A 72,089-nucleotide genomic window follows, 5' to 3' on the forward strand; every position below is an offset into this window, starting at 1 on the left:
AAGATAAAGACACATGTGCTATGCATGGGTCTGGGATATTGGCTAATTACGAAGAATGGAAAGAAATTTGTGGAAGAAAGAAAATTTGAAGAATGTAGTAAAGTTGAAAGAGATCTCTTCATGTGTAACATGCTTACTAGAGAAACACTTTTGTCAACTATTCCTGAAAATGAGTACAGTCAAGTAAAATCTTTAGAAACATCTCATGTAATTTGGATAGCATTAAAATCTAATTTTCAAGGTGATAAATATGCTAAGAGAATAACATTACAAAATTGCATATGTTTATTACAAAAATCTAAAATGATGGAAGATAAATCTATAAGAAGTTACATTGGCAGAATATCAAAAATTGTTGCAGGAATCAACTCTTGTAATGAAACTAAATATGAAGATGAGATCATATGGAAGATCTTGAAAACATTGACACCACCATTCAAATAAGCACCGAAGATGATTGAGCAAGTGATACCTTGTACTGATAAATTTTCTAGAGAGACTCTTCTTGGAAGATTGAAAGCAATAGAAGTAAGCTTGAAACAGTCTAGAGATTTTCCTAGAGTGGAAACTACTTTTAGTGCATTAAGTGTGTGCCCTTCCTTGTTAAGAAGTCCAAGCACTATGAGAGATTATTCTATTCACAGTGGATCCAGATCTGAGGAAGACAAAAGGATTGAAGAATAAACTGCCTTTCTTGTAAGGAGAGAACCATACAGTAAGAAAAATTTTAAATGTTGGACTTGTGATGAATTTGGTCATTAGGATTTAAGTGTCCTAAAAGAGTGAAAAAGTACAAAAATAATTTCAAGTTTGGAAGGCCTGGAGAATGTTTATATGCAAATGAAAATCATGAATTTGATGAGAGAGTTTAGAGTTAGAGTGATGATGAGCTAGGATTTGTAGCTATAAAAGAAGAAAATCTTGAGAAAGAAGTCAGAGAAGAGAAAGCTCTAATGTCACAGGTTGAGAAGAAAGCTGATTGGATCATAGATAGTGGTTGTGCACATCATATGACTAGTAAGATGAATACATTTATTAAGTTCAATAGTCATGATGGAGGAATTTTTAGAGTTGGTAACAATGTGACTTGTCATATCAAGGGAATAGGATCTATTACTCTTGATAGGAAAACTAACACAAATGATGTTTAATTTGTTGATGGATTAAAGCATAACCTATTGATTGTTGGATAGTTGGTTGATGAGGGATATTAGTTATAGTTTATAGAAAAGACATGAATTATTAAAGACAAAGATGGTATGTTGGTTGGCACTGGTACAAGATCCAGAGGGAATGTTTTTCAGCTAAACCCTAGAGAGATGACATGGTTGGTTGCAAAAATTGATGATAGTTGGTTGTGGCATAGAATTTTTTGTCATATAAATTTTGATAATATTGTGAAGGAAAGTAGTATATTTTTTGTTAGAGATTTACTAAAAATCATGAAGCATACTAATGTTGTGTGCAAGGAATATGTTATGGCTAAGTAGAAGAAAAACTCTTTTCCTAGCAAGAAGTTCACTACAATAGAAAAATTGGATATTGTCCATATAGATTTGAGTGGTCCCACTTAGACAAGAGGGTTCTATGGTGAAAGGCTCTTCATGATTATATTTGATGACTTTACTAGGATGATGTGGGTAGCGTTTCTTAGAGAAAAGTCTGAAGCATTTGAGAAGTTTAAGTTGTTTAAGAATAGAGTTGAGAATGAGTTTGGATTGAAGATTAAATGTTTAAGATTTGATAAAGGTGGATAATTTACCTCAAATGAGTTTAACACCTTTTTGTGAAGTGAATGGCATTAAGAGGTAGCTATCAGCTCTGAAGACTCCTGAGAAAAATGTAATTGTTGAGAGAAGAAAGAGGCTTATAATAGAAGTGACAGAACATATGATGTTTGAGAATGATGTATCAAAGACATTTTGGAGAGAAGCAGTTAATAAAAATTATATATAAAGAATAGAGTATAGATCAAGAAAGGTATGAGCAAGACACCTTATTAACTATTGGTTGGAGATGCACCTTCAATGAAGTATTTCAAAATTTTTGGAAGTAAATGTTATATTAAGAGAAATGATGGCATTGGTAAGTTTGATGCAAGAAGTGGTGAAGATATGTTCCTTGGTAAATAAATTCATCCAACTTTTTTATATTCTTGGAAATTCTTAATTAGTCTTAAAAATACCAAATCAACCACTAGATTGAGTCCTCCAATCCTCAAACTCTCACTACAACTCAATTTTCATCAATCAATAATCGAGAAAATAAGATATGTTGGACTAGGGCCTAGTGGGAAAAATAGAATGCATCAAACTATTATTCTGAAACTTAGGAATCTTAAAATAAATGTGCCTGAATTTCTTCATAGAAAGATCCATTGAATTCACATGGTGACAAAGAGATTTAGGGTCACATCTTTGTAGACCTTATTGTGGAGGGTTTGATGCAACCTGCAATAAAATTTGAATAAATTCCTTATTTCTACACTTTGAGAGATGAAAAAAAATAAAATATAAATTTAATACAAATCCCTATTCAATAATTCTATTTGATCACATGTGTCACTCCAAAGATGGTCGTAAAATACATAAAACAGAGAATTGCACAAGAAAATCATTGTTTATTGTTCTTAAACTCCACTAATTGCATACAAAGCTTCATTCTACCTTTGTTTGGCTTTCTCAAGGTTATTTATACCTATCCCAATGGTCATAATCAACTTTTGAATTCATATGAGTCATTGGGAAGGTTTTTGCATTTCTTGCATTAAAAGTTGTTAGAGTTGCTATGCAACATTGAAATCTTTTTATTCATGACTCCAAGGGGACTCAAACTAACTTATATCTACTCTAAACATTCTAGGATGCCTAAAAATCATGAAATTTGTCATATGCAAAATCTTTGACCAATCTTGACTCAAGGTTTGTAAGGATACCTTATGCCAATTGGCCTTAAAAATAGGTCCATATTTAACATCAATTTAGTCCAATGACCCTTAAGAAATCTTAGGCCTAAAAAAAATCTTATTTTATTACAACATTGGAGTGGTCCTCCTACACCATCTATGTTGCATTTACCATTCAATGTATAGGTCAACATACTTTATTTTCTATTAGGATTAGTCACAGACAGAAATAACAATTACATGCAAATATAACAAGTATCAAAAATAATAGATCACATAGAAGAGGACACAAGACATAAAGATTTAACGTGGTTCACCCAAAGCTTGGGCTATTTCTAGAAAACAACAAGTCCAATATTATTATTTAGTGATTACAACTTTATTAAAATCCATGATCCCTTACAGCTCAATACCACTACAAGAAGCAATTATCACATCACACCTTATGAAGTCCCTAAATCGAAGCCATTTTATACAAGTATTGTTTTCTACTTTAGGGGTAAAATTAGTTACAGATCATGCTCCACAGTAGACAACAAACTAACAATATCCCACTTAAGGACTAATTGGGGTCCAAACTAGACAATATTTTGTCCTAATGTTTGACTCAATTGATGTTATGAGTTAATATGTGATGTAATTGTGTCGAGGGAAATGTGAATCAATGAAACTAACCCTAAGTTCATCACACAGCCACACACACCTCAAAAAGATGGTGTCCAAAGAAAGAGATTCTTTCAAACCAATCTTGAAAGGTGCCAAATCTTAGTAGGTTAACGCTATCCAGGGCATAAAGGAGCATCAAAACAAGCTAAGATTTAATGGTTATGAAGGAATGGAAAGAATTCAACTTGCCCTTAAGAATCCAAACCACTTACTTTTAGATCTATGCAAGAAAGCTAATGTAAATGGACAAATGCTAAAATAAAATTTTGAATTGACGAAGAGGAATTAAAGTACTTATCTTGAAATTTGGAACCTTGATTTTTGTGTTTTGTGTTGTTGCGAGGAGTGAGTAGGACCTGATCTAGGCCTAAAACTATGAAGGGGAAAAACCTAGAAATCTTTTGGTGATCCATTAGGGGAAAATTGGACCTTGAGGGTGAAATGGGATCATCAGGGGTGTAGTTCACCATTGATGATAGTGTCTAATGTTGGTTCTGATTTTGTGGTTTTGATAAACAACAAAAAGGGTAATCCAATTTGTAACTAGTTTTCCTTTCTAAGATCTTCTAAAATTTGAATTTTGGGGTGTTGGGTGGATATGTAAGGGTTTGCCTTAGTTAAAGCCCCATTTTGGTGGCTTCCACCTCCATGAATATTTTATTTGAAATGTAATGTATCTGATGCTCGTATATGACCTTTGAATGTGTCAATGTAAGGATCCAAATCTTTAGATCCAAAACCCTAGCATTAAGCAATGTACTTGAATGTGGATGAAATAGAAATGCATAGATCTTAGGATAATAGAGAAAACATACTAAGCCCCCAAGGCTAAATTACTCTAAGCCATACTCATGATCCATATTTTCTACTCTACGATTGAGTCTTGAATTCTTGAATGATAGAATATAAAGAGGAAGAGGAAGAACTCTCTTGCTTCAAAGGATGTTTCCAAGCCTCCTTGCTTTCACCTTGAAAATGTGCTAAGACAAATTGGGATGTCCACAATGGCTTGTCCACATAAGAAATGCTTGCTCGATTGCAATTGAGCGTAAGTATGATTTCTTGATTATTTACACACATGAGATGTTTCTCTATCCATGTGCCAAATGAATAAATTGAGGGTACTTATAAAGGATTCAGATTTATTTCCTCTCGTAGGATGACTAGGCTCAAAGATCTAATTTTAGACAAAACCCTAAGAAGTTACCAACTGTCAGGACCTAAAATGGGCCCAAATTAGGGGCACACTATGCCACTAATAGGCTCATCAAGGGCACACTAAATCGATGATGATCAAGTATAGAAGCCCCCAAGATTATCTCAGGTCTTCAAAATAGGTCCCGAAATCTAGAAATCAAGTCTATATTCTAAGGAAATACCATTTTGGTGCTAAAAGGAGTTATGTTGATTAAAGAGAAAGGAAAGAGGAAGACCTAGGTAAATAGATCCTACCTTGAGTTTTTCATTGTAAATAGTAGTACCAAGGACTATTTAGGTCCTACCTAGATCCCATTTAAGAGAAGGATAAGTGAGAGACTTAAATGCCAATTTATCATTAAATTAAATTGAATAGGTGTTAAATGGTCATAAATTGAAGTGCTTCCAATTTAGGATAGTACAATAATTTAGTTCAATGTATAGGTTGATTTCCTTGATATAATTGATGTATTTTTATGCTAAAATTATTTAAAATAACTGAGAGGAGGGGGTGAGAATTAGTAATCCTTAGGTCCAGATGTATCAATTCTACTTTTAATCACTTCAAATACCTCAGATCTAAACATTTACTAGCTCGATCTCTATAGTAGATAATCAATAACATAAACTTGTAGTCCACTATCCTAATGTTAACCAACTTGCAAAATATAAAACACTAATAGTAGAATATCTCAAATGGCATCCACACAAGTTTGACACTAGGATTTAACGTAGAAACCCAATTTGGGAAAAATTGCCAATAATTTGTCACCAATTTTTCACTCTTTTGAAGTGGGCTTTGTTAGGAGCCAACCCTGTTAAGGTTACTAAAAACACTATTAAATGTGACCTTGTTAAAGGATTAAATCACCTTGTTAGGCGTGCCTTATTAGAGGGCTTAAGAACATTCCACTATAATTTCACCTTGATTAAAGGATTTACATATGATTGTTAGGTCAACCTTGACTGATACAATGGTTAGAAAGTAATAGTACATTGATTTGAAAAATACAACTCACTTTGCAAATATATATCACAATTTAGTACCAATTGACTCATTGGCTGACCTCCATTAACATCTCCATCACTGATTCACTTGGAAATCCTTCAAGCAATCACTCTTCACCTCAACACTTCATTGTTCAGCCTTCTACTAAAGTTCACCAATCAACAAAATAAACAACTGCTCCAACCTTGTTAAGGTATTCACCAGCTTTGCTAACCTTTTCAAGTTTAGCCCTTTTACCTCCTTAAATAGGTAATTCTAATCTTTTGCTACTTAAACATTATCATAGGTCTTAGGTTTTTTATCAGATTCAACATATACAATGAATATGTCGACCTTTTTGTTTCCTCTTTTATCTTCTAAAACTTCTCCAAAATTCTCTTTGAATGCATACATAGAAATGCTCAAACATGGTTTCCCTTGAATTATATGCTCCAAGTTATTCATCCTTATCTTCAACATGCTTTACACATTCCAAGAAATCATATATGTTGGCTAGGAATCACGATGTCCTCATGATCTGTCAAATGTTGTCCCTCAACCAACACTATGTTTTGACACTCGACTATCACTGGATTACTTGGTCATAACTATAATGTTCAGCACATTTACTGACGCCTAGTCAATATTGATGCTCAGTTGAAAATATATTTTGCCTGGCTTGTACTCTTGCTCGGTCAATGTTAGGATTAATTAACTATAGATAGAAATAACAATTACATGCAAATATAACCAATATCATAAAATAATAAATCACACAAAAGAGAACACAAGACACCAAGATTTAACATGGTTCACCCAATCCCTGGGCTATGTCCACCAAACAATGAGTCCAATATTATTACTATCCATTGATTACAACCTGATTACAATCTATAATCCCTTATAGCTCATACTACCACAAGAAGCAATTATCGCATCACGCCTTATGAAAATCTCAAACCCTAAGCCATTTTATACAAGTATTTTTGTTGCTCAAGGGTTAAAATTAGTTACAACATGTCAACCCAAAAAATGCCAATAAAATAGCCTTAAAAATGGAGTATGTAGAGTACTTCCCTAATCAATCACCACAAACTAACAATCTCCCACTTGGGGACTAAATAGGCTCCACACTAAACAACAATCTACCACTTGAATACTAATCCTATAACAATTTCACTACTCCATGAGGCTCCCACTGGATCAAACCACCTTGGACTCTATTGTTCTTTTATTCTGTTGAGTCTAGAAGACCAACCAAAGCTGAAGAGGATTTCAACTGCTCCCTTGTCAGCAACTTTGTAAACATATCTATTGGATTTCCATCTATATGTATCATGTCCATCTTTAACTATACATCATCCAAAAATGACTAAATGAAATGGTACCCCAATTGTATGTGTTTTGTCTTTGAATGCAGAGAAGAATTATTTGCAAGGTGAATGACACTTTGGCTATATGTAAACAAATAATTATCCCTTTGTGGGTGTCCCAATTCTTCCAAGAAGAACTGGATCCATATCATCTCATTGGATGCCTCAGTAGCAACAACATACTTTGTGTTTGTAGTGGATAAAACATTCACCTTCTATTGCCTAGAACCCTAGCTCATTACTGCCCCACCAAAAATAAATACATAGCCTATAGTACTCCACCTGACATCAATATCCCTTGCTAAATCTAAGTGAAAATATCCCTATAAATCAATAGTAGAGACCCCAAAGTTTAAATACTTATTGGATATTCCTCTCAAATATTTGAGAATCCATTTGATTGCATTCCAATGCTCAATTCTTGGATGACTCATATCCTACTAACAACTCCCACTGCATGTACAATATCTAGCCTTGTACATACCATAGAATAAATCAAGCTTTCTATAGCTGAAACATAAGGTACCTTGGACATCTTATTCTCCTCTTCTGGTGTCTTTGAACACATCTCCTTAGTCAACTTCAAATGACTAGGTAAAGGTGTGTAGATAACTTTAGCGTTCTCCATAGAGAAATATTACAACACCTTCACAATATAATCAACCTGAGATAAAGTCAATTTTTTGTTCTTCCTATCTTTGCAAATTTTCATACCAAGAATTTTTTCTCTGCCCCCAAATCCTTCATAGTAAATGAATGTGCTAATTGACATTTCAATTCCTTAATGTGATCCATGTTAAACCTAGCTACAAGCATATCATCAACATATAAACATAAAATAATGTAGTTGTCATCATCCAACCTCTTAAATAAAATGCAATGATCTAAATGACACCTACTATATCCATGCTCATGCATAAAATTGTCAAATTTCAAATACCATTGTCGAGCTGCTTGGTTCAAGCCATATAGACTTTTCTTCAATCTGCACATTAAGTTCTCCTTAGCTTTGACCTCAAATCCTTGTGGTTGTGCCATATATATCTCTTCATCCAAATCACCATGAAGAAAGTGTTTTTAACATCAAGCTACTCCAAATGCAAATCTTCAATAGCCACAATACTTAAAACAATGCAAATAGAAATCATTTTAACAACAATAAAGAATATCTCATCAAAATCAATTCCCTTTTTCTATGCAAATCCTTTTACAACTAACCTAGATTTAAATCTTTTCTTACCTCCATCCTCTTCTTTCAACCTACAAACCCATTTATTCTATAAAATCCTTTTACCTATAGGCAACTTACATAAATTTCAAGTCTTATTTTTCAACAAGGAGTCCATTTCTTATTTCATTGTAGACTCCCATTGAATCTTTGTATCCACTTTCATAGCTTCTTCATAAAACTAAGGTTCACCAACATCTATTAATAAGTAATACAATATAAAGAGGGAGAAAATCTTTCTGGAGGTCTACTTAGCCTTGTTAATCATCTAACATTCACTAGAGTGTGGTATTTGTTGTTGCGATTGTTGCAGATCATGAAGAATTGTTGGAACATAATCTTTTAGAGTATTACCCAACACTACATAATCATCTTCTTTCTTCTCGTGTTGCTGCGATAGATCCTTGTACAACACTTTCTCATTGAATATGGAATCCCTACTTCTTAAAATTTTACAATTTTCAAAATCCCAAAGCCTATAACCAAATTCATCAATGCCATATCCAAGAAATATACATTTCTTTGACTTAGCTTCCAACTTAGTTCTATTTTCATAATCAATATGTGCAAATGCTTCACAATTAAAGTTTTTGAGAAAAAAATAACTCACCTTCTTACCATTCCATGCTTCCTCTAGAATACCACAACCCAAAGGAGTAGAGGGCCCTCTATTAATCAAATATACAACAATATTGATAATCTTTGCCCTCATGTTTAAGGGCAACCCAACGTGCAACCTCATACTCCTTACACACTCCATTATTGCCCTGTTCATGCATTCAACCACTCCATTTTCCTGTGGAGGCCTTGGACCATTTTTTTGTCTATGAATACCATTAGTGGAGAAATTATCTTCAAATCCATGACTATAATACTCACCACCATTATTAGAAGACATTTTAATTTCTTACTAGTCTCATTTTCAACCAAGAATTTCCATTTCGTAAAAATTTGAAATACATTAGATTTATGTCTAAGGAAATATAACCATACTTTTCTGGTTGCATCATCAATAAATGTAGCATAATAATGAGAGCCACCAAGAGAAGATACCTGAGCCGGTCCTCATACATCTGTATGCACAAGCTCTAATTTCTCATTTTTATTTTCCTTCCCACTCTTCACAAAACTTAGTCTCTTTTTTTTTTCATACACAACTTTCACAAAAATCCATATTGGCACATTTTATACTTGATAAAACTTGCTTTAAATGAAGTAATTTCATACCTTTCTCATTCATGTGCCCAAGTCTATAGTGCCACAATGTTGTATTAGAATCTATAGCAAGTATTTGTTCTCCATGCTCAACTGCAACAACTATTACTGGACATTTATTTTTCTCTAAAACAATTAAAGTAGAAGGAACAATATGAACCATACAAAGATAGAAGGTACCTACTTTCACACCTTTTTCTACTACAAGGGAACCTTTTGAAACCTTCTAAGTTTTGTCATTAAAAGTAACTACACAAATCTCATCACTGAGTTGCTCTGCTGAAATTAAATTCCTACTCAGCCATGGAATATGTCTTTCCTCATGTAGTAGCAAATGATATCCCATTCTACAACTTAATTTAAACTTTTCCCTTTCCAACACTCTGACAAGGTTCATTATCCTCGAAACAAACAAGCCCAAAATCCCCTTAGACATAATCAATATAATAACCTCTATGAGGTGTAGCATGAAATGAAGCCCCAAAATCTAAAACCCAAGAATCATCAACACTTTCTAAAGAAAGAAGCAAAGCATTCTCTTCAAATTTCTTACTTACCACATTTGCCTCCTTGTTCCCTTCTAGTTTATCTCCTTCATTGTTCTTTTGAGTCCAACAATATTTCTTATTATGTGTTGGCTTCCCACAGTACCATCAATCTCTTGGTCCTCTGGATTGAGACCTCTTTCCCTTTGACTTTCCTCTTGATTTCCCATGATTTTTAGAATTACGTCCTCTCTAATTCGTTCTGTCTCTGCTTTGTGCGTTCAAAGAAATTCTTGATGTAGATCCACCTAAAGTTTTCCTATGAGTTTCCTCACTTAGAATAACACCAATCACATCATCAAATTTTAGGGTATTAGATCCAAAAATAGAACTACTCACATCCATTACCAAGCCATTCCAACTATCAGGCAAAGAACACAAAATCAAGAGAACCCTAATTTCTTCATCAAAATTGACACCCACAAAAGATAATTGAGCAATAACAACATTAAACTCATTTAAATGATTTGCAACATATCCACCTTCTGCCATCTTCATATTAAATAAATTCTTCATGAGAAATACCTTATTTGAAGTGGAAGGCATTTCATACAATTTTACTAGGGTTTGCATCAACTCTTCCATTGTCTTCACTTTTGTAATGTTAAATGTCACCGATGGTGCCAGGCATAATCAAATGCTTCTAAGTGTCTTTTTGTCTAAAATCTCTCAGTCCTCATCTGTCATAGTTTCTTGTTTATTGGCTTTTTCATAAATCCTTCTGATAAAATTAGTCCTCCATTTGCATTTTCCATAATTGAAATTTCTTCCCATTAAATTTATTAGCCTTCAGCTTACCCTCGCCTGCCATCGATCCCACTCAAGCATGAGATTCCCACTCAACCGTGAGACTTTCTTGTAGTGCATAACTGAAAAACAACCTTTCTCTAATACCACTTGTTAGGATTAACCACAGAAAAAAATAACAATTACATGCAAATATAACCAATATTAGAAAATAATAAATCACATAGAAGATAACACAAGACACCAAGATTTAACAATACCCTAAACCCCGTCAAGGAATTATGGAGTATGCACAACACTTCCCTAATCAGTCACCACAAACTAATAGTCAAAAATAGGATCACTCGGCATAAACTTCAAGTTCCTTAATCTTCTACTCTTTTGCTTGATCAAACTTCAATCACTTCTTCTAGGCTTAAAAAAGTTAGAGAACTTCAACAAGATTAAGAGAGTACCTTAGCAACAGGAAAACTCGTGCCTTATCCTTGTTAGTAATAAATGGGCAATTTATTATCATTGAACATTTGGTAAGACAATGCAAAGGAGTTTGTCATTGTCATGATATCATTGATTATTTCCCTTCTAGAAATGTCATAGTACACAAGATCTTGTCATTATCTTGAGTCCAATGTGTAAAATTTTATTATGTCACTTATCATTAAAGGCCAGTCCTAAAGAAATGCATTAATGTTCATATAAAACCTTGAAGTCACATTTTCAAATTGTGCCCTAAATGGATTATAAGGTATGATAGTACAAAACTTCTTAAATAACAGTTTTATCCCAACACAAGAACACTAGCACCTAAAAGCATAAATCATTATTAATACAATTATTTATCCAACTTTGAGAAAACCTACAAAAGACTTGGGATTCATCTCATTCTAGATGTTGGTAGATAGTGCTTTTTCATGAATGAAATAATTGATATAAAAATATCATAAAGATTAGGATGCATATGCATACATGCATGTAATAAAGTGAGGATTGATATTTATCAGTTAATGCAATGCCTACCCCTAGTTTACTTTTCATGTTTTATTGTTGAATTCTTTTAGGTCAGCTTTATGGTTATGTTTTATGATTAACAGTACTTAGTTACTAGATTTGACTGGATGTTATTTCATACTCAGTTTATATATTTGATGAGCTACTTGATACTAAGTTAATTTATGTGTTCATGATTACTCTTTCAATAATGATACATGTATGTTCATATAGTGATTTTCAGTTATCTCATGATGATAGTTAGATGGATGATTTATATGTAGTTTTCTATGGTTACTTACCCCATACTTGCATGTGTATGGTGTACACGTATGTTTTACTTTATGTTTGGCATTTATGATGTGGTTGAGGGAAGGAATCATAGTCACCCTAGTCGAGATCTACATGATGCACCACCCCTCACCATTGTCTATTTAGTTTAGATTTATATGTATATTTGCATGCTTAGCTTTTATGCAGATTGCAGGTATAGGACATTGACTTCCCTAAATTTTCAGGATAAGCATGCCCTATCGCATTATCTTAATGGTAAAAGAGGGGAGATAGTTCTTGAGTCCATATCCTAATCCTAAGTCAATTGTCCTAGAAAGTAGACAAGTATCTGAGTTATTTACCCTTCCAAATTCGTCAAGTGATGTAAACATGAATTCGAGTTTTTGACCCTTGAGTTTGATTTAGTAATGTCTTTATGATGGGTTTTCTTATTTGGATTTGTGCGTCTGTTGTGATTTTAAGTTATAATTATAGAAAAATTAAAAGAGTATTAAATGATTTAAGTTAACGAAATTTTTATAAAGAAAAATCAATATTTAATTATATTTAATTAATTGAGAAATTAATTAAATAAAAGAATTAAATTTAAAAGATTTAATTAAAGTTCTAATTTTATCGTAATTATATTTATTTCATTTAATAATAATTTATTTAGGAGTTTCATTTTAATAATAAACTCTAAATATTATTATTAGATAAATTAATAAATATATTATTAAGGACGTCTTTTGATTTAATAAAAGAGAGAATAAATTTTAAAAAATTTATTTTAATTAAAATACAAAAAAAAAATACAAGTTTGGAATTCAAGGAATTTCTCTAGACTCTGCCTGTGTTAGGCAAGGCAGAAGGGCGAAACATAAAGTCCAAAGGATAGGGAAATGGATGACTCCTCCGGCTGGCATTTTAAAAGTTAATACTGATGGTTCATCTAGGGGAAATCCAGGGCCTGCTGGTATAGGTAGGATTGGTAGGGACTCTTTTGGAAGGGTGGTTTTTATATTCTCAGTCAATAGAGGGATGCAAACTGTTAATAGAATGGAAGGGTTGGCTATTCTTTATGCTTTGCAGAGGGCATATGCTGTTGGGTGGCACAAGGTGATTTTTGAATCTGACTCTCAGGTTCTTGTGAATCTTCTGCTTGAGAGGAAGTGTTCAGATGTTAGCTGGGAGTTGTCTTTGATAGTGCAACAGATTTTACAGGCTAGTTCTATGATGGATTCAGTGTCTTATACCCATATTCCAAGGAAGTGGAATAGGGCAGCTGATAGTTTGGCAAAGTGGGCATCTGGAAATATAGATGGTTGGCAGATTGATGAGTGGGAGCAGCTACCAGGTGAGTTACGTCAAGACTTGGAGAGATCGTTGATAGAGGATGTAAGTGGAATCAGGGAGAGTTGATTTTGCCTCTACGGTTTTTCCATGGTTTCTAGTGTTTTCTGGGGTTTAGGCCCTGTTCAGTTTTGTTCTGCTTTGCTCTCTTCTTCAATAAAGTTTTTACCCCTCTTTTTCTCAAAATGCAAAAAAATTGCACACGAAATTAAAATAAAATAAAATAATAAAGAAAAGGGGTTTGCTTGTTTGCAAAATCAAAACCCTAAAGGAGAAAATGAGAGCTCATTTCTCATATAGGTTTGAAGATGCAAATTTTGAGAATGAGGGTTTTCAAGAAGATGAGAATTTCTTGCGAGCACCAAGCATTCGTCTAGTTAGCATCAAATCGAGGTAGGATCTTGTTGAGATTTGCAGAGTAAATTCCCTTCAAAATTTATTTGTCTTCTTGTGTTTGTTTTGGATTTGTTTCAGAATTAATTCTAGTTGAAACCCTTGTTTGAGAAAAGTTATTTTTCACTATTGAATTGTCTGTGAGAGAAATCAATCAGAAATTCTTATTGGAAATCAGATTGTTTTAGGAAATTAAAATTAGGATGGAGTTTTTGAAAAGAAAACCATATTTGTTTTATTATTTTCAATTGTTTAATTTGAGTTATTATATCAGGTCTATTTTCAAAATTTATCAAAAAATATATGTATAAAATAATTACCATAGTAATTGATAATTATTGTGATAATTATAATTTATAAAAATGTGATTTTGTTCTTTGTGGTGGTGGGGTGGAGGTCTCATATTATTTTTTTATATAAAAAAATTAAATTGGGAGGCAGGCTACCACTTCCCACCTCCCCTCCTAATGTCTTTATTTTTGACAAACTTCGGCTTGGAAGTACGCAGCTGCCAAAAGCAGCCTGTGGTTGCTTATTGCAGTCTGTGTGAATGGTAAGGTAGTTTAGTTTTTTTTAATTATTTTTTAATATTTTTATTATTAAATATTAAATGTTATAAATATTATTTTTATTTTTATTAATAGATTAGTAATTTTTTGTTAATAATTTAATGATTATTGTTAAATTTTAACAATATTTTATCGAATATTCTATTTATTATTTTATTATTTAAAATATATTTGGAAATTAAATTGATAATTGTAAATTGGGAAAATTGATTATTTTTAACGAACTCAGGTTTTTCTTAGACGGTTCAACTTTATATGAAAATGATTTCTAATACTAGGGAAGTTTTATTACTTTTGATAATTTTGACACTTTGGAAATGGAAAACTAGGACCGTGTCTGTAAATTGAACTTTTATGTTTTCAAAACCAAATGAACTATGAAACTACATTTTTTTTATACTTGATGTGATATATGGTTTACTGGTGTTGGTTTTGGGTTTCACTTAATACATTGACCAATCAAGATGTTTACCAAAGGCTTGGGGGATTTTTTTCTATGATGATATTATATGAGATGTCATGGTTTATGTTTTGATCTTTGAGATATGGATCAATGTTTATTATTTGGTCATGATCTTTTATACCTGACCATTGTGATGTATTCACATATTTGTATGATGAATTTTGATCAATTGCTTGTCACTGCTTTCTAGTTGCTTGTATAGAACTGAGGTGAATGGTGTAATTTTTTAGGTGTAACCTTTGAGTTTCGATCAATTATCTTTTGATGCTTTCTAGTTGCTTGTATAGAACTGAGGTGATTATTGTGACTTTCTTGTTGTAGCCCTTGAGTTTCAATCGGTTATCTTTTGGTGCTTTCTAGTTGCTTGGACAAATAAGATAAGATAATATTAATGTCCAACGAGAGACCACAGCACGGGTCTAAGGGACTGGGAGCTTACAACCAAGAAGATAGCACCAAGCAGAACACCAAACAATGTTGATAAAAGAGCAAGCACAAAACCTAAACTAGAAGATGAGGAAGAGAGCAAGAGTCATTGCGAACAAGATTAGGGTTTAGGGATCCTTCCTCAAAGGGAAGCAAAAGAACAATGAATGAGAAGGATGGGGCAACCAAGGGCTCTATTTTTTCACTAAGTGTTGCGAGAGGAGTGTCACTGGCGAAGAGGAACACTACAGGGTTTCACTAATTTGGAGTGGTCGGTGTTTGAGAAACTATACGATCGCTTCATACCTCAGGCAAGAGATAAGGGCAAGAAGAAGGACCTAATAAGTTGTACTTGGGTCCGACTAATGGGGAAAGATAGTTGTAAAGTGTGGTCACAAAGCTATATGGATTCATGAAGATAGAGCACAAAGCAACGCTAATCTATATACATGAAGAAGTCTGAGAGGGATCTGCACTATCTAAACAAATAGTAGAATCTACCTCTGATCTCGTAGTATATGGGGCACCTGAAAAGAAAATGGCTCTTAGATTCTGCCTCCGCCATGGTACAAAATCTACAAACCCGATCCTCGCTATCTATATGGTGGTCAATCTAAATCCAAAGTCAATGATAGCCCACCCTAAAGGAGCCAAGAGAGATATGTAGGGAATGGGTACACTGTCTATGTAAGTATTTTGGGTGCCAAATGATCCCATCTCAAATATCCAAGAAGTATTTGGCATAGAATGTCATCCTCAAGTGTAGACCCCCTAGAGGATTAACTTAGGTCCAGATAATATATTGTCTATAGATGTCAAGTCTAGTATATCTGTTCAACTCCTACCGAGAGGGGAGGAGGTGAGCTGGAGTGTCCACTAAGAATTGGTACGGAGGGAGACAGTTGATGTCTATCCTGACCGATCTTAGTAGGATAGTAGCCTGAGTGTACCAATAGCAAGACCTAGATGCAAGATCAAAGTCTATAATAGTAACTGAAGAGTAGTATGCCAAGTTGTAATGGGCACCCTGGAAATACCCAAGAACTGAACCAACTATTGAAATAGATTTTAATGTCTTTGCATGGATTTAAAACCACATTACATGAACAAAAAGAATTTATGCAAATGAATATTGGACTTCTGCTGAAATATTATTAGTTCTCAAACTAATAAAATAAAATACATAGAAATGAATTCCAAAGGCCAAACCCCAAGGGAATGACGTCTAGAATGTCACAAGAGAGGATGAACATCCTCTAATGCCAAGAACAGAATTGCACATCCAAGTTACTATCAAATGCAATTCACCATCATCTGATGCTAAACAATGAAGCTCCCACCTCTATTTATACTTTCCCTACACCCTTCTAGAAGGAAATCAAATATTAATTAATTGCAAGTACTAGAAGCTTCCCCCTTCCAATAATTAATGCACTATCTAGAAACTCCTCCCTTGCAATACAATAATTAATTGTGCTTCTAGAAAATTAAATTACTAGAGGCTTCCCCCTTTCTAATAATTAATACACACTCTAGAAGCTTCTCCCTTGTAATACAATAATCAATTAAATTAATTAAATATAAAGTCACCTTTTGATTTTTAATTTATTTAATGACTTTATAAGAAATTAATTTAATTTCCTCTTATGCTCCACTTAGCCTTTGGAGAATGTGAAGGCTAAGAACTCCACTTACTTGCTAAAAAGATGGGGACATTACAGTCCACCCTCCTTGAAATTGCTTGTCCTCAAGCAATCCAGCAATACAATAAACTCCAACCTCCACCTAGATCCCAAATGAAGTAGTATGTGACATCCCTATGGACACTAAACCAACTGCAAACTAGCATCATCAAGACCAACCACATGTCCTATAGCCTAGCACCCAAAACTTGTGCTAATGATGTAGAAGTCAAAATGTCACCAGAAGGAAACTCTGTAGAAGATCTTTGTAACCTTTTCTTCTTTGTATCCACCCACATAATATACATTGGACTGGAATCCTAATCATCACGAACATGCATTGAAAAAGATGTAGCTATAGGTAAACCATATGCACTCATGCTAACTGTATCAACAATAGGTGTAGCCACATCAAAATAAATGGACATAGGAACAACACTAATTGTTGCAACAGAAAATTGAACCGAGTCTACATGGTTGATGAAAACTCATAATCAACATGTGTGCCATCTTTAGAACACACATCAACCACTGCATGTATACTACTAAACTCCTCATTAGATGGTTCAAGTGACACAGAAGTGGCTGTTGATATGACAATATCCTTGCATTCTTCTAATCTCACTATTGTTGCTTCGTCATCCACCAAAAAAGCCTCATATGTGGACTCCTGAATCAACACTAGATTGTGAATCAATAATACTAGAGTGTAAACCCACATCTACTGACTCTACTAAAATGCCCACGTCATCATCATCATAGCTAGGTGGCTCTATATGTGTCTCGATCCCACCTGATGAATCAACTACCTCCTACACTGGAGCAACATACAAATCGTCAATATTGATGCCCATCTATCTAGCCATAAGCTGCAACATCATATCCATTTTCCTATTCTACTCCTGTTGCATCATATCCATTCGCCTATTCTGCTCCTATTGCAAATGTTGCCCTGCCTCTAATGTACCCAATAACCATCTGAGCATTTTGTCAAACATCTTTTCCTCTATCTAACTATTCCAAATTCTATATAAGACCTCCATAGGATGGCAGGACTTATAGCTCTAATACCACTGTAATGGGCAGCTCTGATACCACTATAATGGATGCTATGATACCACTGTAATGGTTACCCTAGAAACGGCTGTGATACCACTGTAATGGGCACCCTAGAAATGCCCAAGAACTGAACCAACTACTGAAATAGATTTTAATGTCGTTGCATAGATTTAAAACCAGTTTACATGAACAAAAAGAATTTATGCAAACTAAAGATTGGACTTCTACTAAAATATTATTAGTTCTCAAACTAATAAAATCAAATACATAGCAATGAATTCCAAAGGCCAAACCCCAAGGGAATGATGTCTAGAATGTCACAAGAGAGGATGAACGTCCTCTAATGCCAAGAACAGAATTGTACATCCAAGTTACTATCAAATGCAATTCACCATCATCTAATGCTAAACAATGAAGATCCCACCTCTATTTATACTTTCCCTACACCCTTCTAGAAGGAAATCAAATATTAATTAGTTGCAAGTACTAGAAACTTCCCCCTTCCAATAATTAATGCTCTCCAGAAACTCCTCCCTTGCAATACAATAATTAATTATGCTTCTAGAAAATTAAATTTCTAGAGGCTTCCCCTTTCCAATAATTAATACACACTCTAGAAGCTTCTCCCTTGTAATAAAATAATTAATTTAATTAATTAAATATAAAGTCACCTTTTAATTTTTAATTTATTTAATGACTTTATAAGAAATTAATTTAATTTCCTCTTATGCTCCACTTACTCTTTGGAGAACGTGAAGGCTAAGAACTCCGCTTAGTTGCTAAAAGGATGGGGACATTACACAAGTGAGGGTATTTGTGTCGGCCTTTAGCAGAGTTTGCCAAGCCACAAAGGTAGTGGAGGAACCAGATCAAGTAAAAAATGGCTGCCAATCTGGAAGGGTGGGCACCAAACTCAACCAAAATAACACCGTGGTGGGTGGATCTATGGCATCTAATAATCGGATGGAGGAGAAAAATTTGGATACGCTTGATCAAGGCCCAATTTGAATCTAAAAGGGAAGGCCCCCATACCACCAAACCATAGAGCACTATGGGTCTGACTAAGGAATCCAAGAGAGATAACTTAGTCGAGGTGTCCTAGAAGTGATGTGTAAAGAACTGTCTCTTGAGCATGGCAAGGGAACCCAATACTTTGCAAATCCGAGGCCAAATGGATGGTCGCAAGTTGAAATGGGGCCTAGAAAACTTAACCCCGAGGTATGTGTAAGATGAAGTAATCTCAACTTCCTGATCTTGGAGATGGAAATGGAGATGTGAGGTCTTCAGACCGTTGGAGACCATAACATCGTCTTCTCCAGGTTCACAACTAGCTGTCTCAAGTCAAAAAAAGTTGCAAGTCTATCAAGGAGCCTTTAAAGCCCCTCAAGAGAAGAAGCTATAAGAACCACATCATCAACAAAAAGGAGGATGAAGATCAGTACTTGGTGTAGATGGCAGTCATCACTCAGGGAAGAGGAGTCGCTGAGGAAGGTATTGAGCTCATCAATGTAGATCTCGAACAAGGTGGGTGAGAGTGGGCAACCCTACTTCACTCTAATGGTGTTCTGGATAGGATCGAAGAGGCCCTCGAGGGTCCTAAGTCTACCAACCACCTTCTCATATAACCTCATGATCGATGTCAGTAAGATCTCAGAAATACCAATATCTCTAAGCCTCTGAAAAAGGCTGGCACAGGGGATGGAGTTGAAAGCCTTACAAAAGTCCAGAAAAAAGTAGTAGACTTTCATCTTGCAGTGGAGAGCCTCCTCCATAATAGTTCGCAGAGTGAAAATATGGTTCATGGTTTGGTAGTCTACCTAGAAGCTTGCCTGACCCTTGGTCATGCACCCTCTCAAATCAAGCTCTCTAGATAAAATGGTACTCAAAGTTGTGGCATAGAGTTTGGCAAAGTATGTCCAATCATGATAGTCCTATAGTTGTCGGGGTCTAAAACCAATGCGGACTTATAAGATTGAGGTGAATATTGTGATTTATCTTTGTGTTCTTTCCAATTGCTTGTATAGGACTAACATGAAAATTGTGATTTTATGAGTTGTACTTTTCACGAGCTTAGGGTAGGTAATCTATGTGTATGTTGGGAAGTGGCTTGCAATGAAGGTTGGAGCCCTAAAGAAGCTGCTTGGGTAATCCATTGAAAGTTATTTTAATAACTGATAACATTTCATTAAATGGGTTTAAAATGAATTAATAAGAGTAAGTGTTTTCCTCGCTCATGCCTTGAGTGCTAGTATAGGCTAGGATGGGAGTAGAGAGGATGCTTGGTTGCGACCTTGCCTCGTTAGTATGCCTCATCTGTATGAAAGGATACTGATGTCACATAGATTCACTAGGGGGTCGGAGTCAAGAGAGGCTACAAGGGTAACCTTAGAGTTGACTCATGCGATGACATTTGCCCACTTACATAGTAGATTTCCTAAGTGTCTTTGTTACCTTTGGGTTTAGATGTTACTTGTGTCTTGGTACCTTTGAGATAGATTGCTATTAGAATTTCCTTGACCTAGATGTTAGTTATGATTGTTGGATTTGTTATCCATATGGGACTTGAGATTATCTCCTCAGTATGGTGGGAGTGGGTCATTTAGGTTCTATGAGGTCGAGTGGTAGTGTTTCTTATACCAACGACATCTAACAGCTAAATGTCGTTGCTGGATGTACTTGTGCAATTGTTCCTTTTATTCTGATCTTGTGTTTCTATTAGATGGTTATATCATGTTTTACTGCACTTGAGTATTAGAGATCTTTTGAGGTGATGTATTATTCATGATGTATATCTTTGAGCTTTTCATATCTTGTGACTTGTGCAGTGGATGATTATGCATTCTGGTTATGCCATGTGGCATTCTATGTAATTGTATTCAAAGCAAACAAAGAGTTCAAACATGCATCATTTAGAATGCATTCTTGTAAACTTGACAACAATGTTTATTTCTTGATGTTGTGTTCAATGCATCTTTTTGTTCTATAATGTTAAGAACTTGGTGGAGATCATGGTCATTGTTATTTGATTAATACTATAGTCATCTTCTTCAAAAAAACTTAAATTAATGCAATCATGGTAAATTCATGTAAACTCTATTGGACATGATGCATTGTATAGGCTCAATAATCACAATCATTGTTAGTGTCACACATCATGTTAACCATTTTTTGGGTGGCATGTCCTAAAGCATTTTGTATTTTGTGATTAAATTGTACTAGTATAGATATTTTAAATAAATCTATCTAAAGAAATGTCGATAGATATCCGCTACAAAATAATTATAATTTAATTTACTACATCTAAAATTATTTATATTTCCTTTATCTCTATTTATTTATATTTCCTTTATCTCTATTTATTTATTTTTTTGCTAACTAATTTTTATTTATTTATTTATTAAAAAATGGATGATTTATATCTCCAAATATTATAATTTAAATGGATATTTTATGTGGTATTTATTAAATTATTTTTGAAAGTATATTCTATTTCTAATAAAATTTAAACTTTTGACATGTAGATAGTTGTCAAATTTAACCTAAAGAATAAAAGTTAACATTAACACGCTCACACAATCCCACTCCCCCATTCTACCATTGTAGAATGCCTATCAGCATTAACAAGATATATACAAATGTTAGTTCAACCTTGTGTGCACATCAACATGAAACTAACACTAGTTACATAAAAATAGATTATCTAGTTTCTTGACAAAATGATAGAAATATCATATGGAGGTGTTTTTCTTTTGATAGAAACATGCATTTTACTTTTACTACTCATCATGGTCAGGGGTACTCTATTCATCACATTATTGGCATGAAATGTAGTACTTTTCTTCTACTACTACCCATGAGTCAGTGCACACTATTTAATGTTATACCACAAAATGTGAATGTTATTCATGAAAGAAGAGATCATTTGTCATGTGCAAAGTTGATTGCATTGTATCACTCGCACGTGCAACTAATGATGATGATACAATTGCTAGATGGATAAAAAATAGTTACAACAATTGCATATTTTGAGTGCTATTATTTAGTATCAACCTTTTTTAAATGCAAATTCCCTTGAAATGCAAATTGAGCAAACTAATGCCACGAAAGGCATTATATTTGTCCTTGTGAAAATGTGTAGATGAAGTGAAAAAAACCAAAATCAATATGAACGACTTGCTAAAACAATCAAGTTATTAAGATTCATGAAATGATCTTTTGACACAATCATTCCAACCAAGGATAAATATTCTTTATTCCATCTACCAATATTTTTATCTATTTTTCTTTTATACAATTCCATGTATCTTTATGTAGACACCCAATTTTGATGATGATCATTTGATCAAAACTATCCCTTTTTTAATCTTCTATTTCCATTACTTTGTTGATTAAATTATTTATAATTATTTAATGAGCTTTATCCCTCACTTTCCTTCTAGGTGAATCAAATTGTTTTAAAATCCTCGAACTCCCCGTCTAAGCTTGCATTATCCTACGCTTCCACTTACAATTGATCTCCATATTAGATGACTACGGAGAGGGCCAACTCATTCTTTCAAACTATGAACCACAATCAGTCTCATCCAACTTGTGAGTTATCCTTTTAGTATTAAAAGGTTTTGTAAATGTTATACAACTTCGAAGTTAAGCATGATTTGGTCAAATTTAGTCTTATGGAGGTGACCTTCCAAAGAGCCGTGATGTTTCTCTCCTATAAGCATGACTTAGATTAAATTTCTATGTAATAATTCAGGTTCATAATAAGTGGGTTCTTGTGAACCACTACTCAAAAATTAAAGTCATGAGACTGATTCAAAGTTGCAAAATAAAAACCTAATAATATGATACATAATATGACACTGAAAAACAACACAGTTGGCAATTATTGATGTCTATAAAATATCAGAAAAATAGGCACCCTCCTAAAAAACACAATTGGTAATGACTGATCTCTATAATGAGTTGTTCATAAAGAACAGAACTTGCTGAAGATTTTAGAAATAGTTTTAAAAGCTGACTAAAATGGAACTTGCGGGAAACTTCATGGTTAGGCAGAGTTTGGTCGGAGTGGTACTAAAATGGGTGACCCCTTGGGATGTTGCTATGCATCCTCCTAAAAGTGTCACCTAGATAAAATGACTGCTAAGTGAACAATTCATTCACCTGAAGGATGAGTTATTGAGAACTACAACTAAGAAATATGGATATGAGATTCACTCGAAAATTATAGTTAAGTTTTGATAAAACATCAAATAATCTTGAAATCAATGCTTTGAAGCACACTATATCCATCATTGGGAAGAAATTAAAATCTACATAACATCAAACCAGCAGTGCATAATGAAAAAAGGTCCAACTTTATAAGTTAATCCTCGACTTTACTTTTCTAACAATGAAAATGTCTCTTGGACAGCTATAGATCTATGCAGCATTTCTGTAGAACTACTTGATTAGATGGTGCACATTTAAATTTTTGCTACAAATTCAATAATATCACATCTTCCTTGCTTTTATTTTGTTATATGCAATCAATCCTAGACAATATTAATGTTTTCCACCAAGATAATTTAATCTGCATTTAGGACAAAACTTGCAAATATCTGGCAAATAGAAAAGATTACATTTAACTCTGGGATAACAAAGTTATTCATCATATATTTCTAAGAGAGTACCTGCAAAAAATTATTTACATTCTTTAAGTTCGAATAAGATTCATGAAAGGATTAATAACATTAGTTTTCTACAACCCGTCATTATCATAAAAGGACTTCAAATCAACAAGTTAATTCAGCTCCATTGTCCATCCCATGCTATCCTCAGACAAACCCATCTGAATGCCTGTAAGAGCCGAATACAACTCATGTGCAATTCCCCCTGAAACTCCATTCTTGTAGACCACACTGTGGGCAGCAAAAAGTAAAAACAAGATCGTGTTAATATATTGCATATATTTTATTATTAGTCATCTACAACGCTTTTCAATTAAGAAGAAAAAGCATTTTAGTTCATTTAATGAATAAATTAATGGATATCTGTTAGGGAACTTTTCAATCTAAATTTAATGGTAAGCTTTTGTTTAAATTTTGCTAGTAGAATGCCTTTTCCAAGAATGTTTCAGCTATAAGTCTTTGTACACATAATTAATCTAGATAGAAATCTTTATATTTAAAACTGTGAGCTATTCAATAGTTCTGATGTTTAAAATCTCTTCCAACATTGTCAGATTTCTTTCCACGGTAGGGTGACATGTGAGTGGTATAAGCGACAAGGCCAGCAAGGTAAAACATCTATGCTAGTGGTATAGGGAAGTAGTGACCAAGGAATAGAACAAAATATAATTGGCTAAATCATTAATGCAAAACTCACCAAAAGCTCACTGAAAGTAATAAAACTAGCAGTATTTATGCTCTGCTTGTTTTTACAACTTTTACTTAGAAGAATTTTAATGAAAACGTGCCAATGGCTGTATAAGATGCCCCGCAGTGTGAAAAAGGAAAAGAATAATTTTGTCTGAATTTGGTTGCTGCTCTAGAGAGAAAACAGCCTCCCAAGGTTATCCAAGGCCATTTGCAAGCATTTTAATCAATTTGAAGCACATTTAAAGGGAAATCAAACATGTCAAATTTGAGAGTGAGATGCTTCAAAAATGAAGAATCCAAAGGCAACACAAGAGGTAAATGCTGCTCCAAGAACCTCAAGCAATGAAGAAATTGATGGTGAAACGTGGAATCAAATTGATGTTTTTATACCCACTGTACTGAGTTCCGGCGATGAGGAGTTTGTTTGAAGGGACAATTACAAGCGTCCCCCTTCACTACATTTTGTATTTGTTTTAATATCGTGCTACTCATTATGATCATCTTTATGATATTTTTTATATAATAGAAATCTTCCATTTGCCAATTCAAGAAATTCATTTGCCAACATTCTATTGATATCATGCTACTCATTAATATTCTATTGATATTCAATGTTCACGTATTTAGTGTTTGCAATTTTGTCATTTTACTTCTTATACATTTTTTCATAACTAGCATTTAAAATGCTATTTGTTTTGCTAATGACAAGATAATTAATAGATGTCAGTTTGAAATCAGAAATGTTGAATGGGATAATACATGAATTAGTCATATAATATGCTCTGCCAGCTATGTCTATAATTTTAAACATGTAATGTCCCCGTTTTGGCTGACATTTTTTTGCGTGCCGAATCAGTCTATCACGGACTCTCGTAGACGGGTGGTTGTGACGAGAGAGTCATTTTGGTGTTTATTTAGTGATTGGATGGCTCATTATGCTCTTGGAGATATTATTTTATTTATCTTTTATCATCATTTTTATATGGGACCTACATGTTATAATTCTAAGTTGAGTTGCACTTTTTAATAAAGTTATTTATTATAAAAGTGCCTTATAATGGGATTTTATAATGGATGTTTCTAGAAGTTCTTAGTAACTTCTTAGAAAAGGATGCTTCTAGAAGTCTTTAGTAACTTCTTAGAAAAGTAAATAAATAGAGGGCTTGGGCTTCCATTTGGATACACGGGATTTGGTAACTCAACTACATCTTCTATGAGCATTTGTGGACCTTGATAGTCTGCAAATATTCAGCATAATCCTTGAGAACGATACCTCTCAAGAGATTGCATAACTGAGGAAGTGAAAGACTTTCTGAAGGGTTGCACTTTGGAAGTGGTATTCGGCCATTTCAAATTGAGCTTAATTCGTATACTCAGACTACTTGAGGGTTTGAGTTTTTGAAAGCAGATCCGAAAAAGCAGTCCGAAAAAGCAAATCCGAAAAAAGCAGTCCGAAAAAGCAGTTCAAAAAAGCAAAGCAAAAAAACAAATCCGAAAAAAGCAAGTGAAAAAAACAGATTGAAAAAAGCAAAGCAGAAAAAGCAATATTGGAAAAAATTATTACAGCCATCTACAACCAGATTCCTTTGCTAGCATTGCATTTAGGTGTTATAAGTTTCAGCTGTAGGTGTGCATTATACCAACATTATCATTTTTTGTAATCCATGTAAATGCCAAAAGTCTTGGCCATATTTCATGAGCATTGTATTAAAAATTCATTGCAATTAAGGAGATAATAGTTGCTGGTGTCATTTGAGCAATTCAATATCATTATTTATTAGCTAGTTAATTTGCATACCAACTGTTTGTAAAAATGCCAGTTGGCTGTAGGTGTTCATTTCTCATGTTTAGATCATATATATGCATTGTATATTGCCAAAATTAGTTGCACATTCATGTTAGGTCATTGTTTAGTCAATTCAGAGTCTGCTTGCAAACATTCTTATTGATGCTAAGTGAAGGAAAGAGCCATAAAAGCAAACTAAAATTTTATATCGGTCATATGACCCTTGTATGCAAAGTGTTTTCTTGAACCTTTATCAGTATTTTGGAATCAGATTTGAGCAGGGTCATTACAAAACAGTTTGAAATGAATAAGGCCCCATATAAGTTTACTTGCCTCTTATCAAAATAAGTGATGCTGCCAACCGGAGAGACCACCACTGCAGTTCCAGTGCAGAACACCTCATTTGCATCAAGCAATTCATCTACAGATACCAAACGCTCTTGGACCTGCATAAATAAGTAGCCTAAAGATGTAAACTTATAGTGAATTAGTTCCATCACAAATAGCATACAAGGACTGCTTTATTATTTTTACTATGTGGTTGTACAAACAAATGCCTCATAACAAATGCCTACTTTAATTCAACCACATACAAATACCTCGTAACCTCGATTACGAGCCACCTCAATTATACTTTTCCTCGTAATTCCTGGAAGTATAGATCCATGCAGTGCTGGTGTAGAAATTATGTTATCCTGCAGGAAATTTTAAGTTTATCTAAATTATAAAATACTAACACTAATATTTAGTGTTTATAAAATGAAAAAAAAAACCTAAATATTAATATTTTTCAAATCCAGGAAGAGATTATATATAAGTTGTAAAAAATGAAAATGAGTCAACAGAAGTTGTACCTTCACGACAAAGATGTTGCAAGAACTGACTTCTTCAAGATACTTCTTGTTAATTGCATCAAGATACACCACATCAGAAAAGCCTTTTGCTTTAGCTCTAGATTGTACACGCAAAACCTGAAAGAAGAAAGTTGTTATGGAAGCCATGCAATCCATATTTTTGGCAGAATGAAGCAACGCAATCCATATGTTATGCATCTCCAGATACATTTATTAATTTACATTTACAATACACTTATTAATTTGTTGTTAACGATAGGCCATAGCAGCCCAAAAAAGATTCTTTTACCTATCATACTAAAAAGCCTACATTTTATATTATCATTGCCATTGCTAACCCTCTATGGCCATTAAAGAGGCTCTACTGATCTTTGTCACCGTGCTTAAGTTCTCTGTTATCCAAATTGTTAGCACAACTATGCATTTGAAATGTTTACAAGAGTTAACCTAATTACTTTTTTCTCGTAGATATTAACAGAAGCCTTAACCACACCAATCTCCCCATTTAACAATTGCCTCATATTAATCATCAATCAACTCGCATTTCAATTAATTTTATGGGTTTTCATTTATGGTTCTAAACTTAGACAGGTCACCTGGGCTTGATACACTTACCAGATTCAAGGAATCATGTTCATTGTTTGAATAACTAATTATCAGTAATAATATTTCTGCTTACATCATCACATTTAAAATTATTTTGTGGGGTTTCATGTATGGTTCTAAAGAGATCATCTATGCTTGAAAAAATTGCATAGATGCCCTTGACAGATTCAGGAAATCATGTTCATTGTATGAATACCTAATTATTGGTGATGATGCTTTTTCTTACCGGTGCATAGTTGCCAATCATTTTGATGCCTCCAGTTCCACCAGGTGTGGCACGATGATGATTTGTTTCAACCTTCAAATGGATCGGTGCCAAGCCTTCCTGTTATGAAAGAAAAAGATACAAATTGATATTCTGCACTAATGAAATTTAAAGATAAATAATAACACATTAAACTCCATCCCAAGACAACATAAAGCCAAGGATTCTATCCTGTTAGAATCACATCGCTACCAACAGAGACTCACATATCAGTGGATATTCTGCATGCATACTTATATTGAAAAGCTTCATGCTCTGGTCAATAATCTATTTATTTTTCAGAGGCAAAAGTATGTGGACAAGAAGATTATCTAATCTCAAACATGTACTAGTGGAATGGTGCCTAAACTATATTCCCAGACAATTCAGATTTCCAACCTTATTCAACAATTACACTTGTTATAGACTAAAGGCAACACTGCCAACATGCCATGTTATGCATTTTCTTTGCCCGTTTGTAAGCATAGCACAAAGGAAAAAAACCCATTATAATTAATTCAGAAGCATTCAAAGACAAACCTTAAAATAGTTTCCAACTGGAGAAACATATATGAGAAAAGTAACCTCAGGTGCAGGGGCAAGTCCCAGCACAGGTCCACTACCCATAAGAAGTGGCCTAACATAAAGTGAGCCTTTGCCAAAAGGTGGTATCTGCAACCAATGTCAAATATTAAACTTATTCAGAAAGGACTCTAGACACAATATTAGATATACTGAAAAGCACAAAAACTCCATTAGTGTTACCCAGCGTTTGTTGGCCAAGACTGTTTGCTTTACAGCCTCCACAAATTGTTTAATAGATGGGGCTGTCATGCACATACGCTCTGCACCATTTATCATTCGCAAAGCATTCTCTTCTGGTCGAAAAAGTACAATACGTCCATCAGCTCTCCTATATGCTTTTAAACCTTCAAATAAACCCTACAGTACACACCAAAGCATGAAATTAAAAGTGCTTCGGTCTCAGCGAGAGAAATCAATTCTTCCAAAAATATATTCAATTCCTTAAGATTTTGCTTACATAATTCATATTGCTCATTAGGCCATTGGACAGGCCAAAGCTATAGCACAGCAAATTGAAATAAATAGCTAAAAAAAGTGGTAAAGATCCTAAACTGTTGATAGATGTAGATATTCTGAATTACCAATTTTTATCACTTCTACCGCCACAAACACTTCCTATAACTGATTGCCAAGCTTAATGCTTAAAAGAATCAGTTTTGTTCAAAAGACTTATGCAAACAAGTACAAAACTACTGGAAAACGACTAAGAACAGCAATGCCAGCATGAAAATGGGACTGAACACCAGAGCATAGATGGGAAATCCTTAAAAAGTAAAAAGAACTACAGCAAGGGTGAGGTTGAAAGTTCATGTCTCACTGTTCCAGTAGGAGTAATGTATCTCAGGCAACCTGGAGCTTGTGGAGACATGAAAAAACAAATTCTACACCTAATCCTTCTATAACATGAGCTTGATTTTGCATTAACCATTAAAATAGTTTATACTGCTATGTCACAAGGTTCGGCGAATATCAAGCTTGATATTCGGATATTGCCGAATCTGAAACTTGCCAAAAAAATTCATTCAAATTCGCTGTACATTCGGCTGCCAAAAAACGCAGTTCCTTTTAAGAGTCAAATAAATTTAGAAATTGCCGGCAGAGTTTCTAGGGTTTTATCGAGCAGAAATGTCTATAAAATCCAACACATATATGCAAATCAGCATAAGTTCGTCCTAAGTTGAGGAGGCATTTTTCTTAAATCCTCTCTCGGCTCTATCGTGCCCGCCTGGGTCAACGCAAAAACGCCCGTCTGTTCTCTCGGCTTTGTCGTGCCCGCCTGTGCCCGCCTGGGTCAACGCAAAAACGCCCATCTGTTCTCTCGGCTCTGCCTTGCCTGCCTGTGCCCGCCCAACGCCTGTCTATGATAAATTTATTTCTTGCGATTTCTATAGTTGTTACTTGTTTCGATTTGTATAGTTGTGTCGTGACATAGTAATAATTTGGATTTTTATTTGTGTAGTTGTAACTTTGTTGTAATAATATCAATATGGATACATGCATATTATCTTAGTTTAATTTATTTTCCTATAATATTTGAATATTTAATCAATTCAAATAATTTCTAATAGTAATCTAATATGCATGTGTAAATTTATATGTTTGAGGTTGTATTTACATTTTTATTTATAATAGCAAGTAGGTAATGAGTAGACATGAAAGATATGGAAGATCCATTAGAAAATATGGTTTTTAACCAATATAATTTGTATATAGTTTTTAACCAATATAATTTGTATATAATTTGTAGACATATTATTTGTATATAGTTTTTAACCAATATAATTTGTATTAAAAAAATTATTTCATTTTATATAGATTTTGTAATCAATTTAATTTTTTTAATTCTTTGTAATCAAAATTGCAATAGTTAATTCAATATTTGATTTATTTTTTAAATTTGACTTAAAATAGTGATATATTAATTTTTAATTAACATAGTTTGGAAAACTTTTTAAATATTAGAGTTTAGAGTCGATTAGATATATATTAATATGTTTACTTTATTTTGCTTTGTAAGTTTATAATTTTTATTATAATTTAATAAATAAATAGATATATTATATTATATTTAATAAATGTATATTTCAATTTTAAAATAATATAACTACTAGTGTAAAAAGTTGAACTTTAACATGTTTAATTTTAAATTAACATTTTAAAATTATTTATTGAATTATTTTGTTTTAAAGTTTGAAATAATAATATATTATTTTGTTTTTAATTCTATAGATTGTAATATGGCTCCCCACAAATCAACTTCGAAGGCATGGAAACATGTGACTCAAACTGGTCCTAATAAAGCTCAGTGTAAATTGTGTCCAAAAGTTATTACTGGAAGTTTAACAAGGGTCATGGATCACTTGCTTGGTATTACAACAGGTAAAGGTGGAGGTGTTACTGCATGTCCAGGTGTGACCCAAGAGCTTAGGTCGATTTTAGAGAAAGAGCATTCCTCTTCTATTGCACAAAAGATGAAGAAGGCACAAAAGAAACAAAGAATTGAAGATGTCTCTAGATTCACATCAACTATACCATCATCTTCATGTCTACCTCAAGTTGTAAAGGCAATAAAAGAGAGCGGAACTCTGAATAGCTTTTGGAAACCATGTGAGAAACAAGTAGTTGATGATTCACTCACTGATTTATTCTATACTAGTGCAATTCCTTTCAATGTAGCTAGAAATCCACTTTATCGTGTTGTATTTCAAAAGGCTGGAGAGTTTGGCAAAGGGTACATACCTCCTCCTCCTGAAGCTTTGAGAACAACTCTCTTAGAGAGGTCAAAAGATAGAGTAACTAATAAATTAGTTGTGGTCAAAGCCTCTTGGAAGGCAACAGGGTGCACTATATTGAGTGATGGATGGTCGGATATCTGTCAAAGACCACTGATTAATGTTTTAGAGGCTTGTCCTAAAGATGTTGTATTCTTGAAGGTTATTGACACTATGAATCATAAAAAAACTTCCGAATATATATTTCAGATATTAGAGGAAGCAATTCTTGAAGTAGGGGTTGCAAATGTGGTTCAAGTGGTTACTGATAGTGCAGCAAATTGTGCGGAAGCTGGCAAGCTGATTATACAGAAGTACCCAGAAATTTATTGGAGTCCATGTGCAGCTCATTGTTTGGATTTGTTGCTTCATGATTTGGCAAAATTCCCTTAGATACATGAAGTAATTCATAGAGGAAGAGAAGTTGTGAATTTCATACGAAATCATCGTCTCACATTGAGCCTTTATAGGCAACATGCATCTAAAGAGTTGTTGAGGCCTTGTGATACAAGATTTGCTTCATTTTATATCACTTTGAGAAGAGTGGTTGAAGAGAAAGCGGCTTTAAGATCTGTAATTTGTTCCAATGAGTGGGAAAATTCAACTCTCTCAAAAAGTGGTAACGGGAAGATGATAGAGCAAATTGTTTTAAATAGTAGCTTTTGGGAAAGTGGGGCAAAGGTTTTAAGTATATGCGGTCCAATTGTTAACGTGCTCCGCATGGTTGATGGCGACACTCCTTGCCTTGGAATGCTTTATGAAAGCATGGACCATTGCAAAATTCAACTCTCTCAAAAAGTGGTAACGGGAAGATGATAGAGCAAATTGTTTTAAATAGTAGCTTTTGGGAAAGTGGGGCAAAGGTTTTAAGTATATGCGGTCCAATTGTTAACGTGCTCCGCATGGTTGATGGCGACACTCCTTGCCTTGGAATGCTTTATGAAAGCATGGACCATTGCAAGGAAGCTATTCAAAGGCACTAAATAATGTGGAAGCAGAATATAAAGAGATATGGGAGACTGTTGATTCAAGATAGAAAATGATGCACACGAGATGAGGTACCTAGTTATAGATGGTGGATGAGCTATGAGGCAGAAACTCCTGAACTTCAGCGATTTGCCATTCGAATTTTGAGTCAAGGAGTAAGTTCATCAGCTTGTGAGAGAAATTGGAGTTGTTTTGACCACATCCATTCCAAAAAGAGGAACAAGTTGTTGTCTAGAAAGTTGGGAGATCTTGTCTATGTTCGCAGCAATTTAAAATTGCTTATGAACAAATCAACAAATGAGTCATCTTCACAACAACAGACTTTGGAAGACATAGCACTACCAAATGCAGATGAGCCTGACTTTTTTGAGGAAGAATTGGGTAGTGATACTGATGATGATGCTACACCATCTGAGCCAAGTGCTCTTGATGACTTCGAGCTTTCTTGAAGCTATGAAGTCTTGACTTTTGATTGTACCTTCACAACAAAAAAATATCTTTGCTATTGTGATTTCACATGTTTCTTATGTTTTGTACTTAATAAATGTCTCATCAGGCTTATGAAGTTGTGAGATCTATTTAGCAATTTTTACTATATTGATAATTGATAAGATATATTACATACATCTAGAAAATAATTAAAATTGTATAAGGCGAATTTAATTCGAATTTTTCCCCAAATTTTTACTCTTTCCCGAACTTTATTCGAATTTTATAGTTGCCGAACTCGAATTCGAATTCGAACCTTGTGACTCAGGTTTATAGAACTTTAAAAATGCAACTTGATCAGGTTTCTTCACACATAACATTCACATGGGGAAGAGACCTGATTTGCAACTGTTGCACTGCACAAGAAGTCAAAACATATGAAACTGCTGCTTCTGTCAGATCGGCAGTTTTGTAATCACTAGGACAATCAACAGTTCCCCTAAATCCCTAAGATGTTCTGGATCAATCCAAGGTAATCTTCAGAATGGAGGAATCGCTGATTGACTACAATGAATTGTGTGCATAGAATCAAATCAATGATTCCATATAGGCTTGAAAACTGTAGCCATAAGGATAAGACATTCCTCCCTCACTGCATCTAGACATAACCTACCATACTGGATCGGCATGTAGCTTGCAACAGCCATCTTTTGAAAGTCCTTCATCCACGACCTGCCCGATTTCTAAGCTATATTTTCTAGTGATTGCTTGCTAACAATAAAATCCAGTAGTACATGATAGATCTATCAGGCAAGAATCTGAAAAAAAAAGTCTTTGTTAAACGATGAGCATACAAGACATCATACCACCCTATTCCATTAACCTTGATATATTTCAGTTTCTCTAATCTGATGCCATATTATAATTCAGGAAATGGTATAATTAACTTAACCTCCGATTAGAGTGTCAACCTTCAGTACAGTAATTCACATAAACAAACTTCTGAAAGCACAAATAGTAGAACAATAAAACTGAAAGCAGAATCTCTGCAACTGCTAATAAATTTATTATTCTAAGAAATAACTTTTGACATATGCAACCCTCTTGGTGGGCACCCGTAAAAAGATTCCTTTCCCATTTACCTTATATTATCATATAGGGCATGGATATCATATACCTCCTTTGAATCACCCCTATATCTCCACCATGATGTACAAACACAGACATTACCAAATTAACATAATTAACATAACCAAATCTTCTGATTCCCTTGTGAAAACAACAATTAGAAAGGGATAAATTTGAAATTTTAGGTTTTAATATTTATTCAACCATATTCCTTAGACCCATTTTTTCTGCTTCACCCCAATATTGATGAAAAAACATTGATACAATTACCCCATCCGACCCTAATACCTAGCATCTCTCACATGCTATAATATTACCTATCCAATGATGCCACCAAGGTTAAAGCCTTTCCCATTACAAAACATTCAACTTATCATTCCAAGATTATTGAAGGCCTCCATGTTACAGAGGGCTCATTTTTCAAGATATGCATTTGCCATGCCTCCTCATGCTAGTAACCACAAAATACAACTCTCATGCAGTTGAAAATGAATAATGGAATTACCAGGGGTTGTCTTGACCTTCAAAAGATTCAAAACATCCAGAAATGAGGTTTCCTAAACCTTCTAATGCAGCAATAGGACTATTAATATACTCATTGAGTAAAAATTCATTGCATGAAGTAATGCACGCAACAAAATGCACAAGCTGATGCTAGTAAACTGTATAAAATAAAGTATTGGAGCTCAACAAACCTGTCCATAATTCAAGACACCTGCTGATGGGCTAAGCTCAATAGTTCCAAACGGTGTTAGGTCTCCTTCAATAAATATTCCATCCTTGCCACATTTCATAATATACATATAATCAGTTTGCATGATTCCAAATCCCAGGCCATCCCAATCGATGTCTGCTAGTTCATCAACCTCCCTGTGTAAGAGACAGTTCAGAAAGCTTTTCGACTTTACATTCTATCGATTTTTACAATTATTCAAAACATCACAGTTCAGTGACCTTGAAATAGATTATAGAAACAAACGCTAGAGTTTGCCTGACATGTTGATTTAACTTGTGAGTTTTGGCATATATAGTGCAGCATGCATCAAATTAAGGTATCAACAGATTTCTTGACTTCAAATGCAAACCAAACTAGTAAACAAGCTAAACAGCATTACCACAAAAGTTAAAGCACTCTGCCTACTCAAAAAAAATAGCAATTATTATACTGAATAAAGCACAGATGTTATCTACATGAATGATTCATCATTACTGCAAATTTGAAGCTTGAAATATAATACCAACAATATCCAGATCAATGAATTTTGGAAACCTTTGAGTTCTATCATTCATATCTTCAGTTTTCTTTGATAAAGGAATGATATAAGTGTGTTTTTCAATAAGACTCAGGCAAAGAGGGTCACAAGCCCAAATTACAATTCTGGAGACAATTAAACCCCCATTTAATTTATGTTCGGAAAACAAAAATTTACTTATACTGATAGCATTTTGAGAAATGAATATTTGTGTACAAGAAATACTACATATTATTTTATTATTGTGTTTATCTGTGTTTGAAATTTAAAAATGCATGTTGATCAACAGGAAATATAACAATTCAGATCATATGCATGCCATGAAGTAAAATGACAAATTATTCTAGCAAATTATCAAGAGAAATCAAGTTATCCTAGACCCAATGCAGTATTCCTAAAAGCTGTAGGTTCAGCTTGTGTTCGCAATGCTCCCTTACAAATCACAAGACTTAACTGGTAGCTAAATGGATGACTTTGAAAACATTTAAGCTCTTCTGTAATTCATCCATTCAGTTTCTGGAGATGTTTACCAATAAATTAAAGCTATGTTGACAATAAACCATCAGCTTAATTAAGATCCAATAAATAAACTACTTGTTTGCTTAAAGTAATACTGGTTCAAGAAATAGACTAGGATACCAATTCGTATGGAAAGGTGGAGGCTTCCGCATCGGATGCGGATGGATGCGGGATGCTTCTAGAAGCCCTACGGATGCTGGTTGGAAGCCAGCCGCAGGTATCCGCAGGGCTTCCGGATGCATCCGAGAGCTGTTCGATTAATAAGATATTTCCTTATTAACTAAATCATTTTGATTTAATTATTAAGTTACTTATTATCTCTAGTTTATTTAAGCTAAACTTTAGGCATATAATAATTAATTCTTTTATTAATTATTATAATGCAACCTAGCTTTTTTTCCTGTTAGGGATTTGATCTCTTTGTAATTTTATTCATTCACTTTTGATAATAGCAATTTTTTTTTTGCTCATCAAGACTCTCTCATCTATGGATCTAACAATTCCTGCCTCCATAGCTCTTTTCTTCTCTCTTTCTGTGACAAGTGTTTGCATGTAGGTGATTCTTGGGAGCTATGGGGTTGATCTTTCATCAGCTTCAACATGGTATCAGAACTCCAAATCTTCATGCCCCTATTCAATTTATGAGATTTTTTTCTTGGCTTTCAGATCTGTGCTGTTTTATTTCAGAGGGTTTCAGTTTTCAAAGTTATTTTGTATTGGATTTGAGGGGGTCATTTTTTTTAATGCATTTTGAGCCCAAATGGACCTCATTGTTGGATTCGTAGCACCCAAAAACCTCTATTTCCATATAAAATTTGTCCAATTTGGACACAGTTGAAATTCAAGGCGCAAAAATTGCTCCGAGATTTGGGCACACTTCACGAGACGATATATTTTTTTTAAACAAATAAATCAAAAAAACAAAAAAAAGGAAGAAAGCCTTCTTTTAAAAATTAATGCATGTTTTCTTTTAAAAAAAAGTTTCAAAAAACTTTTTTTTAAAATTAAAAAAAAACCTTTTTAAATCTTCCTAAAAAGGACACCTGCATCATTAAAAGCACTAACACAGCAGTGACATCAGCAAAGTACTGACGCAGCATGTTTGATAGCCGCAAGTGCTGACATCATCCATTTTTGGGCTGAAATTTGACGGCTTTCAAACCATCATTTCTATGATTTGTTTTGTCTTAAAAAGCTATCTGTGGTTTTTTAGCCGTATCTTTGTCATACAGAGGTATTTTTCGACAAATCTTATATCATCGGAAAGCTCTTTCCGAGCCCGTCATGATGGTGTTGGTTATTTGGACTTTTGATGCTGTTTGGTTTCCTGTTTATGCAGTCGAAGCTAGAAGTTCTATTTTGCACTCTAGGAGACATATCTTGAGCATTCGATCTCCGATTTGGGACTTCTTTATATCGTTGGAAAGCTCTTTCCGAGCTCCTTCCAATGATGCTGGTTGTTTTTCCAAATTCTACTCAGGCACATTCTATTTAGTCTTCTATTTTTTTGGCATTCTGGTGGATATCCTGGTTGTTTCAAGTTCGGGGATCGATTTTGTTGCTTCAGATGATTCGTCATGACTTGTACTATATTTTGTATCAGTCTTATGTCTCTTCTGGTCTTTATTTGTATGCATTCTTGCAAACGCATTGAGATAAAGTGCCATACTGCATCTGTATTTTTCGTTTCAGTTGTTTGCCTTGTTTTGCCTTCTGATTCGAGTAGTGTCATCTGAGGACACTCATGCAGATTATTGTATTCTTGGGATTCACCATATCTTGTGCCTTATTGTACATGCACTACTCTAATAAAGTGCTATGGGGGGTTGATGTTTTGTCTTTGTTTGCCATCTTCCTTTGTCTAGTGAGTGTCCCTTTCGTGACATTAGCCTCATGACATGTCTAAGATTGATCACCTCAATACACACATATGTACTCTTTTGTGCATCTTGATCGTGATTCCTTGACTTGCAATTTTTTTGGCCCACTTTCTCAGTTGCCTGTCACCTCACCCTGTCTACATTAGGGGGGCGGGATTCTATTGTTGTTTATCATGCTTCCTTGGTTCGATTGATCAGCTCTTCAAGCTTTGGTGTTTTATACCATCTGCATTTTCGAGTTTAGTTGTTTGTCTCCTGAGTCGATGCAGATTACAGTGTTCTCTGCCTGGTCAGGTTCTATTTCAATGGAGGTTCTTTAGATCAACAATTATCTTTCGACAAAGCTTTGTAGCTGATACATGCTTCAGTGATGTTCTTCATTATCACTCTTTGTTCCTATTTTCTGGGACATTCCTCTAGCTGGAGGCTTCTTCAGTCCTTCACTAGATTTTTCAGCTATCTCTTTTTGGAGTAGAGTTTTTCCCACTAGGTTTTCTCTATTTCTCCATTTCATAGAGATTTTGTTGTGATTGGGTATCTCATTAGGCCTTTGTTGCCGGGACCCAAACTTACTTTCAGCAGTAGTTTCTAGGTTTTTAGCTACTCCCTAAGTTTATCTTAAGGGGTGTGTTAGAGTAATAAAATATTTCCTTATTAATTAAATCATTTTGATTTAATTATTAAGTTACTTATTATCTCTAGTTTACTTAAGCTAAACTTTAGGCATATAATAATTAATTCTTTTATTAATTATTATAATGCAACCTAGCTTTTTCCTGTTAGGGATTTGATTTCCTTTTATAAGGATTGATCTCTTTGTAATTTTATGCATTCACTTTTGATAATAGCAATCTCTTTTTTTGCTCATCAAGAATGTCTCATCTATAGATCTAGCAACTCCTGCCTCCATAGGTCTTTTCTTCTCTCTTTTTGTGACAGGGGTTTGCATGCAGGTGATTCTTGGGAGCTGTGGGGTTGATCTTTTATCAACTTTAACAGGAGCATCCGCGGGCCCAGCAGCATGAAAAGTGAACAAAAAAACATTTTAAAACACTTAAGTTGCCCATTAAATATGTGTTGTAATTGCATTTTTAGGTTTTTTTTTGCCATGAAACCCTAAAACAACCCTAAAGGTGAATATTGAAGCGTTAATAACTCATTTTGGAACTTTTTTTGCACCTATAGCCATTTCTCATTTGGTCTCTAGTTTTCATTGTCATTGTGAAGCCAAGTTCAGCATTTTCGAAGAAGATTGATCGAAATGGGAGAGATAGCTTTTTCAAAGGAGTTTAAATCATTCAAGGTAAGTGATCAATCCCATTCTTGAGTATTTTGATGAATTCTTTAGAGTTTTTGATGATTTTCTCAAGTTCTTGAAGTTTTTTTCAATTTTTATTTTGAAAGATATGTAGAAGCAACTTTGGGTATCTATTTTAGTAGTTTTTTCTCACTTCTTTCCACTTGTATGCATGATGTTCATAGTTGTTAGGACCTAATTAAAATTCATTTATTTTCTTATAGAATAGGTTGCAAAAAACTAAGCAAGAATGGATATTGGTGGTAGTGCTAGTCAAAATTCGATGGGGGGCCAAGGAGGGGAAGGGACTGATAATTTCAAAATTGATATACGTTCTCCTTTGTGGAGACATACAACACGGATATCACAAGTTTCAGGAGGTGGCTCATACTATTGGAAGTGCAATTATTGTCAAAGTAACAAAGGAAAACCTTTCAATAGCTCATATTCCCAAGTGAAGCTTCATTTTATGGGCCCTACTAGCAAAGGTTTTGGAATGTGCAAAGGCAAAAATGGTACTGGGATGACTAGTGCAAAAATACTTTCATTTGTAAGAGAACAAGAAACTGTTGATGCATTGATCGATAGATCAAAAAAAAAGCCACTATCAAGGTCCTTCCTCAAAGAGCAAGCTACATGCACCCACTGAACCAATTGCATCCTCCCAACACCCATTTTTGGAAGTACCTATGCCAAGAGAGGATGAGGAAGAAGTGGGAATTTCAACTTGCAAAAGAGGCCCATTGCACACAACATTTAAATTGGAGGCAAGAGACCGCGCTAATGAAGCTATTGCACGTTGCCTCTATGTGAATGGGCTTCCTTTCAACTTGGTGAGATCGCCATATTGGAAAGAAATGGTGGCAGCAATCAAAGATCACCAGTTGACTACACAAACCCGAGGTATGAAAAGGTGTGTACAACTCTATTGCAACAAGAGAAGACACATATAAAGAAAGACCTTCAACCAATCAAAAAATCTTGGAAAACTTCGAGTCTAACTATTGTTTCAGATGGTTTAAAGGATACAAGAAACCGGCCACTGATTAATGTGATTGCAGCTTCTCCCAACGGGGCAATGTTTTTGAAGGCTATTGATTGTGAGGGGCAAGTGAAGGATTCTGAATTCATTTCTAGAATTCTCATCGAGGCCATCAAGATGGTGGGTAGTGAGAATGTGGTACAGGCGGTCACAGACAATGCCAAAATTTGCAGGGGTGCGGGTGCTTTAGTTGAGTCAGTATGAGCATATGTTTTGGACCCCATGCACTGTTCACTCCCTTAACTTGATCGTGCAGAGGATTGGCACTGAAGTAGAGTGGGTGAAGAAAATATACAAAGAGGGGGAGGACATACAGATATTTGTGACATTATACGAAGAGGGGGAGGACATACAGATGTTTGTGACCAACCACCACATGTCACAATCCATTTTTAGAACATACTCCAAATTGGAGTTGCTGAAGGTAAATTGATTTTTTAAAATTACTAAGTTTCATGGATTTGTAATTTAGTTAGAAATTAAAATTTAGAATTATGTTGTCAACAGACATATTGTTAACTTGCTTAGGTTGCTAATACCCGTTTTGTGTCTCATACAAATGTTATGAGACGACTCCTCAAGGTAAAAGTTGCATTAATTCAAATGGTCATCAATAATCAATGGGGCAAATGGAAGATCTCAAATTCAGAAAGAGCACAAAGGATTAGGGATTTGATCTTGAGTGAGAGTTGGTGGGCTCGTGTGGCATATGTATTGGATTTCACCGAGCCCATCATGACTATGCTCCGTTTTGTTGATACAGATACACCTTGCTTAGGGATGTGTATGATGACATAGACACCATGGTTGAGAAGGTAAAACATTCTATACAAGCACATGAGAGTGACCCCACACAATGCAAAGCCTTATGCAAACAAGTGCACGCAATTATCCACCATCGTTGGAATAAGATGACTACCCCATTGCACCTCCTTGCATATGCCTTATCTCCTAGGTACTATAGTGTGGAGGCAATTGGTATGCTAGGTAGAGTTGCACCATTTGCAGATGAGGAGGTTGTTGAGGGGTGCCAAAAAGCTCTTACAAGACTCTTCCCACTGGAAAAAAATGCATGAAAAAGCGAGGGAAGAATTTGGGTTGTTTGCTTCAGGGTTAAAGAATTCTCCATTTGCACTAAAGGACCAAAATAGAAAGGGAGCTCAGCTATCAAATGGTGGTACATGTATGGTCAACCTTTCAAGCATCTTCTATCTCTTGCAATCAAGGTCCTATCACAAGTAAGTTCTATATTTTGTTTTGTAAATTTGTTTTAAACTTTTATGTTTACACTTGCACTCTAGAATTTACTATTTAGTGTTCCCCACGTTCTTTAAATTTTTATTTTTTTTCATTTGTATGTTTTGTGACAACTATCTAGGTTGCTAGTTCTTCTGCTGCTGAAAGGAATTGGAGTACATACTCCTTTATCCATTCAGTGAAGCGCAACCGGTTGGGCTCCAAGAAAGCTAAGGACTTGATCTTTGTCCACACCAACTTGCATCTTTTGTCACGTAAGAATGATCATTACAAGGAAAGGGCAACAAAGCTTTGGGATGTAGCTCCTGGGTGTGCAGATTTGATGCAACACTTCATGATCTTATTACCGGAGACAGTGATGATGATAGTGTGGCACATGATGCATCTAGCATAAGTGGAACCATGTTTGGTTTAAATGATCTTTCAGCAATTGGAGATGATGATGAGAATGTGTATTTTCTTGTGAATCCCTATGATTCAGAGGCAGTCTTTGACTGATTGAATCTTCAATCATTAACTATGTTTTTATCTTGTTGGAATCTTGAACATGACCTATTTTAACTTATTGTCTAAGACAATGCTAATGTTGGACAAGCACATATTGATATTCATATATCATATGAATTTTGAAATATCTTAAATTTTGATAAAGGGTTAAGTATCATAGATTCATAGTCATAGTATCAAATGATTATTTTTTGTATATTTCTTACATTTCTTTGCATATTCTATATATATATATATATATACACGTTTCCTCCCACATTTGCATCCCAAAAAAAAATCCCCACATCCCGTATCCGCTTCTGGAATCCATATCCAAATCGGTAACTTAGGAAATAGTTAATCACATACAAGAAATTGTATATCATTTAACTTCAGCATCTAGCCATGCGTTTCAAACAAAGTATGTTGATCAAATGGAATAGATTGCACACAAACACCCACTTCAGACCAATAATTGTTGCTACTATACAATACATGTTGAACTATCATAAAACTCACTCAGTAGTGCTAACAGCTGCAGCTTCTGCTTGGGTATGCAATGCTCCCAAAATGTGGGAAAAAGGGTTGCAGTGTTCCCTAACAAGCTGCACAAAAAAATAGATTAAGGTTAAGATGAATATACGTTTAAAAAGACATCAAATATCACTTCATTACCATTGAATCTGCAACAATGTGTGCTTTTGTTTTTCACAACAAAAGAAATATTACCAGCTCCAACTTTTTCTTTGTTTCAATCTTCAAAAAAATATTACAAAAAGAAAGGAAGTGCATCAACAACAAACTATACTAAAAATCTGTGCTTAAATATTTACTCACCTGCTAATTTGTATTCATAGATCAATGTATAACCATTACATCCCTTATATTTCCAGTACATAAATTTCATATATTTTTCCCCTATATCTCTTCTATCGATTATCTATTCCAGTAATGGATCTATCTTCTCTACTTAAATCTCCTAAATGGGATGTAAACATTGATTGTAACCCTAAAATATGACTTATTTTCTAAATCACATATTCTGGAACATTGTTTCCAGTTTACAAAAAATGTCTCCAGACCAGTGTGTTCTGATCAACAACAACACAGGCCATAGATAATTGATAATGCTGTTCATTGGACTTCAGAATTTGGAAGGGAGTTCCCTTTTTCAGATCTAGATGAGCTATACAAAAACAATCCCTCAGAAAGCTTAATTACAAGTTCAGCATGCTATCTTTACTTTTTTCAAATTTCAGCTACTTTTAGTTCATTCAAGTTATTCTGAAGGTTGTACCCCGACAATCCTTAAAATTTAGGAAAAAATTGCTGTCCCGGAAACCATATACCCATTCCCCATCTTGAAAACTGAGAAAAGCACTGAACAAACCTCATGTTGAGAACCTCTAGAAAAGGAATGACCACTATGATTCAACCTGCTTCAATTGATGTAAATGGTAGAAAATGTTGATTGTTTGTTTTCCAAAAAATGGTTGTTATCATGCTAAATATGGCATCTTATTCAGTATTTTCATAGTATTTTCCTACTATCAGTATTCCATGATAATAATTTGAAAGATGGGCAGATTTATATTCAATCTGTTATCTTGTTTACTTCCTGCCAGAAAAGATGCTAAATAAGATATCTTGCTTTAAATTTGTTGATACAATACAATGAGAATTCTTAATATCTCTTCAGCATCTAACAGAGGAAGCATCTACTGATGCACAAGCATACACAACAATATAGTAGGTTCAGCACACGTAGGACCATTCATCAGTCCACATAATGCAGGGTGAAAGAATAAAATTTTCACAAAAATGATCACCCTATCTTACACATTTTTCAAAGTGAATAGTTTGTGTTTGAGTACAAGGTGTTTCCCACAAAAAAACTTAAATAGTTTGTCAGAGGGTGTTAGTAGGTCGCTACAGGTATGCAAAAGGTTGCTGCAGGTATTATATAGATTGCTAGTGTTGATATTAAGTGCTCAAGGTGTTAGACAATCTGTTGCAGGTGCATTGGACACTCCTATAGGCTATTTTTCTTCATTGGCAATGAATTTATCAGGCTGTAATGCTTTCAGTACTTGGTAGTTGTTTTCTATTCCCTCCATGCAGTCTGACAATTTGCCTCATTTATTTGCAGACATTCTAGTGCAAAGAATGCTGGAAGCTGATTCAGATTGGAGACTGATGGAATTCCTGGTAGGAGTCATTGTGCATTTGGTTGACAGTCAGGATCCTAACAATTCAGCTATTTCTTTGGATTACTCAACACAACGCATCTGCAACATATTGTCTCAAGCAAGCTACCTGCTTTTAACAATGTACAGAAGAAAAAGGCGCATCCACCAGGTGGCAAGCGGAAAGAGGACACAGGTACGTCATCCAAGCATAGCAAAAGAGAAAGGAACGACTAAAGAATGTGTTGTTCAAATACTTAACTGTGTAAATTTGAATGCTTTACTGAGCAAAAGTTTTGAAGCCTATTCAGGAAGATTGTGCGACCCAATGCATAGGGCACTGGTGTCTTGCCTTTGTTGACTATGTTCTCATATTGGTAAATGTTTAGCTGGTAGGTTTTAATCATTGGCTACGTACTTCTGTTGGTAAATGATACAAATTGTCCTTCATTAGATTGTCTTTCCTAGACTGCATCGAGTGGTCCAAAGCAAGGCTTTCTTGCTGGGTTGCGTCTTGAGAGGATTGTTAGATTTGTTTCAAGTGTGTTAAAGTTCTGCAATTGAACAGAGTGGTGAGAAGAAACAATACCAAAGAAGATGTCTCATGAAGGGGAGTATGTTTCAGAGTCATCCAACAGAAGAATAAGGGATAAGAACAATCTCCACTGAGTGATTAGTGGTAGAGGTAGAGGAGACTATACAATTCAGTGAAAGTGAGTAAAGGACATGTGCAATTTGTGTTTAAATAAAAATAGTTCAAGTCAAGGAGAGGGTGACAGCCAACATCTAAAAGTGTGTGAATCTTTTGGATTGGGTATGTGTGAAACTGTGTGTGTAGATGTCTTTAAAAAGGACTAGAGTCGCCTTATGGAGGCATATAAAATTTGAATTGATGGAGGTAAAGAGAAAGGGCTCGTACGGAAAGGGTCCGTTAAAAAATGGAAGTATTGAAGAGCGCGATAGGTGCTCCTAAGGAGCATGATGTTCCAATTATTAAGAAATTAGAATAGAAAGAAATGACTATGGAAGAGATGCATGCAAAATTGCTGATCGAACAGAAAAGGGTGAAGGTCATCTCTTCCCATTAGAAGGGGCGAGCGTGACAGGGAATAAAGATAAACCTAAGACGGTACAATGTGTAGAAGTTGCAGGCATATGATCATAAGTTGTCTGTGATGGTCTTTACAAGGAAATTCAGAAGACTGAAAAATGACAAAGAAATTTTATTTCAGCAGAAGTGGAGGAATGTTTGATGTTACAATGAAAGTGGCAACAGAGTATTGCATAGAGGTTCTTTTAAGCTTGGTAGTGGAGGTCGTGGGAGGGCATTTGGAAAATCGAAGGTAACATAAAACCGGTGACATTCAAGATGTCAAAGAGCAGATAGATATTGAGGGAACGGGTTCAGAAGCACAAGAAATATTTATGACGCAGGTGAACAAATAATCATCGTTAAAATTTGCTCTCGAAAATTAATCTTGCTAAACTTCGGATTAAGGCTGCCATTCCCAAAAAAAACCAATAAGTTATCCATGTAATGTACGAATCTAATACAAATCACAAGGCAAGAGATGTGCAGAACATTAGAAATGCGACCTCGTTCTCTGCAGCGTTGAACCTAAGCGTGATGCCGTGACCATTCCGACTGAACAGCCGCCCCGCTCTGCCTAAAATCCCAGCTTTTCGCAATGAAGGCGAAGAAGCAAAAGAAGACCGAGGAATAATGGTGGCGTCATTGGCAGGAAGAGAACATAAGCGGAGGCTCACGCTCTCCATGATCGACTCAGATGTCCCAACCTGTTTGGCCTCTGCTGCTCCTCTCGCCCGCTTTATTGTGCGCCCTTGGTCGCACCAATACAAAGAAAACCGGGTCAAAGCTATTAAACCCTGAACAGAATATATTCCTTTTCTTATAAAGCGAGGGGCTAAACGTATCATACTCGACTCTGGCACACGGTCATATATGGGGCCAAGAAAGACCTTCAGGTAATTCGAGATATGCACGTGAAAACAAATCGTACTTTTTTATTGTTGTTGTTGATTTACAGGGGCTGGCCGCAGACTATTTATAGGGAAGAAGGCCTGGGAGTGAACACTGAGGAGATTAGGCTGACGATTATAATAGTTTAGTTATGATTCGGGGATGTTATCCGAAGTGCGATTGGGATTTGGTCAGTAGAGTCAATCTACAACTCCGAATGACGTGGAAAGGCCACTCATTTTTGGAGTTTTTTGTGGTATTCTCTCTCTTCTACTTTATGGGGTTGAATGGTTGAATATTTTTTTAATGAAAATGGGGTCACCTCGAAAGACGGCTAATAATTCATCTTAACTGCTTAAATAATTTAATAACAAGTGCTACCAAGTGGCTCATAGTGGCTTATATTTGCGTAAGTTGTAATAGTTTAATTAGATACAATACTAAAAAATAAGAAAATTAATTAAAACTAGCACTTGCATCCAAAGGCGATGCAAGGGGTACGCCGATAGTATATGAAAAAGTTGAAAGTTTATGTAAGATGGTTGCATCTTTTTTTAATTTTTTAATTTTTACCTAACATCATGAATACTTAGTTTACTATTGATATTTTGATGTCTGGAAAGGATTGAAATCATGCAAGCCATTGATTCTCTTTCTTAGAACTTAGAAACCATAATCACAAATAGATACAAATGAAGGATAAAGGTTAATTAAGTCAATCATTTGAATGCTAGTGGCAAAAGAGATACATTTACATTCCATGTTATAGTTACCATATTCTTTTAGGTTGCCATAATTTGGTGGTTGCATCCTCAACTGCCCTTCATTTGTGCAAGACATAAGTCATCCATTTGAGGTGAGATTTATTTTGAGTTGTACATTGTAAAGGAGTATCAAGAATATTAAAAGAAGGATGTCTTCTAGGAGGATACATTCAACATTCTCCATATAAATCCCTAGTTAAAAGTCCCATTTTGAGAACTTATGACAACATAATTAGGAACCTTAAGATATAATAGTTGTTTTTTTGTGGTTAGGCACAATTCTTAAATACAAACTAATTATATTTAATATGTTCTTGTAGCTACAAACATGGTAAGGTTGATGTTATGCATTGTGTACCTATTTAGAATAATAAATATCGGTATCAAGTGTTGTTCAAAGTATAATATAACTTGTTTCCATTTTTAGATACATGCAATGTAGATAAAGTAAGATAGTTAATCGACTATCCAAATCAATGAATTTCAACATGTAAATCCCCACGATAAAGAAAACATAGTCATACTTTTACTTCTACAAATCTTGTTTACGTTACTTTTACTTTTGCAAAGCTTGTTTACATAGACTCTTAAATTAGCCTATGACTTTAAATAGTGTTTTGATATGTAATACAAATATTCAATAGTTTTCCATGTTTGTCTTAGCTTTCCATGTGTAAATGCCAACAATATATGGTGAATCCCCTCAACAATGTATAGATCATCCAAAATGCTTAGGAATGGGTTATGTACCTACAATTACTCCCATGACTCTCTATTATTTTGCCTTTTTTTTGGCTTCCTCCTTGTGGCTAGTAATGTTAGGAAGTTTAGTCAAGAAGTAATTTAGTGTCACATTTTAATCCATTTTTAGATTTTCAACAACTACGATTTGTAAAATATTTAGTTTAGATGTTGCAAGATGATGAGCACTCCATAATTTAGTACACTTTGTCTCAAATACCCTTGAGTTGTGAAATAAAAATAATGTTGTTTTCTGCTTAGTTGATCTAAAATGATGAAAATGGTTGTTATTGTATTGGATGGTGTTCTCTATTTTTGTTAAATGGGTTCTCGAAGAGTCCACTTTTGATTATACTTGATTTTTCATTGGATTAATGAGTAGTAATGAAAACACCTCTTTGGTTTACATTTCTAAGTGGCTCATGAGAGTTTTATGTAGAAGGATTGGGTATTCATGCAATTTGACCATATGGGTTTTGAAGAGATTTCTTATCTTTGGAGGATGCGAATTATTAAAATGACCATCACAGAATATTTTATCTATGTAGATTCTTCTTGTATTATTTTAAGGATGAGCAATTATTTGATTTAATCTAAATCCTTATGGTTGAATAATGTTTTTTTATTTCAACTATTTAGATTATTTTAGGTTATTATTAGTTGTATAGTTGTCGTTGATTAATTGGTGTAATCTACTGAAAATTAGTGTTATATTACTTTTGTACATAGTTAGAGTTTTGTTTGATAAGGGATGACTATTTGATGAAATTTATAAAAATTGATAAAATTGGATGGGTATTGGAATTTGTTGTTTTCACTGTCGAGGGTTCCAAATAATCTTTCTATTCATGAGGGAATCTGGGAATTTATTGTTGATGTATGTTGATTAAAATGATATGCTTTTCTAGTTTTAAGTTTATCATCTAAGCTAGTAAAGTCTTATTTTATTAGCAGTGGACATTGTATAAAATTAATTAAAAGATAATTATGAATACTGTAAAATAATTTACCATATATTTACCTTTATTGTTCATTTTTGCATCAGTATATGAAATGTCAAGTGACTTTAGACAAAATTATCCAATTAAAAGCACATATCTATAAGAGTCCATGCTGGCACAGAAGAACATTTAGTACCCTACTACTGTATATTCCCTTGGAGAACAAATAAATGGTATCTGAGTTTTATAAAAACATATAGAGAGTTATTTGATTGGTGATCATATAGGATTTTTTATTTGATTTCCATTAGTTTTGTTTATTATAAAAAAATTGGATTTGATGGTTGAAGTTTGTTGGGTAACAACGAGATCACTGCGATGGGTGTCTGTGCGAGGTCGACAAGCTAGGGTAACCGAGCCCTAGCTCCGTTCTGTGTTTTTTGTGTGTGTGCTAGAAGGGGGAGGTGTTTCAGGCGGCATGGGGGAAGGCGTCTAGTCTGTAACGCCATTTTCACAGGCAGTTCTCTGGTCTGCAGGCAGTGGGGAAGGTGGTTCGTGTGGCGCCTGGTTCGTGGTCCCCTACGGTGATCACTCTAGGCCGGTGGAAGAATGAGGAGGGGTGAGTCATCAAGGGTTTCACCTGACATCATTTTGCACGATGTGGAGGACATGCATCCGTCAAATCAAGGGGCGAGGGTGTTTGATAATGCCCTTTTTTCTCAGAGCTCAGGAGTTACAGCATCAAATCCATCTAGCAGTTCCCAGATCACAAAGATAAACGGGTGCCTGGAGCGATGCAAAGAAAGACCTAAATTAGTAATCCCTTACGAGATGATTGTTGAGGATGTGGAATACTATTCAAAGCATTCGTTGTACTGTAAATTTGTGGGTTTAAGAGTGTCCCTTCAATTTCTAGAAAATTGGGCTCAGAGAATCTGGGAGCCAGATGGTGAAATGGAAGTCACATTTCTTGCAAACAACTTCTTCATGGTTACATTCACCTACATGGCAGATCGGAATAGGGTATTTGAGGGTGGGCCCTATTTTTACAACCAGGTTGGGCTTTTTGTTAAGCCATGGCATGCAGGATTTAACCCCTCTGAGGAGCTTCCGAATCGGGTCCCAATGTGGGTTCAGCTACCTAGATTTCCAATAGAGTGTTGTCGGGAGGATGTTTTCCATATGCTCGCTTCGATGTTGGGGAAACTGGTAGGGTCCTCAACCCAAACCCTTGGTAAGAGGGTTATGACTTTTGCTTGAACTTGTGTGGAGCTTGATTTGAGTAGACCACTGCCAGATGAAGTTGAAATGTGCACAGGGCCACATTCTTGGGTGTAGCAACTCGATTATGAGACCCTTCCCTTCCGGTGTTGACTTTGTCATGAATATGGCCACCTGCTGCGTAGGTGCCTGAAGGCCATGTTGGTTGATCAGCAGCCTCCACCCCCTCCTCGTCACAATCTGGGGGTTGAAAAAGGGAAGAAGCCAAATTCAGGAGAGGAAAAGGATGCTGAGGGCTTTGTATAGGTCAAGGCTCGCAATCGTAATAGAGGTCAAACGAGGACTTTGATGGAGAGACAGGAGGAGGATACCTTTAATAGATTTGAAGTCTTAGATGAACTGGGGCAGCAAGAAGTTATTCCAGGTTTTAGTAGCTTGGCTCAAATGGTTGTGGAGCCCGATTAGGAGATTGTCTCTTCTGACCCTCCTCTTGCTCCACAGGTTAGGTGACTCTGGGGTTAAATGTTGATAGGGGTCAGGAAGCAGGGGACGCTGCCCTTCCTGCACGGAGTGTTGTTTTGGATATGGATAAGCGTGGCAAGTCTTCTCCTCACTTGGGTATTCTTCAGAAGGATGGCAAGAAGGGGGTTTCTGAGAAAAGTGGTAAAAGTGGGCGTAAGAAGGACGTGGAGAAGATTAAGATGATTGGGGAGAATTTGGTGGAGTCAGGAGCTGTCAAGACCTTGGATTCTCATTTCTCGGCTCCCCAGAAATGATCATTATTTCATGGAATGCAAGGGACTTGAACAACGGCCCTAGACAAAAAGTTGTTCGAGAATTGGTTAGAATTCATTCTCCTGATGTTCTTTTTCTTCAGGAAACCAAAGTTTCTGTTGAGAGTATGATGAGTATAGCTCCTAAATTGTGGAAGAATGGTCAATGTCAGTGCATTGGAGCTCAGGGATCTTCAGGGGGGGTAGCTTGCCTCTGGAACCCACGTAAGATCCAGCCTATATGGTGGATATCCTTTAGATCATCTGTTTCCCTGGTCTCTCTATGCTACGAGTCGAGAGAGTTTGTTCTTCTCTCCAACGTCTATGCCCCTGTTGAGCTCCAAGGTAAGATCCTTACATGGAATAATATTCATTTTGTTCATGGATTATTTCCTTATTTGCCATGGATTATTGCTGGAGACTTTAATGCTATTTTAGATCTCTCTGAAAAATGGGGGGTATTGCAAGACTTGAGCCCTCCTCTATGCTTCTTTGGGATAACATTTCGGTACTCAATCTCGTAGGTATCAAGCCTAGTAATGGTTAGTTCACTTGGAATAATAGAAGAATAGGAGACAATTGCATTACTGAACGACTAGATCGTTTCATGGTATCCTATTTTTGGGTGGGTGGATTGTGGTCATCTAGGTCTGAGATATTAGACTGGAGAGGATCGGATCACTAGCCCATTAAGTTAGTTATCTCCTCCAATCGGTTGCCTCAGAAGCCACCTTTTAAATTCCAGCTTATGTGGTTAAGGGACCCAGATCTATATGTCTATGTAGCTGAGTGGTGGAAGGATGGTAGACCTGCCTTTGGTACAACAATGTATATTTTTGCTAAACTCCTACAATATGTTAAATATCAGCTTAAAAGATGGAATAGGTATTGCTTTGGTAATATTTTCCAAGGAAAATATGCGGCCCAGGCTGAGTTGAATGATATTACCAGGTTGTTAAGGGAAGATGGGGTGTCAGAATATTTGTTGCGGGAGGAAGCTAGGGCTCTGAAAACTTTGGCGGAGTGGGAACTGAGAGAGGAAATCTACTGGAAACAAAAAGCTCAAATTGAATGGCTTCAAGAGGGTGATAAGAATACTGCTTTCTTCTTCAATTCAGTTAAGGCCAAACAACATGGTAACTCCATATCAACCTTGGTGAATGTTAGGGGGGAGACGCTCTCCTCTTCTCAAGATATTTTCAGCGAAGCTGTACAGTATTTTGAGTCTTTATTTAGGGAGGTTTCATAGGGGGACTTGGTTGAAGAGGCCCAGGTCCTTTCTTGTATTCCTTCTTTAGTCTCTTTGGAAATGAAAGAGCATCTTATGAGTACCATCTCTTTGGAGGAATTAGAGGGGACTGTTTTCCAAATGAAAAAAGGAAAAGCTCTAGGTCCAGACAGCTTTTCAATTGAGTTCTTCCAGGAATTTTGGGATATTATCAAGATAGATTTACTGGCAGTTGTTCAAGAATCCCAGAGGAACAAGCAAATGCTTCGGGCTTTGAATTCTACTTTCCTTGCTCTCATCCCCAAGGGGGGAGGGGCTAATTGGATTAGTCAATTTTTCCCTATCTCTCTTTGCAATGTTATTTATAAAATCGTATCTAAGTTGATAGCTAATAGGTTAAAAAAGTGGCTTCCAATGTTAATTTTTGAAGAACAGAGCGGCTTTGTGACGGGGCACTAGATCCTGGATGGGGTGGTTGTGGCGACTGAGACTATTCATTCTATGGCCAATTCTAAAAACAAGGCTATGTTCATTAAGTTGGATATGGCTAAGGCATATGACAAAGTCCGCTGGTCTTTTCTCCAAAGGGTTCTAGGTGCCTTTGGTTTTAAGGAGGAATGGATCTGGTGGGTTATGAGTTGTGTGAATTCGACTTCTTTCTCAGTCTTGATTAATGGGGAACACTCTAATCTCTTTGGTGCTTCTCAGGGATTAAGGCAGGGTGATCCCCTATCCTTATTTGTTTCTTCTTTTGGCAGAAGGTCTGGGCCGGTTGATAAAAAATAATGTTGAAGGGGGATTTATTCAGGGCTGGCAACGGGGAGGAGGTCTTCTTGTGCAATCTCACCTACAGTTTGTCGATGATACAGCTTTGATGGGCATGGCTACCATTTGGGAGGCTTCTAATATACGCAAAGTGTTGGATGTTTATCTTGCTGCTTCACGTCAGATGATTAACGAGGACAAATCTTCCATTTTTTTCTTTAATACTCCACTTTCAATTTAGAGGAGAATCGCTCATATTCTCAAATTCCAAATTGGAAGTCTTCCGGTGTTCTACCTCGACATTCCTATCTCTAGTGGTAGGCAGTCTAAGGAATCATGGCAGGTCATTCTTGACAAGTTCTAGGCCAAAGTTACTCATTGGACCCACCGCTGGCTATCCTTTGTCGGTCGGGTCCAACTGATTCAATCTGTGGTTCAAGCTCTTCCTCTCTATAGGAGTATGGTTCAGGTGGCGTTGTTGAGCTTTGTTAGGGAACTAGACTCCTTAGCAAGACAATTTTTATGGGTTGGTAATCTATCTTCAACCAAGTGAAGTCTTGTCAAATGGGAGGTTGTCTGTAGCCCAAAATGGTTTGGTGGTCTTGGTTTACGGCAATCAGTGCTAACTGGTACCGCTTTGGCTGCTAAATTGTATTGGCGTTGGTGTGTGGAAAAGGAACAAGTTTGGGCTAGAATTTTGTCTCTGAAGTACCTTCCAGGGATCCCTCATAATGATATCCCTCGGTATGGCTTGTGCGAGAAAGGCTTTGTGATTTGGAGTACTCTCAAAAAAGGAGTGGCACTCATTAAGGGTGGCTTACATTGGATCTGCAAAAGTGGCTCAGAGGCTCAGTTCTGGCATGATGCTTGGGATGGGTTTCCTCCCCTGGTTGTTCAGTATCCTCATTTGCGCATGTTGGCCCAGAGTTTCTATGCTGCTAGATGGTCAAGAGTGTGCGACTTTAAATCTTTTTCCCCTCAGGGTCAGCTGGTGGAGGCAAGGTGGAAGAGTCCAAAGGAATGGCCTATTTTTGGTTCGAAAGCAGAGAGTTGTTGAGCTCCAGTTCATTCTTTTGGGGCGGAACTGTAATGCCCTTAGGGGTGATGATGTGTTGGCCTGGTCCCCTAATCCCAAGGGCATTTATACTATTTCCTCTGGTTATCAGGAGTTGCTCTCCCATCAGCTGGTGGGAGGGGAGGTTCAATGGTGGAAGAAAGTTTGGAGTCAGTTTTCTTGGCCAAAATGTAACTACTTTATTTGGACCTTGGTTTGGAACAGGTGCCTGACTTGGGACAATATTCAAAAGAGGGGTTTTTTCGGCCCGTCGAGATGTATCCTTTGTAGTAGTGAGGAAGAAGACTCTGTGCATTTATTCTTCCATTGCTCTTTCACTCTACAATTATGACATTTTTGGTGGGATGTTTGGAAACGCCCGTGCATTCATGCCTCTTCTCTGATGGATTTTTGGTTGAGACTGGGGAGGCCCCCATCCTTGGCTCCCTTCTTGTAGGATGTTTGGTATACTGGACCTACCTTATTGTTATGGCAATTCTGGCTAGAGCGAAATCGGAGAATATTTCGAGGAGAAGCTTTGGGTATTCAGCAGGTTTGGATTAGAATTTAGGGAATGATTTAGGACATAGTCTTAGCTAAAAGTGAGGTGGTGATGCCTCTTGAGAGGGATGATGCTGTAATGGTTGACAGGTTTGGAATTCAAGGAATTTCTCCAGACTTTGCCTGTGTTAGGCGAGGCAGAAGGGCGAAACATAAAGTCCAAAGGATAGGGAAATGGATGACCCCTCCGGCTAGCATTTTAAAAGTTAATAATGATGGTTCGTCTAGGGGAAATCCAGGGCCTACCGGTATAGGTGGGATTGGTAGGGACTCTTATGGAAGGGTGGTTTTTATATTCTTAGTCAATAGAGGGATGCAAACTGTTAATAGAATGGAAGGGTTGGCTATTCTTTATGCTTTGCAGAGGGCATATGCTTTTAGGTGGCGCAAGGTGATTTGTGAATCTAACTCTCAGGTTCTTGTGAATCTTCTACTTGAGAGGAAGTGTTCGGATGTTAGCTGGGAGTTGTCTTTGATAGTGCAACAGATTTTACAGGTTAGTTCATGATGGATTCAGTGTCTTATACCCATATTCCAAGGGAGTGGAATAGGGCAGCTGATAGTTTGGCAAAGTGGGCATCTGGAAATATAGATGGTTGGCGGATTGATGAGTGGGAGCAGCTGCCAAGTGAGTTACATCAAGACTTGAAGAGAACATTGACAAAGGATGTAAGTGGAATCAGGAAGAGTTGATTTTGCCTCTATGGTTTGTCCATGGTTTCTAGTGTTTTCTGGGGTTTAGGCCCTGTTTAGTTTTGTACTGCTTTGCTCTCTTCTTCAATAAAGTTTTTACCCCTCTTTTTCATTAAAAAAAAAAGAGTTTGTTGGGTAACTATTAATTGTTCTTTTATTGAAGATTCAAGAGCATCGATCTTTCTAGTGCCTCTATGTAATGCCAATTTTTTTAATGTATTATTTTGTTTTGTCTATACCCTTGGTATAAGTGGATTTACAAAGTTTGGTTTAAGATCACACTAGAATCCAAAATGAGAGCAAATCATACCTAGATCAATGGGATTTGTGTAAAGACAATGGAATTGGAAATGTAAAATGTGAAAATAAGTAGAAGATACATATTTAGTAGAAACACACTTAGAATTTTAGTACAAACTTTTGCAAGTAAGAAAATTCATTTTAGTAAAAATTTTGGAACTTTAAACTCAACATTTTTCCTTGTTCATATGCTTTTGAACCCATATTTCTATTATATTTCCATTGTTATTTATCAATTTGTACTATTCACTTTGTGTAGCGAAGTGTAGGGGAGTTCCATTAAGGACATAATGTAGTGACTAATCATTGAAATCACATACTTAGTATATTGTTCCACTTTTCATCTCATCTTGTCTTGTGTAACTTTCTTATTCTCTATTTTGGTCCGAATATTATTTTTAGATTGGTGTTTTATATTTGCATTGAGTCTACATCATTTGAGGGAAGATTTAGGGGTATTTGTTTGGGAGTTGAGTCATGCATTTTTTTTCCTCTCAAACATGTTTAGCACTTGATTTTATCCCTTTTACATAACATTGATACTACTTTGCTTTGTCAAAAGGTAAAATTATCAATATATTCTAGTTGTTACACAATCCCAACTTTTTACAAATGATAAGATTGATTTTCATCTAGTATGTGTGCAATAGAAGAAAAATGAATTTTTCATGGAACTTTAGAAGAAGTAGAAATTAGAGTTGTGTTCACTTCAAAGATTGATAAATGGAATGCCATGCAAGCTCTTCAAGTTTGAATTTTGTCTTCTATTTTTTAATGACTTTGATCAAAATTAAGGTTTGTCATCCTTGTTTCCAAACAATTCTTTACAAATGAGTACATTAATATGTTTTATTTATAAGTGAAAAAAAAAACTACTATTGTTGGTAAAAGAAGAGGATTGTTCATTTTTCATGGTTCTTTGTGGATTCTTTAGTATGATACTAAATTTACAAGGTGATTTACACCCATCTGAATTAACATATCAAAATAGTATTTAATTTCAAATTTATATAGATTGTATTCATCTAGAAAATTCAATATATCAATTAATCATAATAACAATGTTAACCAATTTAAATCAATGTCCTATTTCTCTAATTGGTCTTATGTTATAGGACACAGTAAACTCTACTATAATAGAAAATAAAACCATGCACAAGGCTTATCAACAATTAATGTTGGATTGGCCATTATTTTTTGCATTTGCGTGATATGCTTGGATATTCAGCATTTGGTGAACACAAACACACACCAATCTATTAGAGGCTTTAAACTATCCAATTATTTTATAAGGAGGTTGATACTTTTAACACTTGTATTGCAATCCACTTCACACTAATTGGTTACTTTCAAGACACTAAAAAAAATTATTTATAAGATTTGTATAGCATACATTTTCTTTATCAAGTTATTGTTAATAGATTGTAGTTGCAACAATAGTTGTAGGAAGATTGATGTTCATTGTAATTTATGTTTGACTATTGATTTAAATAAGCATACATGCAAGTGGCTCAAACACATGATGTTAAGCATGCTTGACATACCTTAAACATGACAATTATCATCACAATCTTTCTTAGGTTTTTTCTACTATATGTATTGTGGCCCCTAAACATCCCACAATTGGACCTTTTTCTTCTTCTTCTTCAAATCTTTAGATTCTTCTTACTTCCCTTGGTATTTCTCTTGCCTCTTTGGTTATGCTTTTTCTTCCTAACATAGTATCATTTTTAGAGATAAAATTAAAAAAGTCATTGCTTATAGACAACAAAAATACAATGAAGTTGGAAAATCATAAATGCTTAATTTTTGACTGTAACTAACAACTTGTTCTAATAAAACATACAGAGATAGATGATGATCATTACCTATATAAGAGAAAAATATTGGGTAAAAGTTGCTTTTAACATTTTACAAAGCAACAATTTTAGCTTCCACAATCTCACCTTAGAGAAAACATTTGTGGTAGCAGAGATAGATGAATATCATTACCTTTATAAGAGGAAAATATTGGGTAAAAGTTGCTTTTAACATTTTACAAAGCAATAATTTTAGCTTCCACAATCACCTAGAGAAAACATTTGCACTTGTCGTAATAATTAATTGTATTTGTATTAATATTATTGAATATGAATTATTATTTGTATATACTTTAAATAAATTTAATTGAAGATAATTCAAATATTCATACAAAAGGATAGCACTCTTGATAACTTAATTATGGAAAGTAAATTAGAGAATTTATAATTAATAAATTATAAGTATAATTATAAAATAAATAGATAAAATAATTTTAACAATAATACTTGTTATGCATTTATATTAAAATTAAGACTAAAATTAATTGAAAAAACAGATAAGAAATTTTCTAAATTGAATAAATATAACTTCTTATTTTTGTTGTATACATTTTTAATGGAAATATTTAAATTAATGTATTATAAAAATTTTAAATACGAAAATTTAACTAAAATAGTAGCTAATAAATAAATTTTTAGAAAGATAACAAAATAATTACCAAAAGTAAACAATTTGATTATGATGGATTATATGATCATTTTAATATAAATTTATTAATCAAACTTCATATTAACTATGATATCTTTAATATTAACTATGTTACCTTTAACCTTTCATGTTTTTTATAAAATGGCCCAACTTGCTCTGCATGGCCTATCAAGCATGAACAAACAAACAAACATCAAAACGCAATTAAATTGCCATGAATTTGTCATATTTTCATAATGATGTTAAGATTATGCATTTAATCATGAATTTATGATATTTTTACAGTTCATTTAATTACATATATTTATATCATTGTATAATTCACTATTTCATATTAAACTCTGCCATGTAAACTTATGATCCAATCATAATGATATCAAGATTGTGCATTTAATTTTTAAACAACAACAATAGAATTTGATCCAGTTTGACACAAAACTATTAGTACTAAAAAAACTTTACATAGTCAAATTAGATCTTAATTTGATTTGAACATTAGTTGAGAAAAAACTATACAATCAAATTCGGAAACAAAACCTTGACATCCATTGCCATAACTTATAAAACACTTGAATGCATTTGAGAGAGCATGAAAATAAGATAAATTTGGCTTGCCTGGACCGCTTCTATCTCCTTTAACACCAAACTTCAAAAGTAGGTCGGTGCCAATACTGAGTTTGAACATGGTAGATTCAAACAAATGCGCAAAGCATCATGTCAGATGTGAGTGAAGAGGAAAGGAGCATATCAGCGCAAATAGTGAAGTACAAAGAGTTTGTAGTAAATGAAGGAGAACAAAATAGTTCCTCTGTAATGACTCATCTAAGAAGCTTAGGATTTGACACAGCTGTCTATAAATGTTAGAAGTAGTAATCTTTCCTTGATTTTATTTATTTATTAAATGGGATAAACCTAGGTATCCCTTATGTATTTTATCCCTTAGTACACATGTGAAGGACATGTTATTTTCTTGTCCTCTAGTCCACATGTGAGGATAACTCTTTTTTGTAATTCCTTTATTAAGGAAAATAGTTTATTCCTCCTTAAGAGGATTTTGACACTCTGCACACACTTATTATGAATGGTGGCATTCATAGAAATGGGAGTTACACATGCAACTCCTTTTCTCATCTCTATAAAAGAGATGCCTCTCTCATTCTTCCACACTTCTTCTACACATCATCTTGATGTTATTGTAATGAGCTATTTGCTCCACCTTCTTTCTCTCTCCTTTCTTAGGGCTTTTGTCTTCCATTCATAATATTACACAAGGGGTTTTCTTTGCTTTCCCCTTTCAAAATCTATTGAGTCCATTCTTGTTGATCCATTGTGAAGCTCATTTGGTTTATGGTAATATTCTTCACATTAAGCTCTCTTGGATTGTGTTATTAGTTTTCATTTTGCTTGATTTCTTACATGGTACCAAAGCTTGGTCACTAATCCTTGTTTTGAGTTTAGTGTTGAAAGTTGCCATTCATTGGAGCAAATCTTATTTGGAGACACTATTGAGAGAAGAATTTTTTTGTGATTTTTTTGCTCATTCTAACAGCTTGTGTGTGTAGGTTTTATATAAAAAATTATCATTTCTTTACTAACCCTCTTTGGAAGGCTTGTCACCAAAGGGTATTTCTATTTAAACAAAATATATCATTTTTTTAAAATCTTGTTTTAGAAGGCATGCCGCCAAAATAAGTAGCATTTATCAATCACTTATTTTGATAGCATTTAAATTGTGCAATTTTTTCTAATTAAATATTTAAAATTAAATAAAATTTCCTAATATTTTCATTGCAGGGAATACTTCAATAATCCTAAGTGTGATTATTGTTTTTATTCTACTTATTCTAATTCGTTAAATCTATTTCATATATCTTTAAAAATTAAATTAAATTTCTCTCATCTTTAACCTTCTTAAATATTTAATCTTTAATTCAAATCTTTGTTGAAAATTTAATCTTATTGTCATCTATATCTCTTTATTTTTTAATTTTTTAATTTTTAAAAAAAAAATATCTTATAGCATCTTTGTGGTTTCCTAATCTATACTAAATCTTTCTCATTTTGTTTAGAATTTTGCTTCTTTGTACTAAACCTTTCTCATCTCATTGCGTGAGCCTTCATATATGGTACACATTTGCCATTTGAACACTATTTTTGATTCACAAGTATAATAGTTGTATTCAGGCTTTGAAATATTTAGTGTTTGCAATTTTCAATCTTCAATAAATTCTCAAGATTTTATCTATTTTTTATATTCCAGTGTGGGTTTTGATGTCAGTTTATTTCAGAATGACCAAATCGCTCTTTAAGCATAAATCACAGAATTAAAACCATAAAAAAACATAAACGAACATTGCTTTTTTCTTCACAAAGCCGTTGCAGCCAAGACGTAAAGGTTTGAAGAAGAGACACCATTTCTTTGCACATGTGCTCTCTCTGAAGTTGTAATTGGAAAATTATTTTAGGCTTGAAATGTTATTTTCCACAATCTCAAGACAAGACTAAATACAATTTGGAGACGCCATTTCTTGCCTTTCCTACCCGAACCTCCTTTGTTTGATACAATTTAAAAGTTATAAGTTTGTTATCATTTATTTAGTTTGAAAGTTTTTTGGATTTTCAGTTGTAACGTATGCCATTGATTTTCTTTAAATATTCTATTTTGGTTTCTCTGTTGATAATCACTTTTCGAAATAAAAAGATTCTTGCCATTTTTTTTGCTTAATTTCATAAGTACTTGTGGTTCTTTGCAGGAGAATGATTCTTGTTGTTTTTAGTAAAAAAATTACTTCCCTTCAAATTTCAGCCACGTAATGCTCTTTAAGTTTTAAAAAGAACATTTTTAAAAAATATTAAAAGGAAAACTTTAAGTTTTTTTTGGAAACCTTCAAATCATTAAAACATTTGTTTTAATAAATTAATTCTGAAGGAAAACTACGTAGGACTTTTAAGCATATAAAGGAGATCGTATATTATTGAATATTTAAAGAAATCTTGACTTTTCTTTGACTTAAGGGTAAGAAATGGTTCTTCTTAAATTTTTCTATGAAAACCTTTTAAAATATTAGAAGTTTTTTTTAAAGAAACTTTTCGATTATTAAAAAGTTCTTATATCACTTAACCTTTTTTAAGTTCTTTTTTATTTCATAAAAAAAATAAAAATTCTTATTAATTAATTTAAATATTCTAATTTTTATTTTTGTTAAATTATATAGTTTTTATTTGTAAAAGAGGGGATTTTTTTTTTCAAATAATTTGATTTTCAAATCAAGGAGGTTTTTTTTAGATTCATTAATCTTGTAATCATGTCAACTTTAATTCCAGAAATTAAGTTGAATAACTCTAACTATCATGCTTGGAAAACACATTTCTCCTTTATTTTTCGATTTAAACATATTTTAGATGTTGCTACTGACCCTTCTGTAGTGCCTGATACCTCGGCTACACAAGATGACAAAAATGCGTGGAATACTAAAAATGAGGAAGCCCTTGGCCTCATTGGTATATCTCTTAACCTTGATTTCTATGTTTTAATTGCTCATTGCACTAATGCCCACGAAGCTTGGGATATTTTGAAGCAAACATATGACAGACCATCTGAATCACGCAAGATTCAATTGCAAGATAATTTGAAAGACTTGAGGTATATTGATTTCAAATCTATGGATGAATTTTTACTTAAATTTGATTATATTAAAAGTCAACTAATTGGATTAGGTGTTACTCTCACTGATATTAGATTAATTACCATTATTTTAAAGAAATGCCTTCCTAGACAATTGCAACAATTTATCACTAATGTTCATTCTCAACTTGCTATTCCTACTTTGTCTACTCAATTAACTTATAGTATTTTCAACATTTGTTACGTCAAGAGGAAGCTAAGTTATTGCAATTTGGTACTCTTAGATCTAATGAATATGCATTTGTGTCTAGAAATCAAATCAAAATCTTAGATCGTCTAATCATGCTCCTAATAATAATCAAAATCAAAATTTTAATACTCACAATTTCAATAATAATCATAACTTTAATAATCATCACAATAATAGCAACCTATTTAATTCTAGACTTTCTTTTAACAACAATAATAATCAAAATACAAATCGTAATAATAACCATTCGAATCAATGTAATAGTCCTAATAAGAAACCTCATTGTACTTATTGTGGGAAAGATGGTCATTTGACTAACAATTGTTTTAAAAAGCAAAATGAGAAGCAACCTATCAATAACAATAATAAAAAATCTCATGGTAATCAATCTCGTCATGCTTTTACTATTAGTTACAATGCCTCTAAACGATTAGGATGGATAGTTGATAGTGGTGCTTCTCAACATGTTACATCTCATAAACAAGTGTTTGATGATTTTTTGCAACCTGATCCTTCGAATACTCCAATTCAATTAGCTTATAATCATAGTTGCAAAGTTGAAGGATTTGGTGATGTTAATGTTCCAAATGGAAAGTTACATGATGTTCTTTACGTTCCTGACTTGAAAACCGATCTTCTTTCTATTGCTAAACTATGTCAAGATTATAAAATTGAATTTCATAATGACATGTGTTCTATTATTGATCCTAGCACTAATGTCGTTGTTGCTAATGCTAAGTTGGGTCATGATAACTTATTCAAGTTTTATGAGTTTACCTCTTCAAGGTACTCTTTGCAAGCAAATATTGATTTTAATGTGTGGCATGAAAGGCTTGGTCATTTGAATTTTGATTATATATCATTAATGCTAAAATCTCATATGGTTGAAGGATTACCTCATATTGTTTCATCTAAGATTACATGCACTGGGTGCATGAGTGGCAAAATGCATCGGGAGCCCTTTCCGCATGGTTCATCATGGAGGGCATCTCATAAGTTACAATTGATTCATAGTGATCTTTTAGGACCTATGGAAAATATCTCCATCAAAGGTTCAAAGTATGCTCTTACTCTCATTGATGATTTTACTAGAAGAATTTGGATATATTTCTTACAGAATAAAGATCAAGTACTTAATACATTTTTCGAATTTCATATGTTAGTGGAAAGGCAATCTGATTCTAAGATAAAAATTCTTCGAACTGATAATGGTACTGAATATGTTAATAATGCCTTTCATTCTTACTTAAGATCGTTTGGTATTAAACATTAGCTTACTATTCCTTATACACCACAACAAAATGGTGTAGTGGAAAGGAAGCATACAACTATTGTGGAAATGGCTAGATGCATGTTACATGCAAAAAATATGGATTATAAGTTTTGGGCTGAAGCTATGTCTTATCCCACTTATATTCTTAATAGAACTCCTACTAAGGCTTTGAGGGATATAACTCCCGAAGAAGCTTGGTCAGGTAGAAAGCCCAATTTACAACACTTAAGAATATTTGGATCTGTTGCTTATGTTCATACACCCAAACAAAAAAGGCATAAATTAGATGCTAAATCTTCTCCATTTATATTTGTTGGGTATGATGAAAATACTAAAGGTTATAGAGTCTATAATCCTCTTACTAAAAAAGTTCAAATTACAAGAGATATTTATATTGCAAAAAATGAAGTACATGATTGTTCCAAGGTTCAAGATGATGAATTTAGTAGAAGTAAGATTGTAGTAGTGGAGGAACAACCTCCTTTTCTAAACCCTACACCTTCTCTAAACCCTGCTCCTCTAAACCCTACTCCTCAAGTATCTTCTTTTATTCCTCCTATTTCTTCTAATTCTAGTAATGATGTTGATACTAATGATGCATTTATAGATCATGACTCTTCTTCTCGCGATGAATCTATTACTACTAAGAGAAGACCTAAATGGGTTCAAGGTTTACTTAATAAAAGTGATGATTATCTCACTAGATTTGGTGGACTTAAAGCTAGGAGAATTAATTATTGTAATTATAGTTTGATGACTTCTCTCATGAACTCTAATGATCCTCAAAATTTTGAACAAGCTAAGATTCAACCTCACTGGCAAAAAGCTATGCAAGAGGAATATGATACTTTAATCTCTAATGAGACTTGGGATTTAATCTCTTTGCCTCATGGTAACAATTTAGTTTCATGCAAGTGGTTATATAAAACCAAACTCAATGCAAATAATGAAATTAGTAAATTTAAAGCTAGACTAGTAGCTAGGTGATTTTCCCAAATTGAAGGTTTAGATAACAATTAAACTTTTGCACCAGTTGCTAAAATGTCTACTATAAAAATTGTGCTTTCGTTAGCTTCAAAAATGAATTGGCCTATTCATCAAATGGATGTTAAAAGTGCATTTTTAAATGGTGATTTACATGAAGAAATTTATATGGCTCAACCTCCAGGTTTTATCAAAGAAGGTAGTGAGCATTTAGTATGTAAACTAAAGAAATCTATTTATGGTTTAAAGCAATCTCCAAGAGAGTGGTATTCCAAAATTAATGCCTTTTTTTATTTCTCAAGGTTTTGATAGAAGTAGAAATGATCCTAACTTATACATTAAACATATTCAAGATGATATTATCATTATTATTCTATATGTTGATGATTTGATTCTTACTTCAAGTTCTAACACCTTGATTTCTGATATTAAGTTTCAACTCAATCAAAAATTTCAAATGACTGATTTAGGAATTTTACATTACTTTTTAGGAATGCAAATATGGCAAACACCTAAGGGCATTTTTCTTTCTCAAAGAAAGTATGCTCAAGATCTTTTGGATGTCATCGGTAGAAATTATGTATCAGCTGACGGGTCCATTCGGGAAGGAAATTGTGTATCAGCCGATGGGTCCCTTTGGAAAGGTTCTTGTTATGTAGCCCATAGGTCCCTTTGGAAAGGTTTTTGTTATGTAGCGACATGTTGTATGTGGCCAATGGACTCCTTCGGGAAAGTTCTTCGGAAAGTATTTATAACTCCTTCGGGAAGCATTGTATTCATCTTATCATGGAAGCATAATGTACTGTTTGGCATATGTGAATAATAATAAGGAATTCTGTTGTTCATTTTCTATGTGCATTTCTTAATTAACCTATGCGGTAAACATTGGATAGGTTTCAAATGAATGATTCTAACCATGTTTCTATTCCATGCGAATTAGGAACTAAGTTAATGGTTGATACAAACACTTCTTTTGTTGATGCTACCTCTTATAGACAACTTGTAGGAAGTTTAAATTATCTCACCCTTACTAGACCCGATATTGCATATAGTGTTGGTTTAGTTTCAAGATTTATGTCCAAACCTCAACAAACACACTTTAAAGTAGCTAAAAGAATATTAAGATATATCAAAGGAACTCTTAATCTAGGTTTATTTTATGATGCAAGTTCTACTTTTACTTTACAAGGATTTATTGATATTGATTTAGGTGAAGATCCCAACGATGAGAAATCTACTTGTGGTTATTGTTTCTTTGTTGGTTCAGGTGTTGTATCTTGGAAAAGTAAGAAAGACACCTCTGTTTCTCTATGTTCTACTGAAGCTGAATATAAAAGTTGTACTAATGCATCTAAAGAAGCTCTATGGCTTAGAAGAATTCTTGAAGATTTGGGTCTACCTCAACAAGAACCTACACCTTTGTATTGTGACAATCAAAGTGCAATAGCCTTGGCAAAGAATCCTATCTACCATGCAAAGTCAAAGCATATTTCTCTCCACCACCACTTCATTAGAGAACACATTGAAGAAAAGAAAGTGTCCCTCATCTATTGCAAGGGTGAAGATCAAGTTGCTGATATTTTGACAAAACCTCTTTCTAGAGAGAAATTTGAATTTCATTGTAAGAACTTGGGTTTGATACCCTTTGATGCAATCTCCCCAAGTAAAGATTAAAGGGGGGTGTTAGAAGTAGTAATCTTTCCTTGGTTTTATTTATTTATTAAATGGGATAAACCAAGGTATCTCTTATGTATTTTATCCCTTAGCACACATGTGAAGGACATGTTATTTCCTTGTCCTCTAGTCCACATGTGACGATAACTCTTTTTTGTAATTCTTTTATTAAAGAAAATAGTTTATTCCTCCTTAAGAGGATTTTGACACTTTGCACACACTTATTATGAATGGTGGCATTCATAGAAATGGGAGTTACACATGCAACTCCTTTTCTCATCTCTATAAAAGAGATGCCTCTCTCATTCTTCCACACTTCTTCTACACATCATCTTGATGTTATTGTAATGAGCTATTTGCTCCACCTTCTTTCTCTCTCCTTTCTTAGGGCTTTTGTCTTCCATTCATAATATTACACAAGGGGTTTTCTTTGCTTTCCCCTTTCAAAATATCTTGACTCCATTCTTGTTGATCCATTGTAAAGCTCATTTGGTTTATGGTAATATTTTTCACATTAAGCTCTCTTGGATTGTTTTATTAGTTTTCATTTTGCTCTATTTCTTATAGTAAATCCGAGCCCAAACATGACAGAAGCTTTGCTCCTAGTTAGTTTTAAATGCTCCCTTGCTTAGAGAATTTATACCCAAATTAAAAGAGTCTATTTTAGTATATATGTAATGACCCCTTTTTAATTCTTTGAACTGGTAATCAAAATTTAGTATAAGTTTAGGAAGTCATTCAAGATAAACATGCCTTGGATCCTTATTATTATTCAAAGTTGAGGAATTGAGCATTATAGTTTAATTAATTTAATTAATTTAGGAAATTTCACCCTATAGCGCCAAGCAATCTTCTCTCTTCTAGTTAATACTATCTGGAGACGGTAGATTGACGGTGCAAAGGGTGCATGAAACAAACTACAAGCGGCTCCCTGGAGGATACCGTCAATCTAAAGATGTCATAGCTTAGATGAGAGGAAAGCTTCCTGGGCTATAGTTGAAAATACATTTTAATGGTAATCCTTAAGATTGTTGTAATGTAACGATATCTCAATATTGTTGTACACATTATTACAATTTGAAATATTTAACATTGTGTGTGTGTGTGTGTGTGTGTGTGTATTATTATATAAATATTTGTATTGAATTTATTTCATTTTATGTAGATTCATGTATTATTTCTATCAAACTAAAGTTGATAGATGAAAAGCTTTTGTAATAAATATGTTATTCATTGTCAGTACATATGGCTTTATTCATTGTCAGTACGTATGGCTCGTTAGAGCTTTACAAATAACGAAATCCATCCACGATGGTATTGATGCTTTTGCGAAACTTGGAAATACATTATTGTGAGTGGTTCAAATATCATACCTTATGAGATGTGAGTGCAGTGTGATCAGTTTGATTATAGAGATTAATTATCTCTCGTGTGTTATGCGATCTGTCATAGGAAGGGAGATCATCAGACTGCATGCAATTTATAATATTAATAGTTTTCCTTCTTCGCCGGATATGCAATGCTAAGTCCAATGTGTTTTCTTTGACTTTATTGCTTGATTTATATATATACTGTATTTCATGTGTTCTCCTAACCTAACCCTAATTAATGGTATTTATATACCATGCATAGTCATGAATAAAAAGTCATGACTATTATATATATGATTTACTTTGTTTTCATAATTATATTATGTTTATTCAGTAACATTATTATATTGATGTAGCAAACACTTTTGTAATTATATTTAAGCATAATAATAATAATTAGTAGATTAGGGTTTTCTTTAAAAGAATGTTTGTAATAATCAAATTAGATTTATTGAGCATGGATAACTATCCAATTCGCTAATAATATTATCTTTGAGTTTTACAAAATAGCTTTAGTTGTGCTACAAAATATTATTGTTTACACATATATATAAATATTTTAATCTTTTATTTAGAACATTAGAAAACATATATAATTGAAGATATGCATCTATTCATTCTATACATGCATATATCTGTCATTTATAAGATATTTCATATACAACTTCACCTTGAACAAAAATCATTTCTCATAGATCTTGTTTTTGACGAAGTAGAAATCATTTTAATAAGCCCTTTATCTATCATTCTATTATGCCATAGATAAATGTGAATAATATGGTATGATTAACAAAAATTATATATCTATAATGCTTAAATGTGAAAAATATCGAAGTTCAAGAGTGCACACCTAGAAATGATTAGTATGAATACACTAACATCAATTATTATTTTTTAAATGTTTACTTAAAGAGAAATCTCTTCTTTAGTTATGATAGACATGATTCTCATTTTGCAGACTATAAGATTACTAATTTAATGGGGTTTCTTTAAAGTTTAGCTTCGTAATTCAAGTCAAAGTAATAAGACAATAGTTCCATATATTTTCTTGAAGGTTTCCTCCAATCATAAGAATACCAAATTTAAACCCTAACCTTAATCTAAATATTAACATATAATTGAACATCTGGGGTGGAGTAAAAGAATCAAGAATCCCACAATCGCACATTCACACCCCTCTTCTCTGATAGAGAGTAAGAATTGACCTTACCTAACAAATCCGCAATGGCTTCTTTGTTTCCTAGTCATTTAGATGATCTTGGGTGGGCATGTCTATTGAGGGTGGAATTAACTCTCCCCACAATCTTAGGTTTGTCTCTAAAGGCTGGAGTGCTATATTGAGAAGCCCCAGTTTTCATGCGGTAGTTGCGACAGATTAAGAGTAGTGATATCAAAAATTTACAGATAGTGAGCGACAGTCAAAATAGATTAAGGACTCCTACAAAATCTTAACGTCCATTCATATAGAAACTGATGGTACTTTTCGTTGTCATTTCGTAAAATAAAAACTTGTTTTAATCTTTGATTGGGTTACGTATGGGATGCCAAACATCATCTGGTTTTAAGATTTTATCTATTTGAAATGGGGGAGAGGGTACGACAATGCCAAGATGGTTGAATGGATTTATCTTTCTCTCAATTTGTCTAGCTTGGCACGTTGTGTCACCCCATGATTGTTGTGGGTTAATGGAGGAGGCATAACCCGAGGGAGGAAGCTCATTCTTTCTGCTCAGATTTAAATATGTATTCACACACTAGTTGACATAATGGTTTGATTCTTTCACAAATATCTTTGCGTGGATACTTGGTTTTCCCAATCGTTTCAGATTCAATATTGAAACTAAATGTATCTTCATAATCCCTAATTTGTAGTCACTCATTGTTAAACTATTGAATACTTTAGAATAGCCTTCAAAATTTATTTGTTTATGTGAAAAAAATTTGAACCCTTTAAATATTTTAAACTGCAATCCATAAGCAAAGTAGCAAGCATCGCAATCATGATCTCTCGCCAAAACTGACCAATGACACAATGTAATGTAGCTTAGATATCACTTTTGAAATGCACTAAAACAAACGCGTCTCAAGTTTCAATAAAGTTTGGTACAGTCTGGAGATTTAATAATCACGACAAACTGGATACAAAGTTTTTAATTACCTTACAAAACCTGTAGCCACTAGATCTGCTATATTATACCCAATCTTTAAACAATAAGTTATTGCTAGGTTAGTTGAATGCCACTTCTACATTTGGTCAGGATTTAATTATTTTTGCTTGTGTGATGTAACACAAACTATACATATACAGCAAGTGGTTTATTATTTTTGTCAAATTTAATTGACAAATGTATGTTTACACCAACAATGAGATGCACGAAGGCATAATAAATAATCTCTCACTGTATCTTGAATTGCACCACCATTGTTTTGAACAACTCATAGTAAATAATGTCTCTACTGATTTATATATATCTAAAATTCCTTCGGATACCATAACATACTTTCCTTTGTGCCTGTTGGCTTTAACAATTTGATATGCTTCCAACAAAAATCAATGAAAACTCAAATAATAATTGTTGACTTGATGGAAATATGGTTTTTGGTTCATGATGAAGCTTATGGTAAAGCCCACTTTCTGATTTTCTTGATTGGAAGCTCCCTCTGGATTTTCATGTAGAAAAGATTGTAGATTAATTCTAGTTAGCAATCTAAAAGGTTCTTGCAATGTTCCATCTACTAGAAAACCTTGTGATCTCATCTTATCATCAATTTAGCCAAATGGTCTACGAGTTTATACTTGTGCTGACCTTCTATATTATTGCCTCCACTCTTTTATTCCAGGGGTCTCTTATCATGTAATTAATAACATGGAAAGCTGTGGTTTTGCCCCAGGTTGTTGGGTGATGCGACGCGCTCCCCTGCCCACAGGTGGTTAATTATGTGGTGTTCCATGTTCACTAACAGTCATGGCTTTTGGTACAACGGCAAATGGGCCCAACAATTGGTATCAGAGCCTGGTTTTGGCCTGGTCATGGGTTCAAATCTCCCCGGTGCCTTCCCGACCTGCGTAAGCACCTGGTATGCGCGTCGAGGGGGAGATTGTTGGGTGATGCGACGCGCTTCCCTGCCCACAGGTGGTTAATTATGTGGTGTTCCATGTTCACTAACAGTCATGGCTTTTGGTGCAACGGCAAATGGGCCCTACAAGTTCCAATCCTTGGACCCTTAGGTAATGTTAAGAGGGAAATTACACAATGTAATGTAGCTTAGATATCAGTACATATGGCTCGTTAGAGCTTTACAAATAACGAAATCCATCCACGATGGTATTGATGCTTTTGCAAAACTTGGAAATACATTATTGTGAGTGGTTCAAATATCATACCTTATGAGATGCGAGTGTAGTGTGATTAGTTTGATTATAGAGATTAATTATCTCTCGTGTGTTATGCGATCTGTCGTAGGAAGAGAGATCATCAGACTGCATGCAATTTATAATATTAATAGTTTTCCTTCTTCGTCGAATATGCGATGCTAAGTCCAATGTGTTTTCTTTGACTTTATTGCTTGATTTATATATATACTGTATTTCATGTGTTCTCCTAACCTAAACCTAATTAATGGTATTTATATACCATGTGTAGTCATGAATGAAAAGTTATGACTGTTATATATATGATTTACTTTGTTTTCATAATTATCTTATGTTTATTCAGTAACATTATTATATTGATGTAGCAAACACTTTTGTAATTATATTTAAGCATAATAATAATAATTAGTAGATTAGGGTTTTCTTTAAAAGAATGTTTGTAATAATCAAATTAGATTTATTGAGCATGGATAACTATAATAACGAGATTAATTTATTAGAAGTTAATATATCTTGAAATAATAATAATATATTTATGATTGTGAATATTTACGTGGAATTTGGAGATTATGAATTTAATATTAATAATATTTATTGCATCTTGTATGCTATTTGATTGAAACAATTGAACAATAGTGCTATATTTATATATATGCATTCTTAGGTCATCTCATAATGAATATTAATTATATTATATCAATAATATAATTATATTGGTTATATTTTATTAATAATATATATATATATATATAAAATATTAATATTAATACTAATACATATAATACACAATGCATCTATTTGATGTATTTACATTATGAATCTAAATATTATATTTTATCATTAATATGATATTTAATATTTAATTGCCATATTAATATACTATACTATTATTAATTTATTTATTTAATTATATGGATCTTATCGATGGGGACATCACAATATATTATTATGTATGTCATGGTTGAGCTTCTAGATGAGTTTGTATTTAGGGAAATACAAGTTCATTGATGTTGTTGTGAGGAAGAGGAAAGGGAAAAGAAGCCGCATAATGGTGGACATGGATTTCAGATTACAGCTTGAAGTTGCAAGAACCAGTAGAGAATATATTGATCTCATTCAAATGCTTCCTTTGCTCTTTGTTGGGAGTGAAGAAAAACTTGTCAAAATTGTGAAGATAATGTCCAAAAGTATGAAGATGTCATTGGAAACAAAGGGAATGCACATTCCCCCATGTAGGACATCCGCTTACATGCACTCCAAATGGTTCATCCCTTGCACCAGAATAACAAACCATTTTCCTGAGATAATCATCTCAGAAAGTAGTGAACAAGGGAATTTCAAATCATTGACTGGAAGTATAGTGAAGACATATCACAGAAATCAGAGAATCAGAGAATGAGAAAGGTAAACTCAAAGCTGCCAACTATTTTAATGACAGCCGGGTTAAGTTCAGTGTTCAAAGTAGACTCGGTGAGCAATGACTACGTAAATGAATCTGGCTAAGGCCTACTTGTAGATTAGGTGAGATTTGATTAGATCCACATATATCAGATTTGATTTGATTTGATTTGGATATCCAATTAATTTGGTTTGATTTGGATATCATCGATGGGAAAGCAGTTTACAACGGTGCACATTTTTATGCCTCTGTCAAGTTTGGGGTGAAATCCCCTTATGGTCGGTAATGAAATTGATACGAGATTCTCATTGATTGATCATTGACCAATTTTCAACCTACTAATGGTATCTTGTATATGGTATGTACCAACGAATAGGTTTTGGTTGAAATGTCCACCTATAATAGCCTATCAACTAATTAATTATAATAATAGTATTTAATATAATCTAATTAGTAATTAGTATTTGATTAATATTTAAATGTTATTAAATATAACTTTTACATGATAACTTTTATTTTAATTTAGAATGATTATAAAAGTTATCCATTTTAAAGTAATATTTTATAGTAGAAATCTCTATAATATAAACCAATTTCTAATTTTTAGTATGAATGTAATGTTATTATTCTAACTTAGTTATAATATTAATTTTCTTAATATAGGAAATGAACACTAAAATTTTTTAATGTTAAAGAGAAGTAGTAATTGTTCATATCAATTTAAATGTGAAATATAAATTAAGCTTTATTGTAAAGACTTTAGACTAAAGTGAGTAGATCATGTAAAATAAAATAATAATTTATTTACAAATCATAGACTTTTAATCCATTTTAGTCATGTAAGCTAAAATGATGAAATTTCCTCAAACTATT

General features: G+C 34.2%; 1 protein-coding gene across 1 annotated transcript; it reads right to left on the bottom strand.

Annotated features, from left to right (window-relative positions):
* Nucleotides 1-23,666: 23,666 nt before the first annotated feature.
* LOC149531970 (branched-chain amino acid aminotransferase 2, chloroplastic-like) lies at nucleotides 23,667-45,611 on the bottom strand. The gene is made up of 10 exons (XM_089811329.1): nucleotides 45,335-45,611; nucleotides 42,072-42,157; nucleotides 34,514-34,688; nucleotides 28,684-28,860; nucleotides 28,459-28,590; nucleotides 27,901-27,999; nucleotides 27,069-27,185; nucleotides 26,814-26,909; nucleotides 26,548-26,660; nucleotides 23,667-23,969 (listed from the first exon to the last, which is right to left on the bottom strand). Exons 1-10 carry the CDS (start codon nucleotides 45,512-45,514, stop codon nucleotides 23,852-23,854), a joined length of 1,293 nt encoding a protein of 430 aa, XP_089667455.1. The 5' UTR covers nucleotides 45,515-45,611; the 3' UTR covers nucleotides 23,667-23,851.
* Nucleotides 45,612-72,089: the final 26,478 nt, after the last annotated feature.

Source organism: Cupressus sempervirens, chromosome 11 (assembly GCF_028749045.1).
Source record: "Cupressus sempervirens isolate cs-2001-9-10 chromosome 11, ASM2874904v1, whole genome shotgun sequence".
Lineage (NCBI taxonomy): Eukaryota > Viridiplantae > Streptophyta > Pinopsida > Cupressales > Cupressaceae > Cupressus > Cupressus sempervirens.

Bases quoted from the DNA above. Each gene is read 5' to 3' on its own strand.
- LOC149531970 (XM_089811329.1), bottom strand. From the start codon at position 45,514: ATGGAGAGCGTGAGCCTCCGCTTATGTTCTCTTCCTGCCAATGACGCC. The intron at 28,591-28,683 runs GTAACACTAATG...CATTGGTTGCAG, and splicing joins TCTTGGCCAACAAACGCTGG to ATACCACCTTTTGGCAAAGG. The intron at 28,000-28,458 runs GTTTGTCTTTGA...CTTTCATAACAG, and splicing joins CAGTTGGAAACTATTTTAAG to GAAGGCTTGGCACCGATCCA.